We start from the raw sequence: 60,948 nt of genomic DNA on the forward strand, positions 1-60,948 counted from the left end.
AAAACCTTGGTCCATCAAAGTCAGTATTGTCTACTCAGACTGGCAGGGTCTCAGGTGGTGGTCTTTCACATCACCTACTTGCCTAGTCCCTTCAACTGGAGATGCTGGGGATTGAACCTGGGACCTTCTGCATGCCAAGCAGATGCTCTACCACTGAGCCACAGCTCCTCCTTCCCTTCTTCTTCTTCTTCTCCTTCTTCTTCTTCTTCTATTCACCAAAAGCAAAATGGCTGTGTGTTACATCACAATTCTCCATATAATTAGTGTGTACAGTGCCATCAAGTCACAGCTGACTTATGGCTGAGATGAACAGAGTTGGTTTGCCATTTCCTGCCTCTGTGTAGCGACCCTGTGTAGCGACCCTGGTATTCCTTGGAAGTTGCCTGTCCAAATACTAACCCTGCTTCGCTTCTGAGATCTGACAAGATCAGGCTAGCCTGGGCCATCCAGGTCTGGGCCTATATAACTCTGCTCATTTCAAGGCAAGAGATGAGCAGAGGTGGTTTGCCATTGTCTTCCTCTAGCAGCAGCCCCAGTCTTTTGAGTGGTCTCCCATCCAAGTACTAACTGTGGCTGTCCCTGCTTAGCTTCCAAGCTCTGACAAGATCAGGCTAGGCTAGGCTATTTGGGCTGCAAGGCAATGGCAATTAGCCCTGACCTGGATGAGCCAAGCTGGCCCGATCTTGCCAGATCTCAGAAGCTAAGTTAGGTCGGCCCTGGTTCTTACTTGGATGGGAGACCACCAAGGAAGTCCAGGGTTGCTATGCAGAGGCAGGCAGTGGCGAGCCACCTCTGAATGTCTTTTGCCTACATCGTTGCCATAAATTGGCTGTGACTTGGCAGCATTTTACACCACCACCAGTCATGGGAATTAAACACAACAGCCATGTTTAGAGGTGGTGTACCTCCAATGCACTGTCAACAGTGGCGGAGAAGTTGTTGTTTTTTCACTTGGCTTGTGCACCAGAGCTCGGCACGTATCTACGTCTACTACTTAGGGAGGTCATCCTTTGAAACTGATGAGCGCAGCTGCTCCTTTCTCACGTGGCCCCTTTTTTGAAAGCTCTGCTCCACCACCTCTTCATCTACGCCATCCCCTAAAGTGACAGGGTTATGTTTAGCACATTATCAACATGTTAAGATATCAAACTGTACTGTCTCTTTCAACCTCTGCTCAGGTTTGCTTATTCCCCCCAGGGATTACATTGGCAGGGTTGTCAGCGGTACGGAGATTCTTCTGTTCCCACGGGACATGATCAGCCTTTGAGGTCACCAATGAGGTATTTCAGGATGGCTTGGCCTGGCCCTCTAAACCTGTCAAACTTGAGAGAGTGTAATTTTCTATATCCCAGGGCTTGGTAGTATCCTTCACCCAGCAAGTCTCAACAAAAACATTTTTGACTTAGAAAAACACAGATGGGGCCATAGAGTTTTGAAACAGTCACACTCCGAATGTTAGCAAGGCTGGTTTAGTGCACATCTCTGGTTTGTTCCACATAGTGAGAATTGTGTGCGAAAAGGATCTTGGGGTCTTAGTAGACCAAACACTGAGCATGAGTCAGCAGTATGATGCAGTAGCTAAAAAGGCAAATGTGATCTTGGGCTGCATCAGCAGAAGTATAGTGTCCAGATCACATGAAGTGGTGGCATTGCTTTACTCTGCTCTGGTTAGACCTCACCTAGAATATTGTGTTCAGTTTTGGGCACTGCAATTTAAGAAGGATGTAAACAAGCTGGAACGTGTCCAGAGGAGGGCAACAAAGATGGTGAGGGGTCTGGAGACCAAGTCCTATGAGGAAAGATTGAAGGAGCTGGGTATGTTTATTTAGGGCTGTCATATGGCGCTGAGTTGTTTTCTGTTGCCCCAAAAGGTCATACCAGAACCAGCGGGTTGAAATTAAATCAAAAGAGTTTCTGTCTAAACATTAGGAAGAACTTTCTAACAGAGCAGTTCCTCAGTGGAACAGGCTTCCTCGGGAGGTGGTAAGCCCTCCTTCCCTGGAGGTTTTTAAGCAGAGGCTAGATGGCCATCTGTCAGCAATGCTGGTTCTATGACCTTAGGCAGATCATGAAAGGGAGGGTATCTTGGCCATCTTCTGGGCATGGAGGTCACTGAGGGTGTGTGTGGGAGGTAGTTCAGAATTTCCTGCATTGTGCCGGGGGTTGGACTAGATGGCCCTGGTGGTCCCTTCCAGCTCTATGATTCTGATTCCCTGTTTTCCTTTCATGGATCCTGCAAATGCAGAGGCACGTATGGTGGCAATGGGAGCTTTCACATGGGAGTTTCCCATAAACCTCCCCCCCCTACAACCGCCATTTCCCTGCATTTTCCCCTCCTATGCCAGGGAAATTCCTCTAGTGGCACAGTGGGGAAAATGGCAGTCAAATGTGGCGGATGGCAGGAAGATGTAATCAATGTGGGTGGGATCTTTCCAGGGCAAGGAAATGCGCACCTTTCCATCCAGATGGCACTATTGTGCTCGGACTGCTATCTTTCAAAAAATATCAGTGCAAAGTGAGTCTGGGAAAGAGTGTACTGCAGAGAGGGAACGGGTCATCAGGCATGTTTAGATCACAGTGGTTGTTTATGCATGGGAGTTTTACCTGAGGGTCGTTGCTCACCGGACCCACACTTTCCTGTTGGGAGTCTATGCACCAGCAGTCTCCAAGCTCAAATCAGGAAGTATTTGAATCCCCACCCCTTGAAATGCTGCGCTGAAATTGGCTGTAGTGAGAGAAAAGTTCCTCCCTTCCAAACCCAATTGCCACATAAAAAAGCATTTTAAGAACACAAAAAGAAAAATGGAGCCATCTGAAAAGAAGGGTGGGGGGAGAAATACAAGCCTCGGTTTTAAAAAGCCTTTCTTCTGCTCAGAAAGAGCTTCAGGGAATCAGGAAACAGGAAGTATTTGGATTCCTGCCTCTGGACATGCTGCTTTGTAATTGGCTGTGAACGAAACTAAGCTTGGGTGTCCCGCTTAGTTTGTTTCCTATGCAGCAAAAAACCCACAACACAACAAAACAAAAACGAAAGGAAAATATGCCAGAATATAGAACCATGAGGGCCAAAAGCATTCTTTTTCTTTCTAAAATGTGAGCTTAAAAATTCCAAATTGAACATGCATCTGAGTCAAAAAGGGGAAGGCAGGCAGGACTGAAGGAGGACCTTATTCTCCAAGGAAGAAGAAGAAGAGTTGGTTTTTATATGCTGATTTTTCTTCACCTTTTAAGGAGAATCAAAGCAGTTTACAATCTATTTCCCTCCCCCTCCCCACAACAGACACCTTGTGAGGTAGGTGGGGCTGAGAGAGTTCGGAGTGAACTGTGACTAGCCCAAGGTCACCCAGCTGGCTCCATGTGTAGGAGTGGGGAATCAAACCCAGACCTCCAGATTAGAGTCCGCCGCTCTTAACCACTACACCTCACTGGCACCACCAAGGCATGGCTGGTTTTGACAGTGCCTTGAGGGAGCATTTCCTGAGTTCATTATGAAAGCTTGTATGCTGGGGTGATAGCGGTCCATGAAACCACACTGTGTACTAGACACCAGACATGCCTGTACAAATCTCTGGTGAGACCACACTTGGAATACTGCATACAGTTCTGGTCACCACACCTAAAAAAGGATATTGCAGAGCTTGAGAAAGTGCAGAAAAGAGCAACCAAAATGATCAGGGGACTAGAGCAACTGCCCTATGAGGAGCAGTTGAAATGCTTACGGCTGTTTACCTCGGAGAGAAGGCGGTTAAGAGGAGACATGACAGAGGTCTATAAAATGATGCATGGTTTGGAGAGAGTTGACAGGGAGAAGCTTTTCTCCCTCTCTCATAATACCTGAATGCGGGGTCATCTGCTGAAGCTGGAGGGTGACAGATTCAAAACAGACAAAAGGAAGTATTTCTTCACACAACACATACTGTAGTTAAATTGTGGAACTCCCTGCCCCAGGATGTGGTGATGGCTGCCAACTTGGAAGACCTGAAGAGAGGAAGTGGACATGTTCATGGAGGAGATGGCTATCCATGGCTACTAGTAAAAATGAATACTAGTCATGATGCACACCTATTCTCTCCAGGATCAGAGGAGCATGCCTACTACATTAAATGCTGTGGAACACAGGCAGGACAATGCTGCTGCAGTCGTCTTGTTTGTGGGCTTCCTAGAGGCTCCTGGTTGGCCACTGTGTGAACAGACTGCTGGACGTGATGGGCCTTGGTCTGATCCAGCATGGCTTTTCTTATGTGCTTGCATAATAAACATGCAGACACAAAGAGAGCAAACATGCCTTGTACATGTATCCTGTCTGAATGCATGCTCAAGTGAAGCATTGAAACAAGACAAGCAATGCTTCAATCCCTCGCCATTGCACAAATTCCCATTAAACAGGGCCAGTGTTGTGCAGTGGTTACAGTGTCAGACTAGGATCTGGGAGGACCCAGGTTCGAATCCCCACCCTGCCATGGAAGCTCACTGGGGGGCCTTGGGCCAGTCATACCCTCTCAGACTAACCCAGATGTTGAACTCGGCACTTATCCTTGTTGAATTGCATCCTGTTCACATCTGCCCACTTTTCCAACCCTTCCTCACAGGGTTGTTGTAAGGATAAAACAGAGGAGAGGAAAATAATGTAAGCTGCCTTGTGTCCCCACTGGGGAGAAAGATGGGGCATAAATGAAAAAAAAAGTAAATAAACATAGCTGATTCATGCTGTCTCACTGGCTTTTATCATATCTCACCTTCAACTGTCACAGAGAAAAACTAACTAATCAAGTGGGGGGAGGAGTGAGCGCACACGCCTCAAAAAACATCTTTTGTGATGGTTTAGTTGTCAATTTTATAGTGTATCAGTGGTGGATTCATACAAAAATGAACTATTGGGATCAGTGATGGCTGTAAGATGCTTTAAGAATGATCAGGGTCCTGGAGCCCAAGCCGTACAAGGAAAAGCTGAGAGACTTGAGAATGACGCCAAATTGGGAGGAGCAGTGAACATACCAGAAGACAGATATAGAATCCAATGAGATCTGAACACACTGGAAACGTGGGCAGATGTGAACAGGATGCAACTCAACAAGGATAAGTGCCGAGTTCAACATCTGGGTAACAGAAATGGGGGATACACTTTGGGGGAGCAGTGTGTGTGAACAAGATCTCGGGGTATGGGTGGACTGTAAGTTAAATATGAGCAGCCAGTGTGATGCAGCGACAAAAAAAGCTAATGCGGTCATAGTTCCGCTGTATACAGCATTGGTCAGGCCACACCTGGAGTACTGTGTGCAGTTCTGGAGGCCTCACTTCAAAAAGGATGTGGACAGAATTGAACAGGTGCAGAGGAGAGCGATGAGGATGATCAGGGGCCTGGAGACCAAGCCCTGTGAGGAAAGGCTGAGGGAGTTGGGGATGTTTAGTCAGGAGAAGAGGAGGTTGAGGGGGGGGGGACCAAGATTGTTCTCTTTAAGTATTTGAAGGGCTGTTACTTAGAGGAGGTCCGGGAGCTGTTCCTATTGGAAGCAGAGGAGAAGATGCACAATAATGGGTTTAAATTGCGGGCAGAAAGGTACCAGCTGGATATTAGAATTTTTTTTTAAAGTAAGAGTTGTTTGACAGTGGAATCAGCTACCCAGAGAGGTGGTGAGCTCCTCCTCACTGGCATGGCTGGACCAACAGCCATCAGGGATGCTCTAGCCTGCTCTTTCATTGAGCAGGGGGTAGGACTAGATGGCCTGTAGGGCCCCTTCCAACTCTATGATTCTATATAATCAGCAGACTGCTTCATCATTATAATTCTGACCACCACTACCGAGATCATTATTATTTCTAGAGTAACTAAGCACTGTTCCTCAGGGAACTGAGATTAGTGGCAGGATTCCTGCCAGCCATGCATCAGATAGGCAACATGGTTCTTCCAGTCTATAATATGTCAAACAGCTCAAAATATTCAGTTTTACAGCATGGATTTTGTCCCTGCTTCTGTGCTTAATTGCCTGATACACGTATGCCCAGCTTGAATGGGTATTGGGTAAAAGTCCAAACAATCCTGGGAACCATTGAAATAATTTTGGAGCTTGTGTTTGATTTGTGACTGGAAACATGCTGGTCATCAGCCAATCAAACACAGGCTGCAAAGTTATTTCCATGGATCCCTGGATTGTTTGAGAGCCAGCACGGTGTAGTGGTTAAGAGCAGTGGTTTGGAGCGGTGGACTCTGATCTGGAGAACTCCTCCACATAAGCAATGGAGGCTAATCTGGTGAACTGGATTTGTTTCTCCACTCCTACACATGAAGCCAGCTGGATGACCTTGGGCTAGTCACACTCTCTCAGCCCCACCTACCTCACAGGTACCTCTGTTGTGGGGAGGGGAATGGAAGGTGATTGTAAGCCGGTTTGAGTCTTCCTTAAGTGGTACATAAAGTTGGCATATAAAAACCAACTCCTCCTCCTCCTCCTCCTCCTCCTCCTCTTCTTCTTCTTCTTCTTCTTCTTCTTCTTCTTCTTCTTCTTCTTCTTCTTCTTCTTCTTCGTGTTTACCCAACACCCATTCTATCCACCACTTTTCTGAAATGGAGCACAGTCTCAAAAGACATTTGTAAATCCTCGGCTTCATCTGACCTTCACAGTCAGAATACAAGAGTCTTAAAAATATTCTAAAGTCCCTCCACTAACAAATCTTCATGTAAAATGTCAGTCGTGCCCATGGATAGCTGTGAAAAATAGAATGCATCTGCATTCTCCTCTGCTGAATTGACAGTAAGAACTATTTCACACTTTATGTGAACGCCTGGAATGTGTGAATGAGATAAATGAGTATCCTGCAGGTTTCCTTGTCAGAGTGGCAGAACTGGCAGCAGCTTCATGTCATGAGCACACTCAGCAGAGAACCTGGGCTTGTTGTCATGTAACATGTGGAATTAGATTTTCAGCAATGCCTCTCTAGGGATACTCACATGTAAAACATCCTCAGCTTCAGCACCAGGAACTGGTGGACAGCGGGTTGAGAATAACTTGGAACTTGATCTGTGGCAGTTTACTGCCACCTGGTGACTAAACAATGCCATTGCACCGGAGACTCTACCATTTCCAAGAAACTGATTTTGCAATAGAAACGTCCTTCATAACGTACACATGGCCTCTAAAACATGGCTCTGATGAAATTCCTCGCATCTAGCAGCGTGCCTCATTAATGCATGAACTTTATGTTACCAGTGATTTAAAAAGTGTTTCTCTTTGGTTGACTCTTGTCTATTTTGCTAACACACACACACCCATTCATATTAAGTAAAAATACTCTTCAGGATAAACACAAAGGTGTCTGATCTTGAAGGCTCTTCAGACATTTTAAGGAAATGGGGAGCATAAGGTCCTGATAGGTTTTTTTTACCTGCTGAATTGATAGGACTAGAGAAGTAACAGAAAATGGTTTAAATGCAATCCGTCAGACATAATGACCTTAACTCTTTTGTCCTTTTACAAGAATGTCCCTTTACATGCACAGGGCTGTTTCCTAAATAATTTTTTAGCTCTGTGGGAAGGAGGAAGATCATATATTCAGATTTGAAAATATTAAACTGGCATGGGAGATCCAAGCAATTTTGCTTCTTGACATTCCACTTAGCTAGTGGATAGTCAGGGAGATGTATAAAATGTAAACTCAGGAATCTCATGCAGGCAAAACATGGTGATAAGTTTGCCTATCCAAGCTGTCCAGTGCAACTCATGCTATTCCAACATGTTTCTCCTGTAGAGGTGCACATGGGGAACATTTTCTTCAATAGTTATATATTTCATTTATTTAGGTCACGCATACCCCACCTGATCTTGATGAAACAATGGTCTAATTCAATATAAGGCAGCTTCATGTGTTCAGGTGCCCGAGACAAAAATCCTATTCTCGCCCCCTTCTAAAATGTGGTATGATGTGTCGAGGTCATGGCAACGATTCCTGAGTAGATAATATGTGCAGCATGGTGTAGTGGTTAAGAGCGGTGGACTTTAATCTGGAGAACCGGGTTTGATTCCCCACTCCTCCGCATGAGCGGCAGACTCTAATCTGCTGAACCAGGTTGATTTCCCCACTCCTACCCATGAAGCCTGTTGGGTGACCTTGGGTAGTCACAGATCTCTCCGCACACTCTCAGCCCCACCTACCTCACAAGGTGTGTGTTGTGGGGAGAAGACGGGAAGGTGATTGTAAGCTGGTTTGAGACTCCTTAATTGTAGAGAAAATTGGGGTATAAAAACCAACTCTCTTCTTCTTCTTCTTCTTCTTCTTCTTCTTCTTCTTCTTCTTCTTCTTCTTCTTCTTCTTCTTCTTCTTCTTCTTCTTCTTCTGCCAATGTGCACACTACCCAACTAGCATTGACTACTTATGCACATCCTCCAACATTCCAGCTCATGTTGACTGAGCAATGCTCCAAATCCCTTCTTCGTGCTCTCTGTTTATGCGTCTGCCCCCTTGCTGTTGTGTTAATCGCGATTATCAAGTGAGGTTTCATGACCCCAATGAAGCCACAATAAGTTGTGTGTTTAAGAGAGATTACTGCACTTCTCTGGTGATTAGAGCTGCTTGGCAAGACGGAGGGGTGTGATAATCGCCCAGGAATCCACGGCCTGCCCTGCCTAATTGCTTAAGCAGTTCATGCAGTTTTCTGTTGAAGGTGGCAGAAATGTGCAGGTTGAAATCCAAGCGGAGGCAGGTGGCCACTGGAGGTGGGCGTAGGGAGTGAGCTCGTCCCTCAGAGAGACAGCCCAGGACAGTTTTCATGCTGGAGCAGAGCTTGTGTCTCCTTAACATCTGCTTAGAGTTGCCAACCTCCAGGACATTCTCTTTGGGCATTCTCTTTGGGCATTCATTTGCATATACAATTGTAACCCCTATGGTGGAAAATGCAAATAGAACTATCTTTAACAAGGATGTGTTAAAACCACCTGCACTGGCATTTGTCATAAGAACATAAGAAAAGCCCTGCTGGATTCACATTTGTCTGCAAGGTTGGTTTGTCATGCCATGCGAGCCACTCAACCTGGCTTGTCCCTGGGCCATCACTAGGGTTGCTAGGTTCCTCTTTGCCACCGGTGGGAGGTTTTTGGGGCAGAGCCTGAGGAGGCTGGGTTTTGAGGAGGGGAGGTACATGATTGCCAAAGCTGCCATTTTCTCCAGGTGAACTGATCTCTATAGGCTGGGATCACTTGTAACAGCAGGAGATCTCCAGCCACCACCGGGAGGTTGGCAACCCTACTCAACCCCCAAAATCTCCAGATATTTCCCAACTCAGAGTTGGCAACCCTAGCTAGGGAGGCAACAGCAATGGAAGGCCTCAGCCTCTCTGGTATTGTCGAAAAAGGGCGGTCCGGGACATTCTAATGGTTAGGGTCACCAACCTCCAGATGCTAGCTGGAGATCTCCTGCTATTACAAATGATCTTCAGCTGATAGAGATCAGTTCACCTGGAGAAAATGGCCACTTTGGAAGGTGGACTCTATAGCATTGAAGTTCCTCCCCTCCCCAAACCCTGGCCTCCTCAGGCTCTGCTCCCAAAATCTCCAGGTATTTCCCAACCCCAATGTCTGTGCAGGCGCTGAAACCCTCAGTAGGATTGCAAACTTTGGGTTGGGAAATTCCTGGAGATTTGGGGGCAGATCTTGGGGAAGGCGGTGTTTGGGGAAGGGAAGGAGTTCAGCAGGGTCGTGACCCCATGGAGTCTGCCCTTCAAATCTATTTCTTCCAGGGGAACTGATCCCTGTAATCTGGAGATCAGTTGTAATTCTGGGAGAACTCCAGGCACTACCTGGAGGTTGGCAATCCTCCCTGGAGCTCAGCAGCATTTCTGGGAGCTGGAGCCACGGAGGGGGGCAAGCTGGAGCAGTGAGTAGATGGGAGAGACAAGTCATGGGGGGCATGATAGTTTCCCTTGTCCAGCGAGAGCCAGCGTCACGTAGCGGAGGGAATGTTGGACTAGGATTGTGAGAGAACTGGCTTCAAATCCACGCTTCTACCATGGAAGCTTGCTGGGTGACTTTATGCTTGTCACAAACACTCAGCCTGGCCTCCCTTGCAGGGTTGTTGTCGTGAGGAAACAGAGAAGGGGAGAACGATGTTCTAAGCTGCTTTGAGTCCCAGCTGAGGAGAAAGGCAGGATATAAGTAAACCAATAAATGCAAAACGCAAATGCATGCAGTTATAGAATATTTTCCTCCATAGGGGAGCTTTGAGATGTGAAAAAGTCCCCTCCAGAAACCGTTTAGAAGTTGGGGGTGGGTGCTGCTGGAGGTAGCGGAGGAACATCTAGGGTAGAATTTGGTCCTTCAGGAAGAGGGTGTGCCTTTCCTTCGCCGCTCACAAGGGCCAGCACAATTATCCTGAGGACCGTGGGAATTCCCTCAGGAATTAGATGCCGTCAGTCCATGTTGCAGGTTTTACACACTTTCCCATTGGAGCTTACCCTATTTTTTTGTAACTCTTAATTGGGTACATTTTATTCAAAGCGGGTTTTTTTTTTTTGGGAAGAGGACCTCTGCAAGCTGGATTAAAAATGCACGCGTAAGCCTCTTTTCCAAGCATTACATTTAAATCTATATTCAAAACAAGGCATTCCCATTCCAAATACATGTGAGTCCTCATGGCCCCCCCTCTTCCCTAAAGGAATTATAACCCAGTAGGATAATGACCTGGTTTTTTTTTTTAAAGATTACATTCTGTGCTAAAGACTATACTCATAATTTATTGTTCTACTATATTGCACATTTAATGTATTGCAGTGTAGTGACAAGACTGAGCTTCCTGCCATTCTTTTTGAGGAAAGAGAAAACAACAACCAACTCGATTTTTCTGCAATGGGCATCATTAAAAATGCTTCTTTTGCGGGCACCAATTAATGTTTAAGCGATTAATGTTTCTATAGCTTGGAAGGCAGGTGATCACAGCCACAGACCAGGGTGGGAACTATCAAGTGGGAACTAGAGAGCCAGCATGGCGTAGTGGTTAAGAGTGTGGTTTGGAGTGGTGGACTGTGATCCAGAGAACTGGGTTTGATTCCCCACTCCTCCACATGAGCAGCGGACGCTAATCTGGTGAACTGGGGGTTGGTTTCCCCACTCCTACACATGAAGCCAGCTGGGTGACCTTGGGCTAGTCACTGTTCTCTTAGAGCTCTCTCAGCCCCACCTACCTCTGTTGTGGGGATGGGGAGGGAAGGTGACTATAAGCCAGTTTGATTCTTCCTGAAATGGTAGAGTTGGCATATAAAAACAACTCTTCTTCTTCTTCTATCTGAGAACTATCAGAGATCTGCGTGCAAAGAGAAAAAAGTCATTTAGGGATAGGAAAAGGGACACATTCTGGAGTAGGCTTGGAGCAAGCAGCCGATGCAGGGTGTGTGGTTGGTTGCTTTCAGAGGGGCTAATACTTAGGGTTGCCAACCTCCAAGTACTAGCTGGAGATCTCCTGCTATTACAACTGATCTCCAGCCAATAGAAAATCACCTGGAGAAAATGGCTGCTTTGGCATTTGGGCTCTATGGCATTGAAGTCCCTTCCCTCTCCAAACCCCGCCCTCCTCAGGCTCTGCCCCAAAAACTTCCCGCTGGTGGCAAAGAGGTACCTGGCAGCCCTACTAATACTACATTTTGCAAGCACTGTTTTGTATGTATTCCGCCTGCTCAACAAATGCCCAGTGGTTCTAAGGATGGTGGGCAAGAGGAAGATCTTTTTTGTGTGGTTCCCTCGCACTCGCAAAGAGCTTCCCCTCTTTTTCCTATTTGGTTTTAGGAAACTAGCAGATGGGGGCTGGAATTCAGCTACCTTGGGGGACGGAGAGGAGGATGGGGGAACTGGGTAGGGAAAAGATCGAGTGGCCAGTATCTGGCTCTGCAGTGTCATGGACAGACGTCTTGTCTAGCCCGGCGTGTGACTGGGGTCCGCTTTTGAGGCTAACATTTGGAGGACTCATTCGTGTTGCACAAACAGGGATGACAGATTGTTAAGTCCATCAGAGGACGCCAGCTGGGTCACAGTCCTCGGTTGGAAGGGAAGGATTTAGAGTTCATGTGTGCATCTGTCCAGCCTGCCGTTTCAAGGGAAACAAGCTGTTGAAATTGCGGAAGGTGGGGGGGACTCCTGATGGATCGAGGGTGGGGAATGTGAGAGCCGTGCTCCTTCCAACCTCCATTGGATGGGAAGTTGTCCCAAAAGCACGTGACAAAACTTAGGGATGGCAGCGGATTGCCCCGAGAAAGAGAGAGAGCGACAGACAGACAGACCAAAGTGGATAAAAACCAATTATTATTTTTTAAAACAAAACAAAACAAAAAAAGGAGATTTAAACATTTACATCGGATTTTAAAAAATTTAAATCGGATTTTTTTTAATACAATGTTTTTTGAGGAAAAATCTATCTAAATATAGTTTTCTATTTCAGATACTTTATAGTCTTAAGGTTATTCACCATGAAATAAGGACTAGTTTTAGTTATGTAGCCTGAGACTATATTCATGCGATTTTTTTGGGGTGTGTGCGTAAATGAAATCCATAGGGTTGCCAGCTCCAGGTTGGGAAATACCTGGGGTTTTGGAGGGTGGAGCCTGAGGAGTGTGGAGTTGGGGAGGGGAGGGACTTCAATGCCACAAACTCTACTTTCCAAGGGGGCCATTTTCTCCAGGTGAACTGATCTCAGTTGTAACACTGGAAGATCTCCAGCCACTACCTGGAGGTTGGCAACCCTATCCATTAACCCATTCACAATGTCATGCTCTTCCAGAGTTTTCCATAAGATTATTTTTGGCAAGTTTTCTATCTAGAAGATATTATCATAGATGCTTGGTTTTGCAGTTCTCAGAACGGTGAATTTGTGTCTGCAGAGATAAGGTGCCTCTTCATCACATCAAAAATGTTATAAAATAAACATACAGAGTTGAGAAAAAGACCTTAACCCCATGGTTCCTTTGCAAACAGGATCATTCCCTTACCTCTTAACTGCTAAGTTTCAAGAAGTTCAATGAATAGAACATGGTTTGGAGAGGAATAAATCTGCACAAGAAGCTAAGTGTGAGGAGGGAGGGGCAAGCAGTAAAAATGAAAGTAAAACCTTTTGAGCAGAATACCCTACAAGTCTTGGGATATTTGTGTGTATAGCCTGAGGTTTATCATTAGGGTTGCCAGGACCCTCTTCACCACCGGCGGGAGGTTTTTCAGGCAGAACCTGAGGAGGCCAGGGTTGGGGGAGGGGAGGGACTTCAATGCCATAGAGTCCAATTGCCAAAGCAACCATTTTCTCCAGGGGAACTGATCTCTAATGACTGGAGATCAGTTGTAATAGCAGGACATCTCCAGCTAGTACCTGGAGGTTGGCAATCCTATTTATCTTACTATTCTCTCACTGGAGGAGAAAATCTATAATGGCAGCAGGCTGTAAAAGAGACCCAGTTTGGAATATTTTAATGAAGTTCCTCTACCTATAGGTAGGGTTGCCAGGTCCCTCTTCACAACCAGTGGAAGATTTTGGGGGCAGAGCCTGAAGAGGCCAGGGTTTGGGGAGGGACTTCAATGCCATAGAGTCCAATGGCCAAAGTGGCCATTTTTCTCCAGGTGATCTGATCTCTATCGGCTGGAGATCAGTTGAATTAGCAGGAGATCTCCTGCTACTACCTGGCAGTTGGCAACCCTACCTATGGGTAAGGCAGGCATGTGTGCAAAATGCAAACACTGCAACAAAGAAATGCAAGGCCTGCTGCCCCGAATGAAATTGGAGATAGATAATTATGAAATTATCATGAGGTGAACTATCTATGTATTTCTAATAGTATAACCAAATCAGTAATTTTTTATATAACTGTAAAACTAATCTGAAAAGGTATTATTCTAAAAACAAGACCTTCATCTGGTTGTAAATATTAAAATTATACCAGCAAGAATGAGTCTTTATGCAGAAAGCCATGATTTAAATCTAGTCTTATCGCCATAAGTTGTCTGTGACTTGATGGCGCTTTCCACCACCATGAAAACTGAAAGAATTTTCCCCAGGGTCATTTACTATGTTGTATGAGCTCCATCGACTGGTTTACACATGATAGGATGTTGCCACTTGGCCAGTGGCCTTCTGTATGCGGCCACTGAGAGAGTGAGAGCAAGTGCATGAAAGGAAACGTGGGGCTCGGTACTGCAAAGAGCAGCGCATGGGAACAGATCTTGCCATTGTGCCTTGTGTGCCGGAGGAGAGTCACAGGGTGACGAAGGTCACCTTGCAGGTGAACAATTCTTCTAGCCTATCATAAAATTAAGCTGTCTTCTTCAGTTAGTCTCTCAGCCCTTTCCTTATTCTGTTAATGCCACTCAGCAGGGCTGGATGAATGCTGAGGAGGAGGAGGAGGAGAGTTGGTTTTTATACCCTGATTTCCTCTATCTTCAAGGAGTCTCAAACCGGCTTACAATCACCTTCCCTGTGAGGTAGATGAGGCTGAGAGAGTTCTGAGAGAACTGTGACTAGCCCAAGGTCACCCATCAGGCTTCATGTGGAGGAGTGGGGAATCGAACGCGGTTCACCAGATTAGAGTTCGCCGCTCATGTGGAGGAGTTGGGAATCGAACCCAGTTCTCCACATTAGAGTCCTCTGCTCTTAACCACTACACCACAAAAGAGAGCATCCCAAAATGTCACCTTTGAAAAGCGGAGAGCAGAAGACATCTCTCTCTCTCTCTCTCTCTCTCTCTCTCTCTCTCTCTTTCTCTCTTTTTCTTTTGGTAGCAGCTGGTATTTTGAAAGCAGACTGAGTTGCTTGTTGCGTCATTTAAGAGCATAAGAAGATTAAACTAACTGGTGTTTCCTGAGGAAATCAGAGCAGTTACCACTGAAGGGGTAAAGCTCTTTAAAAAAATCTCGGCAAAGTAAAGCTGGGATTGACAAAGTCAGGTCCAGCCTGGAACTTGTTATCAAAGACCCATCAACAACTTTCAGGGCTGCCACTGTAGAGAAGATAGATGGGTAGGGTTGCCAGGTCCCTCTTTGCCACGAGTGGGAGGTTTTTTGGGTGGAGCCTGAGGAGGGCAGGGTTTGGGGAGGGACTTCAATACCATAGAGTCCGATTGCCAAAGCAGCCATTTTCTCCAGGTGAACTATCGGCTGGAGATCAGTTGTAATAGCAGGAGATCTCCAGCTAGTTCCTGGAGGTTGGCAACCTTATAGACGGAGGTACTTTTCCTACTGTGTTTCAAATTACATGGTTATTCCTTGGGAATGCCCCTATTTCTGACTAGCTATCTAGTCCTATACTTTTAATGACAATTGGTACAATGAACTAAATGGGGCGATTTAGCTGAAATGTTATTTAAGGTTATTTATTCTCCACATTCCCACCAAGTTGGTGCTGAAAGCGGGATATAAATGTAACCTCTCTTGCACATAAAAGTATTTTGGTCATGTCATGAGACGACAAGAATCACTGGAAAAGACAGTCATGTTAGGAAAAGTTGAGGGCAGCAGGAAAAGAGGAAGACCCAATAAGAGATGGATTGACTCAATAAAGGAAGCCACAGCCTTCAATTTGCAAGATCTGAGCAAGGTTGTCAAAGATAGGACATTTTGGAGGACTTTCATTCATAGGGTCACCATGAGTCGGAAGCGACTTGACGACACTTAACACACACACATTCTTGCACATAACATTACGTATAAATGGCAATATTACATGCAAAATTGCTGCTGCACCCATATTACATTTTTGTCCTGCTCTTTCCCTGCTCCTACACATGAAGCCAGCTGGGTGACCTTGGGCTAGTCACACTCACTGAGCCCCACCTACAACACAGGGTGTCTTGATGTGGGGAGGGGAAGGTGATTGTAAGCCGGTTTGATTCTTCCTTAAGTGGTAGAGAAAGTCGGCATATAAAAACCAACTCTTCTCCTCCTCCTTCTCCCGAAGGTGTACACCACTCTCCCTTCCTCTATTTTATCTTTACAATGACCTTGTGAAGTGTTGCAGAACTTTAGCGAATTGAGACGAGGTCTTTTCTCTCAATGGATGCTCTTTGGGATTCTCAACTTTGGCTCTCCTTCCCCAAAGCCTTTGCGAATATACTGCTGGGGGCGACAAGAATGCTATGCATTGCAGTTGCCCTTTGGTTAAGTTATTCCAGACATTCCGGAACCTAGTTGAACCAGCTTCAAAGTTGAAACATCCAAGAGACACCAGTATCAGCGATTATCCTTGATGGTGACTTGATGGGGCATGCCGTTCTTTGAGAAAGGGCAAGGGGCTCGAACATAATTCTCATGTGACTTGTGTACTCTCCCCTCCCCCCAGCGGAAATCCTCTTGGAGTGCCTGGAGTTGTATATTCTTGATTGGCAAGTATTATCTCTCCCATGCACTGCAAAAGTATACAGCTTGATTGAATCTTTTATTCAGGGCTGCATGCCAAAGTCATTGTTCATGCTTGGTAGGCAGATGGAATATATTCCTTTGTATTAATCTTACTATATTATTGGGTTTCCTTGACTGTAACTGCTATGCATGTTTCTTTTTTGGTTTACTTTGAGGTTTGATAATTAGTTGTATTCAACTCTCTCTCTCTCTCTCTCTCTCTCTCTCTCTCTCTCTCTCTCTCTCTCTCTCTCTCTCTCTCTCTCTCTCTCTCTCTGGATCTGTCCTCCTGCCACTCACTCCATTCAGCCCACGAACTCAGGAGAACCTGGATCTCCAGGAAAAACCCTCCTGGGCCCAGGATTCATTGCTGCAGGATGTATTGAGGGTCACTGGTTTAGTTGGCATTAAAAGGGGGGTCAAATGCATTCCTGGAGCATAGGTCCATCTATGGACCAAGAACCCTATCAAATCAAATCTTTAATAATACACTCAATGACCAACAATATGTATACAGAGCATTATCACCTGTGCCTATTCGCATATTACAAATCTAAAAAGTAAGGTTAACAATGCAAAATATCACAGACTTATCAATGGCCCCTTTACATAATACGCTGTACCACTTATTCTTTTCCTTGCAAAGCATGCCAAATTCTAATGGCAGTGGTACAGAATTTAGGGGTCTGGAGAGAAACCTGAGGTTCTTTGTCTATTAATAGCATCTTGGCCAGAAATAGTTCAGATCAGCCAGGGAAGTTTTTGATCAAAGGAAAAATGAATCTAATACGGACTTCCTGATAGTATGGGCATCTAATCAAGACATGTTATTTGGTTTCAGCGTCTCCTGTCCCTCAGGGGCAGAGCCTTTCTGATATGGAAATCTTCTTGTATCTTCCTTCCAGTACCGCCAATGGAAGGGCCTGGCATCTAGCAAGGGTAAAGGCTTTCCTATGCTTAATAGTTTCCAGATGAGTATGGTAGGCTGCAGGGGAGACTATATATTTAGATTTTTCAGATGACAAAAAGACAGGAACCCTAAATGTAACCTGTGACATGTTAGAAGCTCAATCATATGAGGGACACCTAAGGTAGCTTTGACAGGTGACCTCATACCCTCTGCCTTGGTCCCCCTCCGCTGCTCAACAGGGGGGAAATGGGTGGGGCCTTAGCACTGTTGAATGGTTCATTCTGTAAAAAAGTGACATTGTGGTGTTATGGAACAACGTTTTGGTAAGTCTCCATTCCCCTAGTCTTGGCAACCTAGGGACACACCAAAGCAAAAGTAAAGGTAATAATTTATTGCCCCTGTATTCTTCCTGAATTCCTGAATGCCAGCAGAGATCCAGTGTAAACTCTCATCCTCTATGTTCCTTATAAGGAAGCATCTCTAAATTACAACAATTACCTTAGGAACTCCATGTCCAGAGGTAGGAATTCTGTGGATACCAGTGCTGGGGAGGCTAGGCCTCTGTGCCCTGCATGTCAGCCTTCCAAGGGCATCTGTGTGGAACGGCATGTTGGACAGCAGTCTTCAAGCAGCGTCAGGATGAACACTTGTCAGGGATGCTTTAGGCTGGTCCTGCATTGAGCAGGAGGTTGGACTACATGGCCTGTATGGCTCCTTCCAACTCTACGATTCTATGACTAGATGAGCCAGTGGTCTAAGCCAGCAAGGCTGCTGTTGGGTTATTAATGAGAAATGAAGAACATAAGAAAAGCCATGCTGGATCAGACCAAGGCCCATCAAGTCCAGCAGTCTGTTCACACAGTGGCCAACCAGGTGCCTCCAGGAAGCCCACAAACGAGATGACTGCAGCAGCATCCTCCTGCCTGTGTTCCACAGCACCTAATATAATAGCCCTGCTCCTCTGATCCTGGAGAGAATAGGTATGCATCATGACTAGTATCCATTTCGACTAGTAGCCATGGTTAGCCCTATCCTCCATGAACATGTGAAGTGATCTGAGCTGGTCGAGTGGATTGTGTCATTCTACGCTGTGGGTGGGAGATTTAATCTTGGAATGAAGAAAAAAAAATCCCTACAAATGAGATGAGGTGGGTGGCTCCTAGAGACAGGACCCTTTTTCTATTGGCTCCTCATTTAAGAATTACTCTCCCCTGCTGAAAAGCCAAGAACAGGTCAATGAACTGGTGAGTGAATGAATGAATGAATGAATGTTTATTGATACGGCACAAGCCAGACAACATATATATGTACTCTTATAAAATACAAAATTGTAAGCCATCTGTCATACTTTTAAAAATACAACCTTATTGTGTCAATTAAAATTCCTTACATGGTGGGAAGTTAAAAAGTTAATACTCCATTAAAATTCCAAGGCCCACTCTTAAGTGGCGAGTCTTACAAACATATGTGCAAAATTTTACAACCTGCTTTGTGGCTGAGGCATCCCCCTCCCACAATAAGTACTTGATTTTTCCCACTTCAGAGCTGGCAGTAGTTTTTTTTTAGTAGGGGGGCTATGAACTGGCGAGTGTCTCATTGAAAAATTGGTTGCCTATTTGCAGCTTGCAGACAGGATGTGAACCAAACTGGAGGGGTGTTTGAGCATCATGAATTAGTTTGGGTCTTGACTTCAATGTGTCAATCTGGGTGGCAACACTTCTCTCCTTTATTCAGAATGCATGCGGTTTCTCCTCAGGCACACCCAGAGGCAGCATGGTGTAGTGGTTAGGAGTGGTGATTAAGAGTGGTGGACTCTAATCTGGAGAACTGGGTTTGATTCCCCACTCCTCCACATGAGCGGCGGACACTAATCTGGTGAATCGGGTTGGTTTCCCCACTCCTCCACATGAAGCCAGCTGGGTGACCTTGGGCTAGTCACAGCTCTCTTAGAGCTCTCTAAGCCTCACCTACCTCACAGGGTGTCTGTTGTGGGGAGGGGAAAGGAAGGTGATTGTAAGCTGGTTTGATTTGTCCTTAAGTGGAAGAGAAAGTTGGCATATAAAAACCAACTCTTCTTCTTTTTCATCTGTAGTTACTCTGTGATGTTAAAAAGGAACCCATAACAGAGTCTCTTAATAAATGCAGCTTTTTGCTATTTAATCTGAGCTATAACCGCAACTAGGCTGTTGAACCTTCTTGTGTTCAATTCAGGCCACTTGAAGCTTAAAGGGGCATCTCTGGTATCACAATCCTTCCAATACCTTCATTTTCACTCTCTCCAGTTTGACCATTCTTGTTCCTGACACACATTCTATTAATGCAATTTTAGCTTGTAGTTAACTGGCTGAAAAATATGGGGTGGACCTTTACTTTCCCTCTTTAAAGAGAAATACAATATTTACTCAAATGCAAGATTAGGTTATTTTTTTTTCAAGATTTCTGTCAAAAAAGGGAGTTATCACACATTTGCATACATGCTACAGTTATGTCCAGTAATACAGTTTTGCATGCATAATATTTTTTACGGAAGGGGGTGCCTTACATTCAGGGTCCTCTTCCTTTCGAGTAAATATGGTACTTCCAATTTCACCGCCCTTTCTTTCTTGAAGCGTATTAACCCCAAAGGCTCTTCTGCTGCCTCCGCAGTCTAGCAGGAAGTTGCGTTGTCATCTATAATAAGGACTGCTCTGTTTCTAAATTGGTCAAATCCTCTTGGCACATTACAAGTTACTAGCTACCTTAAGTGAACAGGTCAATGTTATTGAACAGGGCTTGGCATTTGTAACACAGGCTGGTGAGAAGAAGAAGAAGATTTAGTTTTTTTTTCTCTACCTTTAATGAGTCTCAAACCAGCTTACAATCACCTTACCTACCTCTCCCCACAAGAGACACCTTGTGAGGTAGGTAGGGCTGAGAGAGTTCAGAGAGAACTGCAACTAGCCCAAGGTCACCCAGCAGGCTTCATGTGGAGGAGCAGAGAATCAAACCCGGTTCTCCAGATTAGAGTCCACCGCTCTTAACCACCACACCTTGCTGGCTCTCATGAAGATTTCATGCTCAGCCCCTTGCCCTCGAGAAAGCCCATTCCTGGCCAATATTAGTATGGCAAAAAGGTGCCAAAGGATGTACAAGTTACGCCATGACTGGATGTCATATAATTGTTGTCAAAGGTGCTATGCAGGTCTTTGTGGGTCCTTTCTTTGGGAATACATACCATGTAGTGTGATCTTTTGTTTTGAGGGCTTTACACCAAAAAGTGTGAAATAAATATTTTAATGAAGAAAGGACTTAGATGGCCTGGCATCTATTTGCACCATCAGAACACATTATTTATTTGTTATATCTTTAAAATACCTATACCTCACCCTTCCCCTAGCTCACGACAGCTTATGAACAGCTGAATAAAAATCCCATTGCTAAGCACGCAACCTGTTCCCTTTTGTGTCTTCCAATTGCTTCCATTCCACTGAACCGCGAAGGGGGGGGGGTGGGATGAACAGTTGTGTGGAGGTGAGAAGAAACGACATTGTGACAGAGGAAAAAAATTCAGTTGGTGTAGTTGAGGAGTACTATCAGTTGATGTTAACAGGGGTCTTCGCATTGTAAGTCAAAAGGACTTGGAGATGAATAGTTCGGCAAAGGAATTGCCGAATAGTTGATAAGGAGATGAATAGTTCAGGGATGAAACTGTCTAGAAAGGCTGTCTAGAAAGGCTGTCTAGAAAGGCTTCTGACTAGGACATTTTTTAGAAAATATTGACCAGGTCTGAGGGAAATCAAGAGGTTATTCTTTGGGAGTTGCTCTATTCTTTAGATGTTGATCTGAGGGGTAGTGATATATGCAGTGACGCAGTGAGAAAAACAGCTAATGCAACTTTGGGGTGCATCAACAGAGGCATAACATCCAAATCACAAGATGTCACTGTACACTCCATTGGTCAGGCTGCACCTGGTGTCAGCTCTGGGCTCGCCAACAATTCCCACAAACGACTTCTGGGCAGGTTCTCCGTAGAAAGTTAGTTTAATGGAAATATACAGCAAGTTACAGAAACCAACTTGGAAACAGCGAGGACACTAATGAGGTAAGATTTAGGATGCAAATGATATAAAGGTGAAAGTGGACTTTCTGGGTTACCTAAGCAACATAACGGTTCCCAGTTCCCAGAGAACATCAAAGACAAAACAAAGCGAAACTGAATAACAGGATTACCTTGGAAAGCCATCTGGCCTGTCCGCCATTTCCCCTGTTGGCGGGTACCAGGCAGTGCCTGACACCTGGAGTATTATGTGCAGTTCTGGAGGCCTCACTTCAAAAAGGACGTGGACAGAATCAAGCGGGTGCAGAGGAGAGCGAGGAGGATGATCAGGGGCCTGGGGACCAAGCCCTACGAAGAAAGGCTGAGGGAGTTGGGAATGTTTAGTCTGGAGAAGAGGTGGTTGAGGGGGGACATGATTGCTCTCTTTAAGTATTTGAAGGGCTGTCACTTAGAGGAGGGCAGGGAGCTGTTCCTGTTGGCAGCTGAGGATAGGACCCGCAATAATGGGTTTAAATTGCGGGTGGAAAGGTACTGGCTGGATATTCGGAAAATGTTTTTTAGAGTAAGAGTTGTTTGACAGTGGAATCAGCTACCTAGGGAGGTGGTGAACTCCCTTTCACTGGCAGTCTTTAAGTCAGGGATGATCTAGGCTGATCCTGCATTAAGCAGGGGGTTGGACTAGATGGCCTGTATGGCCCCTTCCAACTGATTCTATGCTTTTACCACAGATACTCCAAAGGATACTCAGGCTTTAAACAAAGGTTTGAATGTCCTTTCTAAGGGTTGGCTCATTTACTTATGCATATGTTTGCAACATCCTGTAGTAACATGTGAGAATGAACCACCGCTGATGCAATGCCACAGCCATCATTTCAACCTCGATGCGTTCTCAGTGGTGTCAGTTCATGAGAGTCAGTTCATGCTCAATCTCATGCATGAAGGGGGTCTAGAATGGGAAAGGTGAATGGTTGGAAATTGCCAGTTTAGTCTGGATTCAGCCCAATGTGTAGTTTGGCCCCTCAATCCAGCTTCCTCAAAACTGATCTTTCATTACAAGGGAACATAGAAAGGGGTTCTTGTGCCAACACCACTTGATGTGTAACTGCGAGAATGATCTCGGATGATGAGTTGTGCTTGGATATATGGTATCCTACTGAATGGAAAGGCTTTGTACAAGCAGTTTTGCTCCAATGTATGGAAGGAAGTGGGGAATGTAGATGAGAAAACAGGACCTTGGGCTAGACACAGCTCTTTCAAAATTCTCTCAGCTCCACCTACCTCACAAGGTGTCTGCTGTGGGGAGAGGAGGGGAAGGTGATGGTAAGCTGGGTTGAGACTCTTTAAAGGTGAAAATTGAGGTATAAAAACCCCTTCTCCTCCTCCTCCTCCTCCTCCTCCTCCTCCTCCTCCTCCTCCTTCTTCTTCTGTATTTCCCCAAGTGGAGGCATTTCCCTCCTCTTCCATCATGCCATAGTTACTCAAAAGGAAGATGACCCTGAATGAAAGACAACCCCCTTAAACAAATTTCTGGTCCCCCCTTCCAAATTAACTGGGCATTACTGCAACTTGTATGAGAATATAGACGACCCTCCTCCTTTTCTTTTTCTTTTTGATAGCATACCTGAAAAAAAAAAGTCATGCATTTGAATAAAATACTGTCATTTTTCTATATCAACTTGCTTCTGAAACAATGTTTAGGAAGTTTTCTGTAGTTAAAACTTATTAATCACTGCTTAATGGTGCATATCCTGAAGCTTTGTCAAGTAGAAAAGGTTTCATAATTAGAGTTGAATAATTACGTTTGTGGCTTCCTGGATAGTGGCAAAAGTTCCTAAGAATATAATCCTTTATTTCCATTACAAGGAGAATTCAGATGCTGGACCTACTGCTGGCCAGTCTTGTTTTATAACATGATGTTGCATTCTTCTTTGAATTAGCTTCTGCATGTACACGGAGTTTTTTTGTGTGTCCTCCACCAAGAGCACAGGCAAACCTAATCCTTTTCTGAATATCTAAGAAGCTTAAAGTATAGAAAAAGGAGAAAAGAAGTGTTGTTTTGAACAAAACTTTGTCTACGCCGCTGTAATCCTATTTAAATTTATACAAAGTCTACATCCGCTATGGAGATTTTTCATGCTTTTGGATATAGCAATCATGAGCCAGTGTGGTGCAGTAGTTACAAGCGGTAGACTCTAAACTGGAGAACCAGGTTTGATCCCCCACTCCTCCACATGAACGGTGGACTCTAATCTGGTGAACCGGGTTGGTTTCCCCACTCCTCCACATGAAGCCTGCTGGGTAGGGTTGCCAACCTCCAGATAGTGGCTGGAGATCTCCCACTATTACAACTGATCTCCAGGCGACAGAGATCAGTTCACCTAGAGAAAATGGCACTATGGCATTATATCCCACTGAAGTCCCTCCCCTCCCAAACCCCACCTTCCCAGGCTCCACCCCCAAAATCTCCAGATATTTCCCAACCTGAAGCTGGCACCCGTACTTCTGGGTGACCTTGGGCTAGTCACAGCTCTCTCAGAACTCTCTCAGCACCACCTACCTCACAAGGTGTATGTTGTGGGGAGAGGGAAGGTGATTGTAAGCCGGTTGGGGTTATAAAAACCAACTCCTCCTCCTCCTCCTCTTCTTCTTCTTCTCCTCCTCCTCCTCCTCCTCCACCTTCCCCATCTGGAAAGAATAAGACCTGAGTAGGGTTAGTCCCCCTTCCATTTTCCATTCTAAAAACTCATGGTGAGACCACACTGGAAGCAGCATTATACTGAGTCAGAACTGTCTCCTCTGTATTGTCTACTCTAACTGGCAGTGGCTCTCCAGGGTCTGAGGAGGTCTTTCCACATCACCCATTACATGTCCTTTCAACTGAAGACACAGGGGATAGAACATGGGACCTTCTGCATGCCAAGAAGATGCTCTACCACTGAGACACAGCCCCACCTCAACCAGTATCAGCTCTTCAGTGACCCAGGGAGACTCTGGCCTAGATTTCATTGAAATGGTAATCCTGTGTTTTGGGATGTTCAAATTTGGACTGGAAGAAGATTGGTTTTTATATGCCGACTTTCTCTACCACTTAAGGAGAAATCAAACTGGTTTACAATCACCTTCCCTTCTCCCCACAACAGACACCCTGTGAGGTAGGTGGGGCTGAGAGAGCTCTAAGAGAGCTGTGACTATCCCAAGGTCACCAAGCTGGCTTCATGTGGAGGAGTGGGGAAACAAATCCAGTTCACCAGATTAGCCTCTGCTGCTCATGTGGAGGAGTGGGGAATCAAACCCGATTCACCAGATCAGAGTCCAAGTAGAAGCTCATATGTCTCAATATTCCTCCTTAAAGAAATTCATGCACAGAAAGCTCATACCCTGCCAGAAATTTTGTTAGTCTTTAAGGTGCCATTGGACTTTTGCTCATTTCTAAAGCTGGCTTGACAGGGAGAAGAATAAGCAAGGGTATCTTTCCCTAACAAGCTAGTTTTCCATGTAGGGTAGAAATGCCAGCCTCCAGGTGGGGCCAGGGGATCCCCTGGAATTACAGCCCATCTCCAGATGACAGAGATCAGTTCCCCTAGAGAAAAGGCTGCTTTGGAGGGTGGACTCTATGGCATCGTACCCCACTGAGGTCCCTGCCCTCCCCAGGCTCCAGCCCCAAATCTGCAGGAATTTCCCAACCTGAATCTGGCAAGCCTACCCCCACCCGTGGCCAGCTCGCATTTAGGGTTTACCACTGTAAGCATCTCTCACACAACGAGGATGGGGTGGTGGATGTATCAGGAGCTGAAATGCCTGTTTATTTTTTTTTTAAATACAACAGCCTGCTTGGATAAGTATGGTAAGATGATGTCTCACCTGTTTTCCTTGAGCACTGGTTCCCAACCAGGGGTCTGTGGACCCCCAGGGGTCCGCGAGAACTAAATTAAGGTCCGCGAAACAAAGTTATAAACCCATAATAAATTAATATTTTCAATTAAAAGTTCTCTCTATTATAAAATATATATATTCAAATATTATTCTAAGTTTAATGTTTAACTAACAGTTATGATTAAAGTTTATTTTCAAATTCTCAGAATTTTTATTTTGAACCATGGGGTCCCTGCACCGAACAAAAAAGTCCTAGTGGTCCCTGGTCAAAAAAAGGTTGGGAACCACTGTCCTTGAGCCTTTTCAACAAACCCAATAAGAAAATGCAACACAGGGCTCTTCCTTACAAATACCTACCATATGAGTAATTCTGACATGATGTAAATGAGACAATGTGTAGATTCTGGCTTTTCGTTAAAGCAGAACACAGGCCATTTATGCATGACTCTTCACGGTCACCCCTCCGGCTACTTTGGGGCTTTGCAGTTGAAGTCCCTTCTCACACATACCCTCCATATAGGGCTCCCAACCTCCAGGTAGTAGCAGATGATCTCCAGCTATTACAACTGATCTCCAGCCGATAGAGATCAATTCACCTGGAGAAAATGGCCGCTTTGGCAATTGGACTCTATAGCATTGAAGTCCCTCCCCTCCCCAAACCCTGCTCTTCTGAGGCTCTGCCCCCAAAATCTCCAGGTATTTCTGGAGCCGGCAATCTTAACCATCAGCCATATACCACACTTCTGAGAATTCATTTTCCAAGTATGTAGGGCCCTGATTTGGATTGGGACCATGGCATGGAGGTAGGGTTTGAGGGGCATATTGATAAACACATCAAAACAAACAATAAGCAATTCTTTAAGTATATTAGGAGTAGGAAACCAGCTAGGGAAGCAGTTGGACCACTGGATGACAATGGGAGTAAAGGAACTCTAAGAGAGGATAAAGCGATTACTGAAAAACTAAATGAATTCTTCTCATCTGTCTTCACTGTTGAAGATACCGGGCAGATTCCTTCTCCTGAACAGAGATTTTGGAGAGGGGAGAATGAGGAACTGAGGCAAATAGTGATAACAAGGCAGGAAGTCCTAGAACGCCTAGACAAACTGCAAACAAGTCACAGGGATTAGACGGTATTCATCCTAGAGTTCTTCAAGAACTCAAATGGGAAATTGCTGAACTTCTAACCAAGATATGTAATATGTCCCTTCGATCAGCCTCTGTACCAGAGGACTGGAGAATGGCCAATGTAACACCCATTTATAAAAAAGGTTCCAGGGGGGACCCAGGAAATTACAGGCTAGTTAGCTTAACGTCTGTTCCGGGTAAATTAGTGGAAAGCATTATTAAAGATAGAATTGTCAAGCATATAGAAGGGCAAGGTCTGCTGGGCAAAACCCAACATGGCTTCTGTAAGGGTAGGTCCTGTCTCACTAACCTATTAGAGTTTTTTGATAGCGTCAATAAGCATGTGTACAGGAATGAGCCTGTGAATATTGTGTATTTGGATTTCCAAAAAGCTTTTGACAAAGACCCCCACCAAAGACTGCTAAGCAAACTTCATAGTCACGGGATAAGATGACAAGTCCTCTTATGGATTGAGAGCTGGCTGAAAAATAGGAAGCAGAGAGTAGGAATCAATGGTCAGTTCTCCCAATGGCAGGATGTGAGCAGTGGGGTGCCTCAGGGATCTGTGTTGGGACCGGTGCTTTTCAACCTGTTCATCAATGATCTGGAGTTGGGGTTAAACAGTGAAGTAGCCACGTTTGCAGATGACACCAACTTATTTAGGGTGGTTAAAACAAAATCGGACTGTGAAGAGCTCCAGAAGGATCTCTGCATACTGGAAGAATGGGCATTAAAATGGCAAATGAGATTCAATGTGAGTAAGTGCAAAGTGATGCATATTGGGGCAAAAAAATCCCAACTTCACATATACATTGATGGGATCTGTGCTGGCAGCGACAGACCAAGAAAGGGATCTTGGGGTGGTAGTGGATAGCTCAATGAAGATGTCAACTGCTGATATCATACTGCCCTTGTAGAAATCTATGGTGAGACCACACTTAGAATACTGTGTACAGTTCTGGTCACCGCACCTAAAAAAGGATTTTACAGAGCTTGAGAAGGTGCAGAAAAGAGCAACCAAAATGATTAGGGGACTAGAGCAACTGTCCTATGGGGAACGGTTAAGACACCTAGGGCTGTTTAGCTTGGAAAGAAGGTGGCTAAGGGGTGACATGACAGAGGTCTATAAAATTATGCATGGTTTTGAGAGTGGACAGGGAGAAATTTTTCTCCCTCTCCCATAATACTAGAATGCGAGGTCATCTGTTGAAGTTGGAGGGTGACAGATTCAAAACAGATAAAAGGAAGTATTTTCTCACACAACGCATAATTAAATTGTGGAACTCCCTGCCCCAGGATGTGGTGATGGCTGCCAACTTAGAAGGCTTTAAGAGGGGAGTGGACATATTCATGGAGGAGGGGGGTATTCATGGCTATTAGTTAAATTGGATACTAGTCATGCTGCATACCTATTCTCTCTAGTATCGGAGGAGCATGCCTATTATATTAGGTGCTATGGAACACAGGCAGGATGGTGCTGCTGCACTCGTCTTGTTGTGGCTTCCTAGGGGCACCTGGTTGGCCACTGTGTGAACCGACTGCTGGACTTGATGGGCCTTGGTCTGATCCAGTAGGGCCTTTCTTATGTTCTTATGCCAGCTCCGGGTTGGGAAATACCTGGAGACTTGGCGGCGGAGCCTGAGGAATAAAAAGTTTGGAGAGGGGAAGGACTTCATTGCCATAGAGTCCAATTGCCAAAGCGACCATTTTCTCCAGGGGAACTGATCTCTATCGGCTGGAGATCAGTTGTAATAGCGGGAGATCATCTGTTACTACCTGGAGTTTGGGAGCCCTACATGGAGGGTGTGTGTGAGAAGGGACTTCAACTGCTCTCCTGTGACATTTTCCCAGCTTGAAATGGGGGGCATTGTTTGCCCTGTGGAGGAGCTGCATGTGCATTGAGGTACCCCCTCTTCCTTGGTGCTATGGTCCCAAGCTGAAGCAGGGCCCTGCGTGCTTGGGAAATGAGTTCCCAGCAGTGTGATGTGTGGCTGACATGAAAGTTGGTGGAAGAAGGAATCTTTCAAAATCAACTCCTCTCATTTGGTCTTCAGACCTCTGCCATGATGCCACAATGAGGAGGCTGCTTCAAGAGCTGAATTGTTATAAATGTAGGATTTTACTTGTAGAGGTGTACATTTTCCCAGAAGTGCTTAAGGCATAGGGTTGCCAACTTCCAGGTAGTAGCTGTAGATCTTGTGATTTTGTGATTTTTGTGAATCTCCTGCTATTACAACTGATCTCCACCGATAGAGATTAGTTCACCCGGAGAAAATGGCCACCTTGGCAATTGGACTGTATCACATTGAAGTCCCTCCCTTACCCATACCCCACCCTCCTTAGACTCCGCCCCAAAAACCTCCCACTGGTGGTGAAGAGGGACCTGGCAACCCTATTAAGGCATGGGGGATAAAATGCTTTTTAAAAAGGAAAAACCAGGAAATGTTTTTTTTGGGGGGGGGGAGTTGAATATAATCTGTAATATTGACTTTCATATGAAATGCAAAATTATTTTAGTCTTTTAAGAACACAAAACATGTAACTGTAGTATATAACGTTGTGCTGTTTGACATATGGATGAAATGTAAAGATGTATAAATGCCTGTGTTAACAAAAATGGCAAATATACTGAAATGGAGTGTGTAAAGAGCCATTATGTTGCAGCTGACTGATGGCCACCTCCCAGGGTTTTCAAAGGAAGAGACGATGAAGAGGTGACTTGCCATTGGCTACATCTGCATCATGTCCCTGGACTTCTTTGGGGGTCTTCCATCCAAGCACCAACCAGGGCCGACCCTGCTTCGCTTCCATGAGCTGACAAAAACAGGCTATCCTGGGCTATCCAGGTTAGGGTGTATCCACACTATAGAGAAGAAAAGCTACAAACTGCTGCATCCTTTGCAACGTCATCACCAGGATTTTAGCTTCTGTCATGTGGGGTGGTGGTCTTCTCAGGAGGCTTTGCGGCCCACAACCACAGGTTCACTTGTAGATTCAGCATCCGCCGCCTCATCCTTTAATCCAGTTCCAGTGCAAAAAGAGCGCCTGTATGCAAATGAGCATATAGGCGTGACTTGATTAAAGCTTTCAGCGTATCTTCAAAGCGGCCGTTGGAATAATAAACTACAGACAGAGTAACAGCCTGATCTTTACCAGACAGCAGATAAATTAAATGATAGTCATGAGAACATACAGAAAAGTGTGAAATCAATAGAGTAATAAAAGAAGATCTTATAGAAGAATATAAAGAGAGCCAGCATGGTTAAGAGTGGTGGACTCTAATATGGAGAACCGGGTTTGATTCTCATCTCCTCCACATGAGCAGCGGACTCTAATCTGGTGAACCGGGTTGGTTTCCCCACTCCTACTCATGAAGCCAGCTGGTCGACCTTGGGCTAGTCACAGTTCTCTTAGAGCTCTCTCAGCCCCACCTACCTCACAGGGTGTCTGTTATGGGGAGAGGAAGGGAAGGAGATTGTAAGACCGTTTGATTCTTTTTTAAGTGGTAGAGAAAAATGGCATCTAAAAACAAACTCTTCTTCTAAATCACAACTGAATAAAAAATGGGTAAGAGTTTCTGTCTTTGCCTTTTCACACAGGCAGACTTTATGTTTGATTGGGGTATTTAAGAATCTGCCAGATAATTCATTGAGGGATAAGGCCAAGAAGAAAAGTCTTCAAAAGGTTGGAATGGTTAAGAATTCAAGATAATCTGGGAGCACTGCAAAAGAGGGGGTGCTGTGTCCCCAGAAGGAGGGTGGAATAAACTAAATCAGTTGAGAATTCCCAAACAATTATTACATTGGATTGTTTCTTTACATGCCTCAACTTCCATAAGAGTAAGGTGTCCCATAATTGGTCATTTCTCAAATCTGGTCCCAGTTACAAAAGAAGTTAGACAGGCATCTATCCTGGCCCCTGATCTAGTCAATCTCTTTCTACAGTGTGGTGTAGTGGTTAAGAGCGGTGGTTTGGAGTGGTGGACTCTAATCTGGAGAATAGGGTTTGAATCCCACTCCTCCTCATGAGCGGCGGAGGCTAATCTGGTGAACCGGGTTGGTTTCCCCACTCCTACACATGAAGCCATCAGGGTGCCCTTTGGCTAGTCACAGTTCTCTCAGCCCCACCTACCTCACAGGGGGTCTGTTCTGGGTAGGGGAAGGGAGGGAGATTGTAAGCCGGTTTGAGTCTCCCTTAAGTGGTAGAGAAAGTCGGCATATAAAAACCAACTCTTCTTCTCCTTCTCCTTCTTCTACATTATTTACCTAATAAATTGCAGGCCAACTATTTCTACGCTCCCAGTTTGGCTGCTCACTCATCCTTTAATAATCCGCAGAAGTAAGGCATTAAGCTGCTTGTCTGTCGATAACATGGTGTGTGAGTCAGGGACATTGACTGACCGCAGGGGCCCCCGGTCAAGAGGGCAGCAGCTTCAAGCTCCTGTCCTCTAGTAGCATCGCCAGACAGGATCAAGGTCACTACCGGGAAACAAACAGCACTCTGCAAGTCCGCCTGGTGGGAGGGGTGGAAAAAGGTTGGAGTGCTGCATAAATCTACAGTATCCAGAATTATTATTATTATTGAAGCTGTTGTGAATTGTCTTACCCAAACTTCCATACTACACAGAAAGAATCTGGAATGAATAAAAGCATTTATTTCATTTCCAAAGAGGAAAAAAAAAATCATGGGTAGGGTTGCCAACCTCCAGGTGGTGGCTGGAGATCTGCAATTACAACTGATCTCCAGCCAATAGAGATCAGTTCACCTGGAGAAAATGGCCACTTTGGCAACTGGACTCAATGTCATTGAAGTCCCTCCCTTCTCCAAATCCTGCCCACCCCAAAATCTTCAGGTATTTCCCAACCTGGAGCTGGCAACCCTATTCATAGGAGGTTTCTCCAGAATTTTGAGTTGTTCTACTGGAGGCATTGGGGGAAAAAAGTCTTCAGAAATCCCTCCTCCTAACCCCCCCCCCTCAATTTTTTGGGGCTTTTTGCAGCTGTATATTTGTTTACATTCCAGTGTGCAGATTCTCAATAGGTGGTGTTTATTCTGTCAACTAAATTGTCCTTCATTTCTGCCTTGCATTGTGTAGAGTAGGTCTGACCTAACACTGACTGCCAAAAATATCAGCTCCCTTTGACCCTTCTCCCTAAGCGCATGGTGTATTCAATAAGAAAAAGAATATTGGGTAACCAAGTTCAGAACAACAATTCTCTCATTTAAAAAAAAAATAGGGGATTGAGAGAGCCCTTGAATCTGACTTCTGGTATTCAGCAAACTAAAAGGTGTCTTTTCAGTATTCCTGTCTGATATGATTGCAAATCTTGATGTCATCATTCTCAAACCCCATCTGGCCAACGTCAGCTCTTAGTTAAATAGTTTCAGGTGGTTTGCTGGATTGGTTTGTGGTAGAAGGTCAAGATTTGAGTCCAGTAGCACCTTAAAGATCAATAAGATTTCCAGGGTATAAGCTTCCGAAATTCAAAGGGAGCTTTAAGTATCAAACACTTATACCGTGGAAATCTTTTTGGTCTGTAAGATGCTACTGGACTCAAATCTTGTTCTAGTTAAACAAATGTAAGAAACGTTCACCATTAGTCATGAGGTAAGAGCCAGTGTGGTGTAGTGGTTAAAAGCAGGATTCTAATCTGGAGAACAGGTTTGACTCCTCACTCCTCCACATGAGCGGCGGACCCTAATCTGGAGAACCAGTTTCAATTCCCCACTCCTCCACATGAAGCCTGCTGGGTGACCTTGGGCCAGTCACAGTTCTCTCAGAACTCTCTCAGCCCACATGGAGGAAGGCAATGGCAAACACCTTTGAACATCTCTTGCCTTGAAAACCCTATGGGGTTGCCATAAGTCAGCTGTGACTTGACGGCATTTTCCACCACCATAGTTGTGAGGCTAAATAAAGTAAAGAAAGTCACTTCAAAATAACAATCACGCGGAGGAATGGAGAAATCAAAACTTGCCAAGCAGAGGGTAGTAAACCCAAGAAACACATTAAATGATGAATATTGGTTTGACAGCGTTAAAACTGAATAGAGGCATCCATTTTTAATCAGACACCAATCGAGACAAACAAGAAAAGAATGACAGAAACAGCCCATTTTTCACACATATTCATTTTATGCAAATATAAAATGCAGACACAAACATACGGCATAAATAGCGGATATGGCTTTAATCTCTCAATAGCCTGGAAACACCATATGTACAAAACAAGTGGAAATCCTTTCCAGCAGGCCTCAGTGGGTTCTCGTCTAGATTTGTCCCTACTATTAATTTTCTCTCTCCCCCTTCCCATGTTTCAGAAGACTCAGGATGGATTTGCGATGACAAGTGTAAAACGAAACCAGGGCCAACCCATCGTGTTTTGAGGTGATTCGCTTGTCAAGCATCACTTGATGGACTGAAAAACAAGCTTGCCAGGTAAGGTAGAGTTGCAGGAGGACCTTTCAGTAATTCAATAACAATACTGAACTTTTCCAATGTGGAATGGCTATTAACTAATAGGAAATGCACATGATTTCCACTTAGAAGAAGAAGAAGAGTTGGTTTTTATATGCCGACTTTCTCTACCACTTCAGGAAGACTCAAACCGGTTTACAATTACCTTCCTTTCCCCTTCCCACAAAAGACACCCTGTGAGATAGGTGGGGCTGAGAGAGTGTGACTAGCCCAAGGTCACCCAGCTGGCTTCATGTGGAGGAGTGGGGAAACCAACCCGGTTCACCAGATTAGCATCCACCGTTCCAGTGGAGGAGTGGGAATCAAACCTGGCTCTACAGATCAGAGTCCACCGCTCCAAACTACTGCTCTTAACCACTACACCATGCTGGCTCCCCAGGGTTGCCAACTCTGTGTTGGGAAATTCTTGAAGAGTTTGGGGGTGGATACTGGAGAGGGGAGGGTTTGGAGAGGGGAAGAGCCTCAGCAGTGTATCATACAGTTCACCTTCCAAAGTTGCCATTTTCTCCAGGGAAACTGATCTCTGTCACCTGGATTCTGGGAGATCTCCAGGCACCATGTGGAAGATGGCAACCCTATTTCTGCTGCTAGTTGCCGGCGACTACATGTTTCCCCAAGGTTCCAGCTAGATGACACAGAGATCATGGATCTCTGTTGATGTTTAAGCATTGATTGATAGTCACACAGGGTCCTGATCCGGATTGGGGCTATGTCAGGAGGGGAGTTTCATCCTTAAACCACTGCACAGTTTTGAGAATGGATATGGCCCTTTGGAGGCTCTATTTGCCTCACTGTGGAGAAAAGTATAGTGTCGGGGAACTCAGTAGGTACAATCCCAGGCATCCTGTCTGGTTTGGCCCCTGACAAGAATACCTGAATAATCTGTACCTCTGTGTCACTTTCACACTTTTTTAGGCCCACACGCTTTGGTACAGAATCTTATACGTACATCTAAAAAATGGAATCTGTGAAGAGGCCTTTAGCTAAGTTAACACATTATTTCGTTTTGCTATCCACTTCGGCTTTGTCAATCTTCTGTCCTGTGAGGAACTGCCAGATGCCCCCTCTGTAGTTCTCATTCCCCAAGGCATAGATGAGGGCATTCACGGCTGGCGAAATTTTAGCAATGACGGCAGGAATCTGTTGGGAAGAGCATTCAGGAACACAGGATTAGGATTGGGTTTTTTTTGCTGACAAGTCACAGTTGACTTATGGTGACCTCATAGGGTTTTCCAGGCAAAAGACATTCAGAGGTGGTTTGCCATTGCTTGCCCTGTGAGTTGTGAGGACTGGGATCTAGGGTTATGCTGGTTGCACAACAGAGTGATTTTAGAGGCCACATTTGGTGCTCAGGCTTCCAGGGGCCTATCCCTAGGGTTGCCAGGTCACTCTTCGCCACCTTAGGTCTTAATATTATTTCCTTAGGCTGCATTCAGATGACAGAATGTACTTCGGTCTTATTCAGTTCTAATTTAATGTCATGTCCAAATACTGATTGAACAACACACTGGTTTATTGGAAGGCACTAAATTGGGATTCTGCCCTGACCTGGATGGCTCAGGTTAGCCTCATCTCATCATATCTCAGAAGCTAAGCAGGGTCAGCCACGGTTAGTACTTGGATGGAAGACCACTAAGGAATACCAGGGTTGTTATGCAGAGGAAGGCAATGGCAAACCACCTCTGTTAGTCTCTTGCCTTGAAAAAGTCCGTTGCAACTTGACGGCACTTTACATGCACACACAAACTGGGATTCTAAAGCATGGTTTGCACCTGCCTTGTTAAGCACAGTTTGTGCTAACTATGGTTTGCTGCTACATTTGAATGTTGAAATCGAAACTTCTTACATACCATTCGGATTTTGGGTGAAATGAAAGTCACATTTTCAACAGCCGCATAGAAGCATAAAACTGAGTAAGGGCCCCAGCAAATGACCAAAGATTTCACGGGCAAACCAGTATTAAACTGGGAAGAAAGAACAAAGAACGAGGCATTACATTCCTTTGATTCACATTGAAGAATTAAGTCAGATGTTACAAACAAACAGCAAATTAAATGATGCATAATTACACAGTAGGATCCTACATGATCAGGGGCCTGGAGACCAAGCCCTACAAGGAAAGGCTGAGGGAGTTGGGAAAGTTCAGTTTGGAGAAGAGGAGGTTGAGGGAGAACATGATTGCTCTCTTTAAGTATTGGAAGGGCTGTCACTTAGAGGAGGGCAAGGAGCTGATCCTGATGGCAGCAGAGGATAGGACTCACAATAATGGGTTTAAATTGCGGGCAGAGAGGTCCCGGCTGGATATTAATTTAAAATGTTTTTTTAAAGTAAGGGTTGTTTGACAGTGGAATCAGCTGCCTAGGGAGGTGGTGAGCTCCCCCTCACTGGCAGTCTTTAAGCAGAGGCTGGTCAAGCACTTGTCAGGGATGCTCGAGGCTGATCCTGCATTGAGCAGGGGGTTGGACTACATGGCCTGTATGGCCCCTTCCAACTCTATGATTCTATGTTTCTACTTACAGCCAGCTATACACAATAGTGTAGACGACAGTCCCTAATAATGTATCCAAGTAACTTTGTGAATCATTTTGTACAGTGCAGCACTATTTGCCTGAGTAGAAAAGCCCTCCTGAATAATTCAGTTTTGCATAGTTTGCTGAAAGCCAGGAGAGGGGGAGCCTTCCTGACCTCTTCAAGCAGGCCATTCCATAAGATGTGGACCACAATGGCGAAAGCACATGTATGGGCGTTTGTTGATTTTGCCCATTTGCTGGTTGGCACCTGCAAAAGGCCTTGCTCAGATGAGCGAAGCTGTCATGGTGGCGCATAGGGGAAGAGACGGTCTCACAGATATGAGGGTCCAAAGCCATGAAGAGCTTTGTATATGATAGCCACTACCTTAAATTGAGCCTGGTAACTGATGGACAGCCAGTGGAGTGACTGCAGAATGGGAGGAATATGCATGCTCTGTCTAGCTCCAGGTAATAGCTTTGCAGCGCCACTCTGCACCAACTACAGTTTCTGACATTTTTTAGGGGAGACCAACGTACAGTGCATTACAGTAGTCTAGTCTTGCTATTACTGTGGCATGGATTCAGGTGACCAGATCAGCCGTATCAAGTAGGGCTGTACATATCAATAAACCCGTACTGAAAATAAGCTGAAAAAAGCCATTTTGGTAAATTTCGGGGTCGGGTTTACCGAATTCCAAAACCTGGAGGGAAAGCCAAAGCTGAATTGGCCATTCCCCCAAAAAAGCTCTACTTAGAGACTCTGAATGAATCACACTTTGGGGAACTTGGAAATTTTTCCTTACCCTGTATTGTCCAGTTTTCTTGAACCTGTGATCTATAGATTGGTAAGCTGTCAGCATGATGAAAACCGGAATCATAAAATTGAAAAAGGCCAGAGGAATAAGATATGTGATGTAGTTTCTGGAACAAGGATAAATGAAGACCTTTAATTGATACTGAAGAAAGTCACTTTGCTTCTCTTCTTTTGGGACAAATGCAATATTTTAAACAACAAATCCACACCTTTTTTTTTTTTAGAAATGAAATTATTTTTAAAATTGTGATGGCAGCTTTAACCTCTGCCATGAATCACCTTGAGCAGATATCTGAAAAGGAAGCTAACAAATATGACAAATAAATGAAAAAAAAAAGAACCTCTCATATTGCTTTTTTCTCTATGGGACTTTTCCCTCCTTTTAATATTATCATTTTAAAAATGCCCCCTTTTTATCCTGCAGTGGCCACGAAGTCTCCTTGGAGATGCTGCAGCGGTGCCACGGTCCCACTGTCCCTGCCACTGCAAGACTCAGGAATCAGCTCTAAGAGTTGTAAGCACAATTAAAGCCATGACCTGGAATATTTTGTTCCTGTACCTATTGTCCATATCTTCAATGATGATGTTCTAGTGTCCATCTAGAGGGCTGGTTCACATTCATGCTCATCGTTCAATCATCAAGCAATGATTTTGCGTATGCAGTTGAGTCATCACGGATCATATCCCACAGGTAGACCTTCCCAGTGGAGTCAGTCCACAGAGTCAAGTATAGTAATCAACAGCCCATTCCTGAGCCTTGCAGAGGCTGGGGACTGTGTGGCTGCGGCTCTGTCGCGGCATCTTCAATAAGGTTTCCCAGCTGCTGCAAGGCTAAAAAAACCTTTTTTAAAAAAGTGAAAATGGGGAAGTAGCGATGCTGCACCAAGAAAAACCTGCACCAAGAAAAACTTGTCACTAGAGGGGGCTTTCCAGGCTGGAGGGGCTAAGAAAGCTGACTACAGTCAGCTCCGCTCCTGGGAATGCCCCTCATGCTGGCACCGCATTTCTCTTCCGAGATTTAGGTCCCAGAAAGGCTGTGGCGTTGGAGGAGCACCATGCAGCTCCACGGCACCCAGGAGCTGATGGAACTGCCCTCACTGCCAGTGCAAGTGCCTCTTCTTCCGTGATAAGAGGGCACTTACGCTGGTGGCGGGGTCACGCCGCCTCCACTCCACTTTCAGTGGGATGCCTGCCCACTTGCCCGCGCGCAGGGGGGTGTCATCTGGGGCAGCTGCCTGCTTGGGGCTTGATTGGCTAAATTTTAAGTTGATAATATTGTATGGCCCGCGAATGATGTTATAAATATCCAAATGGCCCTTGGCGGAAAAAAGGTTCCCCACCCCTGCCTTACAAGAAGCCAAGCTATACAAATGCATCAGTTACAAACACTAGGTGTGCCTTACCTGTCTCCTTTGGTGTAGTCCAATGTACAGCATGTTCTGAGGGGTTCGTAGTCATATTCGCCCCACCCCAAAAGTGGCATCGCGGACCAAAAGGCCGCAAACAGCCACAAAAAGACCACCATGGGGATGACTGAGTTCCACTGGAGTTTACTTCCTGCAAAGAAGAGACGTAGACGTTTTCCCCCAAGGTGGAACGGGATTCATCTCCCTCCCGCAAATGACAAGAATATTTCAGATCGAATCTCAAAGGATCTGGGATTTGTTTGATAGTTGCTTGCAAGACGGAATGAGGAATTTATGTTCAGCAATATTGGGGACCATGAAAAATATTATTGAAAGCGAAACATGTAAGACACATCTCTTATTTTTGATATATCTAGCAGTTGTTCCTTTTCAACACAGCAAGAGTTTAGAATGACTCAAGCTGGCTGCTTAAGATAGGACAGTATCAACAATTCTGTTTTTGATGATTCATGCCCCAGTTTCATCCTTTTAAATCTAGAGATTAGTCATCTGAATGCATGACTTTCCCTTGCATGTTGGGGGGTATCAATATTGTAGATATCAAGAATGAAGAACACCTCTTTATTACTCTCTGCAGTTCCAGGTCAAAACTAATCATTATATATCGTCTTGGAATAATCTTGGTTGACAAGCTTTCTAAAGCTCTTTTGCTTCAACTAATTAATTATGGTTTCTGACCTACAGTTGCAGTATTTCCATATCGTCCTGACATGGATGAACCAGGCTAATGTGAACTTGACAGATCTCCGAAGCTAAGCAGGGTCATCCCCGGTTAGTATTTTGAATGGAGACCACTGCGGAAGTCCAGGGTCACTATGCAGAGGCAGGCAACGGCAAACCACCTCTGTCTCTTGCCTACGGGGCAACCCTACGGGGTCACCATAAGTCAGCTGCGACTTGATGGTACTTTCTACAACCACCATTTCCATATAATGTTTGGCACTTTGGCAATTGTTTTCCATTGATGTGTCTCAAGCCAAGCCTAATTCCTCAGTAACAAAAGAACAGACCAGGTGAGAATACTTACTGGAGCAGTAGTGGTGATACCGGTCCCAGGCAACTGCAGCTGCAGAGCTAATGCTGGTCAGGGACATTAAAAATCCATGAAATCCATGCATCTGACAGCCCTCAGAGCCGTAGGGCCAATGTCTGTAAAGCAGCAAATGAAAACAATTGGGCTTCTAGATGCTCAGGCAATAAGGGAACAACCATGAACACACACAATCACATATGAAGCTGCCTTATACTGAATCATCCCATCAGGCCATCAAGGTCAATACTGTCTACTCTAGATGGCCATCTGTCAGCAGTGCTGATTCGATGACCTTAGGCAGATGATGAGAGGGAGGGCATCTTGGCCATCTTCTGGTCACTGGGTGTGTGTGTGGGGAGGTAGTTGTGAAATTCCTGCATTGTGCAGGGGGTTGGACTAGATGACCCTGGTGGTCCCTTCCAACTCTATGATTCTATGATTCTACTCAGGCAGACAGCAGCGCTCCAGGGTGCTTTTTAACTGGAGGCACCGGCGATTGAAACTGGAACCATTTGCATGCAAAGCAGAGGCTCTCCGAGCCACAGCCCCTTCACCTTCAGAGGTTGACCAAGTGAAAATGCAATTTTTTTTGCAGCATATTGACAGCTCCTCAAATGATGAACCATTTTCTTTTCACTCAGGAACAACGAGATGTGTTCCAGGTGGGAGACTGAGAAAGAAAAGTCCACATATTGGTTGGTTTATGTTTGTAGAATTAAACGTTGCCAAGCAATGACGGTTGCAACCTTTCTTCATAGGACTTGCATCTCCAGACCTCTCACCATCTTTGTTGCCCTCCTCTGGACATGTTCCAGCTTGTCTACATCTTTCTTAAATTGGGGTGCCCAAAACTCAACACAATACTCTAGGTGAGGTCTAACCAGATTAGAGAAAAGTGATACCATCACTTCGCCTGATCTGGACGCTATACTTCTGTTGATGTAGCCCAAGATCGCATTTGCCATTTTAGCTACTGCATCACACTGCTGACTCATGTTCAATGTTTGGTTTACTAAGACCCCAAGATCCTTTTCCCACACACTACTGCTGAGACATGTCTCCCCCATTCTATAATTATGCATTTGATTTTTCCTACCTAAATGAAGAACTTTACATTTATCTTTGTTGAAGTGCATTTTATTAGTTTTAGCCCAATTCTCCAGCCGGTCAAGATCATCCTGTATCCTGGCTCTGTCTTCTACCGTATTTGCTACCCCTCCCAATCTAGTATTATCTGCCAGTTTATTAAACATCCCCTCTATTCTTTCATCCAAATAATTTATAAAGATGTTGAACAACACAGGGCCCAGGACTGATCCCTGAGGTACTCCACTAGTCACTCCTCTCCAAGTGGTTGTAGAACCGTTAACAAACACTCTTTGGGTGTGATCTGTCAACCAGTTACAGATCCACCTAACAGAAATAGGATCTAAACCACATTTTCCTCCTCTCTCCCCTACAATTCTTAAGAACATAAGAACATAAGAAAGACCGTGCTGGATCGGACCAACGTCCATCAAGTCCAGCAATCTGTTCACACAGTGGCCAAGTTACTGCTCTTGCAAAACTAACACCTTTTATACATAATCAGTCAATTTCAGAATTTCAGAAAAAAATGGTATGTCTTTTTTCAATTATATAGCTAAAAATTAGGAATAGAAACAGAATATGAAAGTGTAGGTAATGCATGTTTAAGAATAAATATATTATCAGTATGAGAATATACTGAGAACACAGAGAAGTGTAATTCAAAGAATTTAATAACTGAAATGTAATTTCAAGGTAAGCTCCATATATAATTTAATAATCAGATTGTTTGTGTTGATATGTTCATGTCTGTGTTTGTATGTTTTGTGTTTAAAAATAAAATCTTTAAAAAAAAGATGAAGAGTTGGTTTTTATATGCCGACTTTCTCTATCACTTAAGGAAGAATCAAACTGGCTTACAATCACCTTCCCTTCCCCTTCCCACAACAGACATATGTGCATACTGATAAACCTGAACTGCAAATAAACCTGAAATTAGCCGTTTCTGTAAATTTTGGGATTCGGGTTTACCGGATACCAAAACCTGGGGATAAAGCCAAAGCCAAATAGGTGATTCCTGGAAAAGCCAAGTAGATATTTGGCTTTTTGAGTTCAGCTATTCACCTTTGCTCAGAGGCTGTGCTTTCTCCCCTTTTTCTTTTTTGACTGGTTTTGTTAGGGCCCCATAGTTGGGGCCCTTTTGAGATAAGGTTACTTAAAAGTCGGGGCTCACTGAGTCCTGTCTGGAGGGATATACCCTCCAATTAAAAGAGCCAGCTTCCACAGCCACCCACCAGGCTTCTGAAGAAGATTTCTTCATCCACGTGGATAACCAATCTCTTTCAGACAGCCCCTGTGGTCATGACTTCAACTGGCTCCGATATCACTACCACCACCTCATGAAAACCTGCTTTCCAAAAGAAGGTTGCCCTGACTAGAGGCTTCGTTTCCCTGCACTGTGACCATCTCTTGGAATCAGATTTTTCATGACCACAACAAAGAATTGCTCACAGGATGTCATTTGGCACCAAAAGGAATGTTTTCCGTGCCTTATTTCTCTTGCATGTAAGCCTTTTCCCTCCATTTGGAAGCTCATTTGCATGGACACCATGCAAAGTGACCCAGAAACGAAGGCAGCCCCCAGACTTTGAGTTGCCAGACAGCCAATCGGCAAAGTTGTTTTCTGTTGCCCCAGAAGGTCGGAGCAGAACCAGAGCTTCGAAAAAAACCCCATTGACTATATACCCGAATGTTTCGGGAAACATAAAGCTGCATACCAAAGTTTACTGGTATGGGCATTTGGCTTATTTCGGGTTTACTGAAAAAAATTGTGCCCAATAAACCCAAACCTGGAATTTACTGAATTTTGTTGTTGTTGCACAACTCTAATTTCTATGCATGTAAAGTGTCGTCAAGTTGCAGCTGGCTTACGGCGACCACAGCAAGGGGCTCTCGAGTCAAGTGAGAAGCAGAGGTGATTGACTACCACCTTCCTCTGCACAACCTTCCTCGGTGGTCTCCCATCCAAGCACCGACCCTGATGAGATCGGACTATACCATGCTGCCTTCCCTCCATTCTGTTTCTAGAACAGAACAAAAATGGCTAACGTGCTGGGGTGGGGGAAGCTTGAGATATTTTTCATTACTCAAAAGTAATGCTTACTAAAGAAAAGTTGGTGACCTCTAGTCACCCAGAAGAGTTGGATTCAGTGGAGGATGGGAATTGCTTTGTGTAGGATTGGTAGCCATCCACTGGCATGCAAATGATTAGTTTCTATGGCTCTGGGATCTTACACTACATAGAGTCTGAATGTCTGCTTTCCAAACTATGTAGTTTGTATGAGCATAATACCATCTATGTACAGTATGGCTTTCTATCAGAATCGTGTTGTGTGTGTATGTATGTATACAGTGAAAACAAAAGTCCTATCTACCTTAGAAAACTAGAGAAAGCAGCAATGAGTGCGTTGATGCAGATCCCACAGTCGGATAACGCAAGGTTGAAAACCAGGAAGTTACCAGGAGTCCGAAGTTCTTTGATTTGGTGGAAAGAGATGATTGTCAATCCATTCAGACAGAACCCAAGTAAAGCTGCAGAAAGAAGCAAATTTATTTATTTATTTCAAAGCTTAACAATGGGTCCCAGTTTGTTTCCAGATCCGATTAAAGGTGCTGACCTTTAAAGCACCGTGCAGTTTGGGACCAGCTAAGAACCACCTGCTCTCATATGAACCTGCCTGACCACTATAGTCATGAGGTGATGCTTTGGGTGTCTTCACCATCTGAGGCTAGATGGGTGAGCCATCTGAGTGAGGGCCTTCACAGTTGTGGCACCCAAACTGTGGAACTCCCTCCCCAGGGATATTAATCTGTCCTCTTGCATCACTGTCTTCTGCCAGATGATGAAGACATTTTTGTTTCATCTGGCGTTCCCTCAGTGACCTAGCCTTCCTGCCCCATGTTCTAATTGTCGGTTTCCTCTCTCTATATATCTATCTATATCTATCTCTCTATCTCTCTATCTATCTAGTCTCAATGAGTATGAATGAACCAAAGAGCTATACGCATAATTTCTCCCTCTTGTAGAGATTCCAACCTCCAGGTGGCACCTGGAGATCCCTCAGAATTAAAATCCATCTCCAGACTACAGAGATCAGTCCCCCTGGAGAAAATTGATGCTTTGGAGGGTGGACTCTATCATATAGTACCCTACTGCGGTCCCTGTCCTCTCCAGAGTCCATCCCCAAACCTCCAGGAGTTGCCCAACCTGGATCTGGCAATCCTACCTCCCCACCCCCCTCCACTGGCCAGGGGGAACCTGGCCACCCTAGTTTAGTTTGTCAAGCCTCTGATATGATATCGATCAGTGGTCAACCTATCCAGATCTGAGACCAACCTTTAACTCACAGGCAACATAAGCTGCAAGCATATGACATCATGGTCATATGACAGGAAGAGAAAGATCCAGAATGATGACTTCAATGAAGCAAAAGCCAGGACATCAAGAGAGCCAAGGACAGGAAGCACAAGCCAAGCACTAGAAGGTGTATTGTAACAAGGAACAAGCTAAGGATCGGTGCCATGGAAGAATCCTCTACATTGCTGTATGATCTTACCTCACCATTCTGCTGCTTCTCTTACTATGCCTGCAAGTTCTTTCTTTCTTTCTTTCTTTCTTTCTTTCTTTCTTTCTTTCTTTCTTTCTTTCTTTCTTTCTTTCTTTCTTTCTTTCTTTCTTTCTTTCCATGCATGTCCTCCCCAAAATCACCCCCAAATAGTGACTCCCTGAAGGAACTTGTGACCCCAGGAAGTGGGGCTCCATGACCCCCACAAAGGGTGGAAAACCCCCCTGATATAGAGTGAGTTCACTCTTCAAAGTATCTCTAACAGGAGACCTAAAGTTAGGATGTGGGTCTTATTAAATCCAGAAGAGGGTCTAATAGAATATTATAATCTCTTCTAGTAAATAAAGAACCATAATCCACTGAACTGATGCCTGTGAACACACCAAGAAAGAATTGTGAGAATTTGGTGCATAGATATTAACAATACGTAAGAATTTCTCATCTATCCACAGAATCAATCCAATATGTCTTTTTCTTCTGCAGCAGCTAATATTTTCTTACAGACGAACACCTCCATTCCTCCAGTTCAGGAAGAAATACGGTCACAATACTCATGCCATCCAATGTATAATTGCCTTTATTACAAAGGTACTTTTAACAATAAAATCAGCCTGTTCTTTAGCATGCATTTAAAACACAGGCTTGCCTATCTGGATATCTTTATCATTTCACATTCCACATTGCAAATAGATATACGAAGTAGAGACACTATCTAGATAATGGGTTTAATGGTTTTAAAATGTGATGTTATCATGTATGTTTTGAACAGTTAGCTGCCTTGGTGGCCCTTGTGAGGGCAGAAAGGCGAGATACAAATTTCGCAAATCTATAAATAAATCAAACCATAAAACAGGGAGATTGCTTTTCTTTTTTTAACCACACTAAATACTGTGGAAATAGTTAAGGCTGACTAGAAGTTCATGCTGATCGGCAGCAATTGACTCTAAGCCCATTGAAGTCAATGGACGTTGAAGGGGTATACCTGCTTAGGGTTGCACTGTCAATGAACTCCATAGCTAATCAGGAGCATGCAACCTAGGTTGTTTATGCATGGGTACTTTCACTCACGTTCACCCCCATCTGTCTCGGTCGTTCCTAGGAGTTATGAATGAGTTTTCCATCTGTTAGAGATGACTTCACAGCCAGCCCTCACAAATTCCAGGCCTTCCCATCCCTATATTAACCTGATTCTTCCCTCTCCCCTGAGCTCAGCCCTGGTGAAATCCCCATGCATAAGGCAAAGCGCAGGACACAGAAGTTTGGTTTCTCTCACAGCAAGCAGACAGCCAATTACAAAGCAGCATGTCAAAGGGCGGGGATTCAAATACTTCCTGATTCCTCTGAGATCTTTCTGAGCAGAAGGCTTTTTAAAACAAGGCTTGGATCCCCCCCCCCATTCCATTCAAATAGCTCTGTTTTTGTTTTTGTTCTTAAAATGCTATTAAATTGCTTTTTTAATGTGGCAACTGGATTTCGGGGGGGGGGGGACTTTTCTCTCACTACAGCCAATTATGAAGCAGAATTTCAAGGGGCGAGGATTCAAATACTTCCTGATTTGAACTTGGAGACTGCTGGTGCATAGACTCCCAACCAGAAAGTGTGGGTCCAGTGAGTGATGAACCTCAGGTAAAACTCCCATGCATAAATGACCCTAGGTTCTTCGTTTCTCAAGCATATCTTCATTATATTAGCACAACATTTCACATGTGCAGACTAGTCCATTCCATGGGTACCCATAAGTCAGTCCTGCCGAGTCAAATGGGACTTGCTCTCAGGGGTGTGGACATAGGATTGCAGCTGTGCAGTGCAGCCTGATCCTAGGCATGCTTACTCAGGAGTAAGCTCCATTGACTTCTGCAAGGCTTACTCCCAAGGTGGTGCCCCTGGCCCTTCCCCTCTAGATTGACTTTAGGATCATTCCACATTTGTCGTGGAGCTGTACCCTGTGCCGTTTGCAGATGGATGTCAAGGATTTAAGGCATGGTCCAACTAGTGCTGAGGCCCCATTGATTTCAGTGGGACATTGAAGCATGTGTGTGAATGTTTCCCATGGAAAGTGGTGGTGGTGGGACTTAGAAGTGCTTCGCTAGGCTTTACCCTGTTGTGACCTTATTACAGGACTCCAGCGATGAACCTCGGTCGTGTGTTGCTCAACTCTTCCAAGAAATGATCATCATACACTCACAGTGATGAAAGGCATCCATTGTCTACCCTATTCCTCAATTCAACCTACTTTTTCCTCCTGACCCCATAAAGAAAAACCTCTCCTTGTATTTTAAAACAAGACCGAATAATTCAAACTGTCATATATTTCAAAACATGCCTTGTGACAAGTAATTATAGAACTTAGACTTGTGTAAAAACATCAAGCGTAATACTTTGGGTACAGCCTAGCCCATATTACGGATTTTAAACTCTATTGGTTTTCCATTGGAGAGCTTTAAGATTTTAGCTGGCTTGCTAATATCAGTGGGGATTCACGGTGCTTAACATGTGCTGGGTCATGATTTTGGCTTTCAATTTTAATTAGAACTGCAATTAAAACAATATCTGTGTTTTTAAAGAAGGACATCAACAGCTTTTCTGTTTGAGAATAAGTTAGTATGATGGCTGGCTACAGGATAAAATAAACAAATACAGAAAATCAATGAAAATACTAAGCTAGAGTGATGGTTAGTAATGCATGGCTGTAAAACTGGAAAATTCTGCTATTTAGTAAAAATACATTTGCAAAATCGAATGGACTTCTTAATATAACCAACCATTAGTGAACAGTTGAAGGTTTGCACTAGGTGAAAAAAGGTGCAAATGTAAGAGAGGGGGGAAAGTACATTTAGGGAAATTTTCACCGTTTTGAACACACATGAATACACACATGTTGTCTTATCCTGAACTGGATCTTGATCCATCAAGTCAATATTGTCTACTCAGACTGGCAGCAGCTTTCCAGGGTCTCAGGCTGAGGTCTTTCACATCACCTACTGCCTGGTCCTTTTTTAACTGGAGATGCTGGGGATTGAACTTGGGACCCTCTGCATGCCAAGCAGATGCTCTGCCACTGTGCCATAGCCCCTCCCCTTTTCTTAGTCAAACATGCTTCGATTCCAGTACTGTTGTTTCCTCTTGGATGTAAATCCTTGCCTCTGATGAACCTTGGTTTTCCCCTGACAAACCCACAGGGATCCAAACAAAGGCATTATATTATACAACTTGTAAATCAGTTGCCATGAACACAGGCAAAACTGAAAACGGTGAGACTCGATTGTGCCACAAACAGCAAGTTATCAGAATGAACAGTAGGAATCTTGCCTCCTAAATGCTCCACCTTTAAGTCCACGTGGAATAAAACCATAGTAAAGGCCTTGTCCCCAAATCTTCAAAACAGCAAACTTCCCCTACACTGTCTCCAGAGTCTAGTTACGTAAACCTCATCACAAACAACCCGTGCTCGGTTTTCCAAAAGCAGACAGAATGATTGCACAACCATAATAACAGGTACTTTAAAGCCTGTACCGGTCTATTGTAAATGTTCCTTTTTTTGGTTGTTCTTCAATGTTTTCAACAATTTGTTTTTGTTGCAAACCACAGGTCTGCAAGTGGAATGCAACGTCCAAGAGGCAATCGGATCGACCCTATCTCTACTTACCTTCCGCCATCATCACTGTGCCAAAGCTAAATACTTCAAGTTCAGTGAACCCTTCGGGCAGAGGAGGTAACACTGCCATCTTCGTAAAACAAAGGCCAGGTGAACCACAGTAAACACTTGGTGTCAATCTTGCTTTCCCTCTGTCTCTGTCTCTCCTTTTTAGCTGTCTCTCTGACTCTTCCCGAAGCTCAAGATATCTGCCTTCTTAAAGGGCCAGTTCTTATGTGGACACTAACCAATCATAAGGGTCAAATTTTTCAAATATCCCGTGAGTACAGCAAATGATGGCAGCCACTAGGCATAGTTTTTGAAGTTGCATGATTCATGGGTGGGTGAGGGGAACAGAAATGCTTCTCTGTGTTTTGGTCTTAACAACCGGTACTCTGTAAATCTGAAAGCATCCACTCTCCACTCATGTTTCCATGGTTCTACAGTTATTAACCAGATAATTTTTTAAAAAATTACACTCCATGAACCTTTCAGATGATCAGTGACACAGACGTTTTGATTCTGTTCCATAAATCATAACCAGGCCAGGAGGCAAAGAACCAGACATCTAGGTCTACATGCTTAAGGGGTTTGGGACTTATACTTCTTGAACACACAATGCCCCTAAAAAGCCTCACGGGAAACTGCTTCTGAGGAGGAAGGGAGTGAGTTTCAAAAGTAGTTTGTGATGTGGCACAGGAAGGAAAACGGGTCAAATATATCACTAGGAAATGGGCATAATTAACTCCCTCCCCCCTTTAAATTATATTCCATATTCTCAGCCTTTATGGCTTTATGAATAGGGTTGCCAACCTCCAGGTGGTGGCTGGAGATCTCCTGCTGTTACACCTGATCTCCAGGCGACAGAGGTGAGTTCCCCTGGACAAAATGGCCACTTTGGAAGGTGGACTCTATGGCATTACAGCCCATTAAAATCACCTCAGCCTCTCCCTTCCCAGGCTCCACCCCTAAATCTCCCTGGATTTCCCAACCTGGAATTGAGAACCCTGCTGGGGAAGCTTCAGGACCAAGAGCTTGAAAAACAGAAGAGGGGCTAAAAGGAAGAAACCAGGCTAATGTTCCTCATATCAGAATTTCATAGGTAAAACACAGCCCCAGAAAAGGCAGTGACAGCATTGAGTGAAGGACTGTCCATGAAAATCTAAACTGATGTGGGAGGAAGCAGCCCTTCAGATACTCTCATCTGGTACCTGGCATTAAATTTTATGGTACACGTGGCCCAGCCTGACCAATTGACATTGATATCATATCTGGCCCTCATAAGAAACGAGTCTGATGCCTCTGACTTATGGCTTTAAAGGTAACACCAATGTCTTGAAAGGTTCCTGAACAGTAGGGTTGCCAGCTCCAGGTTGGAGAATACCTGGAGATGTTTGGGGCGGGGCCTGAGGAGGATGGAGTTTGGGGAGGGGAAGGACTTCAATGCTATAGAGTCCAATTGCCAGAGCAGCCATTTTCTCCAGGGGAACTCATCTCTATCGGCTGGAGATCACTTGTAATAGCAGGAGATCTTCAGCTACTACCTGGAGGTTGGCAACCCTATGGACAGAAGTGCTTTGTCGTTGCCTTCGTCTGCATAGTGACCCTGGAATTCCTTGGTGGTTTCCCATCCAAATACTTACCAGGGCTGACCCTGCTTAGCTTCCCAGATCTGATGAGATCGGGCTAGCCTGGGCCATCCAGGTCAGGGCATTCCTGCAATAATAATTAGCAATCAAACATGGAGTCAAAAAGACTTCCAGATTGCAATAAACTCCAGCATTCCCTGATTACCTTTATATAGACCTGTTCTTGGTCAGTCTCCTGCCCATTTGGTCCCAAATGTGTTTCTTGAGAAGATTTTTTAAAAATTTGTTTACATTATTTATAGTTCGCCTTTCTTGCTGGGACTTCAGGCAGATTATACAGAATAAGTCAATTCAGTCAACTGGATGGGACATCCAACAGATTAGAGAAATGTCATTAAAGTCTCTCTGTGTTGCACTTTACCCTTCCTTGGTTTCTATTTCCTGGTTACAGTTTCTTGACTCTCAGTTCAATGGCTGCTTTGGCAATTGGACGGTATGGCATTGAAGTCTCTCCCCTCCCTAAGCTCTGCCCTCATCAGGCTCCATCCCCAAAAACCTCCCGCCGGTGGTGAAGAGGGACCTGGCAACCCTATCTGTCCACCTCTTGCCTTGAAAACCCTATGGCAGGGGTGGGAACGTCAGGCCTGGGGGCCTGTGAAATCATTTGGTCTGGCTCTTTGTGGGTCCTGGCAGATCTCTATCTTAGAAGGATCTAAGACTGGTGATCCGCCCCCTCGCTCGGACAGGAATAACCTCTATTCAAGGTGGAAGTGAGTTTATTTTGTTGAAAAAAGGAACCTTTTTTCCCCCTTGCAGAAGAGTTGTTAGCTATGGAGATACTAGGAGCACCCAAGAAACTGTGTTAACCCTTTCCCACCCGGGCCATGGAGAAACGTATCCCCTCTGTACTACAAGAGGGCTGGGGCCGGAAGTGGCCACAATGGAGGGGTTAAAGGGGGCAAAGCCAGAATGCGCGTGGGGTGGTGGTGGTGGTTCTTAGCCAATGTGTCCTCATTTCATCCCTGCAGGCGGAGGTAGCAGAAGCTGGCTGTAGAATCCAGCCCCGACCATGCGGAGCCGGAGCAACTCTAGTGTGCGGTTAGATGGCTACACCCGGCTGCTGCAACAGACCATCCTGTGCCACCAGGTGGGTGAGTGCGCCACCGGTTGGATGGCTGCCTGCTTGCCAGTGCCCGGGGGGGTCATCTGGGGCAGCCGCCTGCTTAGGGCTTGGTCGGCTAATTTTTAAGTTGATAATTTTGTATGGCCCGCGAATGATCTTATAAATATCCAAATGGCCCTTGGAGGAAAAAAGGTTCCCCACCCCTGCCCTATGGGGTCACCATAAGTCAGCTGTGACTTGACGGCACTTTATACACACACATTGCAGGAATAATACACTCTACTGCAGGCAATCTACCACCTTTCCTCAGCTTACCTTCTACCAGCAAGGTGGTGCCAATGCTAAACACCTCTAATTCGGTGAAGCCTTCCGGGACAGCACATGTGGAAGTAACCATGTTGGTAGTAAAAAGGCCTCCAGCCTTGGGCGCTCCGCTACAGAATATCCTGCCCTTGAGGTTTCTTTACTCTGAATTTTCCACCTTCCTTCCAGGGGTCCAAGAGGGCTGGTGACCTTCTTAAAGGGAGAGTCCACGTGCAGACGCACAAAAGGGCTTATATAAAAGCGTCGGGGCTTTAGTTCTGAGGTCGCAATCCCTACAAGAATGCCATTAAGAAGTCAACAAAAGGAACTCCCCCTGCCCCGCTCCATGGGCAAATCGTATTTGCAAACTGTGGCAAAAAGGAAAGCATTCATTTCCTTTATAACAGGGCCTTTGTGCAGACAAGCTTAAGACCCCTCTCCAGTTAATTTGGAGAAAGAATTTAAAAATGTTGGAATGGCACGGTGGTGGTGGTGGGGGAAGTAATTGGGGAATGACCTGAAAAACAAGATAACACTATTGAATGTCCATTTAGGGGAAAGGGGCCAAAGGGAACACAATTCTTTATTATCCTGAAAGAAGTCAATGTGGAGTTTTGCCAAGAGTTATTCTGAAATGTTCCCTCCCTTCCTGGTCCTTGTTTTGTGCATTGTTTTCTGGGTGAGCAAAACAAAGAGCCGAAGAGTCAGAATAGGATATGGAAGTAAAGGTCCCCTGTGCAAGCACCAGGTCATTCCAGATCCATGGGGCAGACTTTGTTTTACGGGGTGGTTTGGCATTGCCTTCCCCAGTCATCTACTCTTTACTCCCAGCAAGCTGGGTACTCATTTTACTGACCTCGGAAGGATGGAAGGTTGAGTCGACCTTGACCCCGCTACCTGAAACCGACTTCTGTCGGGATCGAACTTAGGTGGTAAGCAGAGCTTGGACTGCAGTACTGCTACTTACCACTCTGCACCGCGGGGCTCCTTCCGGATATGGAAGAACCAGGTTCAAATCCCCACTCTTCCAAGGAAGCTTGCTGGGTGACCTTGGGCTAGTCACAGTCTCTCAGCTGAACTTACCTCACCGGGTTTCTGTCAGGATGAAATAGAGGAGGGAACAATGTTGGGAAGACATTTTGGGTCCCCACTGTGGACAAAAGTGGGGTATAAATGAGTAGGTAAATAAATAAACAGAAGTTACAGATCTGGCTGGCTCACAGGGATGTGAGAGGCCGGAGGAGGCCATGAAATTCGGCAAACTGGCACCCCGTACAGCAAGCACAGATGTGAATAGCTCCCAACTTGCAGCTAAAGTTGCCAACCTCCAGGTACTGGCTGTAAATCTCCTGCTGCAACTCATCTCCAGCTGATAGAGATTAGTTCACCTGCAGAAAATGGCCACTTTGGCAGTTGGACTCTATGGCACTGAAGTCCCTCCCCTCCCCAAACCCCGCCCTCCTCAGGCTCTGCCCCAAAAACCTCCCGCCAGCGGTGAAGAGGGACCTGGCAACCCTATCCGATCTCTAGGGCCTTCCTGGAAGTTGGCAACTTGATCTCAGACTTATCTCCCCCAGCTTATTACAAAATGCAAATTGATGGTTTGGGTTCATCTATGCTCTCTTGATTTGGGGAATAATTTGATAGGTGTAGAGATTAAAGAGTTATTTCACACTGCTCTTAATAGTTTCTCCAGAACTTCAAAACTATTTGCAGAATCTCATAGAAATGACCTTTGTTGTCAACCTTCCCATTCTGAAGGCTGCAGGCTTGATTTCTAGGGTACATCCAAGCAGCAGAATAGAACCTGAAGCCAATTCAACTCCACCCGCTTACAAACCATTAAAATGAGATTACAACCCTGCCCTGTAAATTCTTTTTTCAGTGTCTCTGCTGTGGATTTAAAAAAAGAAAGGATTTGCATTATGACTTTGGGTTTAAAAATGTACAGACTGTTCTGCCGAGAAGGTACGGGTACTGCATAAAGGGCTGTTTTTCAGGGTCCCTCGTGTGCTCTTCACAAGGACCAAAAAGGTTTGATTTCACAGCACGGGCAGTTCACTACCGACTTCTTTTCTGCTCTTGTGTTTATTTCTCCCCCCCTTGTTCCAACTGATTCTCTACCAGATTCAGCCTTAAAGTCTGAAATGGCTTGGGGACAGAGTACCTAAAGGACCACCTCCTCCTCTTCTGTAAAGCCCACCTGTGTAGAACTCCTCAAGCCCTTCTCTCTGTGCCCCTAGCTGCAGAGAAATGAGGCAGGTGGTAACCAGAAATGGGATTTCTCACAGTGATGTTGTCTCCCCTTTGTCTTCTAACTTACTGTCTTTTAACTGTCAGTCCAAAATATTTCTTTTTAATAATAAGGGCAGTCAAGTCGCAACGGACTTATGGCGACCCCATAAAGTTCCACCTGATAGGGTTTTCAAGGCAAGAGGCGTTCAGAGGTGGTTTGTCGTTGCCTGCTTCTGCATAGCAAGCCTAGACTTCCTTGGTAGATTCCCATATAATTACTAACCATGGCTGTCCCTGCTTAGCTTCCAAGCTCAAACAAGTTTGGGCTAGGCTGAGCTATTCAGGCTGCTATGTCTCTTTACCAAAGCTTGTAATTGAAAGGTTAGCTTTGTCAATTTATGCTTGGCTGTTTCCTCGCGGTTACCACCTACTTTGGGGCTTTGCTTTGATTATTCTTGTGTTTTCTGACCATCAGAGGTTGCCTTGCTTTCCCTGTGCATTTCCGTGCATTTTGCCTACATTAATCGGCCATGTGTTACCCAGTGTTTGCAAAGAGGGTGGTAACTAAGAAGCATTTACGTTTCTCTTTGAAGTATTGATTTCATGTTGTTTTGAAGCATCCCCAATTGATGAGAGAGGATCAGTGAAGCAAGGGGCCGGGAAGCGGACGACCTCAGTCAAATGGGTAGATTACAATTCAGCTGGTCTTTCCTAGTTCATTTCCTGATGTTCAGCTAAGCACAATTTAACTTTTTAAAATGCTAAGAGGCTCTAAATTAATTACATCTTTTAAGTGGGAAGTAGCACCAATCCATCCAGCCATCCAGACAGCTGAACTGATCAATTCTTGGACATAAAATCTTTTCACACATTAGTAGTCTTTTGTGCAGTGTGCATCCTGACGACAACAAAAAGAAGACCCTCCATGTCCTTACTACATTTAAAATACTTGTATTACAACACTGGAAAAATAAAAGAAGAGTTGGTTTTTATATGCTGACTTTCTCTACCACTTAAGGAAGAATCGAACCGGCTTACAATCACCTTCCCTTCCCCTCCCCACAACAGACACCCTGTGAGGTAGGTGGGGCTGAGAGAGTGTGACTAGCCTAAGGTCACCCAGCTGGCTTCATGTATAGGAGTGGGAAAACAAATCTAGTTCACCAGCTTAACCTCCGCCGCTCATAAATTACCACTGATATTAGCAAGGCAAATCAATGGATCAGTAGAGGCAAATCAACGGATCTGGTAAATCAATGAATAGTTAGAGGTGAATCAATGGATCTGGTAAATCAATGGATTGATAGAGGTAAATCAGTGTATCTGGTAAATAAATGGATTGATAGAACCCTATTAGTATTTTAAGATGGCATATAGAGGACAATTGCATATGGACTTCTTTTTAGATATTTGGAAACCTTTTATAGAAACTAACGTGTAGATCTGCCACCACTGTTGTTACCTTTACGTCTCTGCTTTATCTATACAAGCCACCCCCTTTTAATTCTATTTAGTTGCTGGATTTTGACTGATTTTCCCTTGTTCATTTTTTTCTGTTTTTTTTAAACAAACAAACAACAACAACAACAATAAGAAGAATAACAACAAGCACTTCTTGATGAAAAAATATTGTCCCCCTTGTACACACAGGTATCCTTTTGATAATAATTCCACTCAAAATTACAAGAACTTTAATGTGTGTGACTAATTTAATTCTCTTCTTAGCTACTTTGAAAACCAGCCTTGAGATAGAAATAATGCGACTTCCGCTAGAGACGCTGAGCTGAGCACTACGTTCCTCTGACGCTCCCGAGGGAACCAAGAAATGTTCGATTTTGGAGTGCTAAATTGCACTCCTGCCTGGCTCTAAACAGTGAGCTGGGTAGCAGGAACTCCCCTGCAGCCTTCAAGAGCGGTTAGATCCCAATTTTTTCCGAGAGAGGCTCCGGGTGACTCTCAGAATTTTGGGCATGATCCCGCCAGCACCAGAGGGAAAAAATCACAGCCGCGAACGTCTCTTTGGAATCAGGCTCAGCTCTCCTCTACTTATTACCATCTAAGCAACTATACAGAAGCAAGAATACCTACTCTCCTAAAATCTGAGTAAGTTAAAAGAACTCTTTTGTTTTACCTGGATTTGGAAGTGCCGGGAGATTGTTAAACACATCTGTCAAATCCGTATCTCCCCACCCAATGTTTAAATGACTCTTTAAAAACAAGAAAAGATCAGATAACCCGGCAGGAATCTTATCAATTTGATCGGTGGGAAGACATAACAACTAAGATTTTTGAAAGACGCTTCAGCTACCAATCAGGAATTACGACGTATAAAGGGGAGGGAGGAGGAGTAACCCCACCCCATCCCGAAGAGTCGTCTTTCTAACTAAACAAAGCTTTCCTGCCATGTCCTTCCCGGAAATCATCGCGAGAAAGCCAGAGAACTTGGAATCGGAAGTGTGGCATTAGTATGTAACTGGCAAATATCTCCCAAGTTCCTGAACAAAAGGAAGACGGAAGGTTTACGACCCTGATTCCTGCAGCACCTCTTTGTTATTTACAACACTGGTGTACTTGCCTGGATTTTACCAACTGAGTTTTAACAGAATTTTCAGAAGTAGCAACCATGGAACATCTGACTAAACAGCTGGAACAATTCTCTGCTTTGATGAACATTCAATATCAACTTAACCAAAAAGTGGACATCATCTTAGACGATCTTAAAGACATAAAAATCCAAATTATCACAATGAGGTCAGAGGTGATACTAGAGGGCCCTCTAGTTGACAAGAGAGTCGAAAAACAGAAGAATCTTGCAAAGGAAATGGAGAACTACAATAAACAATTTTGGGATGGAAGATATTGCAATGCAGATCTATTATGAAGATCATTTACCTGCAGAAGAAACTCTACCAACAACTTCCAAGGATGCTCTTCGACGCTTACTGTTAATGAGGAAAAGAAGAAAATGCTGGAAATTCTGGACAAAGGGACTGATTTAAAAGAGTCTAGTTTCTCTTTTGGAAAAGGTTAAAAAGGAACTGGTTAAAAGGATTGGCTTTAATGGAAATAGAACCATATATGATATCAATCTACTAGAAATATAATATGCATTAAATGAGTGTTTGGGAGAAATGGAGGACTTACAAAATAATTACTTTTTAATGGAAGTAATTAAATGTTTTCTACTATTCTAATCCATTTATTATTAGTGAGATTTACTAACTTCTTTTTTCTTTTCTTTTCTTTTTCTTTCTTTCTTTTACATAATAGTATTAACTATTAATCTTTTTTTCTCTGAAAAATATAAATATCAAAGAGATTAATAAATATTAGCAACAATATCAGGATTAGAATTCCATGCAAAAGAGATTACTAATTTATCACAAGATGGAGGGAGGTGTAGGGGAAGTCAACATTTCTTTGATTATATATAAATATCTTTAACAATGCTTCCTATCTGTTTTTACTTTTTACTGTTTATGTTAATTGTTAAACTATGTGTTTAATATTTCTGGAAAAATAATAAAAAATATTTAAAAAAGAGAGATAGAAATAATGCCATATAAGTTAGGGAATTTCAAGGTCTACTAGAGTTAAACAGGGATGAATAATTGGGAAGACATATATGGCAGATCTAGTCCTATGGTTGATTTTTTTTTCCAGCTCCCAGCAGGCCCACCAAATTGTAAAGAAAGTGCGGTGAAATATTTGGCCATTTCATTTGTGAGAAAGTGGAAACTTGTTTCATGTTATAAAACACCCACAGGATGTGGCAGCTAGGGTACTTTTCAGTTCTAAAGTTCTTAGTGCTAGAAAGCACCAAGTTTCTTAAAAAAACAAAACTAAACTAAAAACCTGGATCGTCCACGAGGAAAAAAGAGAGATTTCCAGCCCCTGGGTCTCCGAATGAGAAAAGCATGGATCCAAAACATCTGATGCATCTCAAAGTGGGCCTTCCCTGTAGGGTTGCCAACTTCCAGGTACTAGCTGGAGATCTCCTGCTATTTCAACTGATCTCCAGCCGAAAGAGATCAGTTCCCCTGGAGAAAATGGCGGCTTTGGCAATTGGACTCTATGGCATTGAAGTCCCTCCCCTCCCCAAACCTTGCTCCCCTTAGGCTCTGCCCCCAAAACCTCCCGCCAGTAGCGAAGAGGGACCTGGCAACCCTACTTCCCTGGCTTAGACTGAAGAAAGGATTGCAGCTGTTGATAAATGTTTGTGTGTATGTGTGCTTGTGTGAGAGAGGGAGTTTGAGAGAGCACCGATTTCAAGTCCACTTGGGGTGGGGCTGTAGCTCAGAGCTAGAGCAGCTGCTTTGTGTCCATACAGTCCCAGGCTCAATCCCCCGCATCTCCAGTTAATAGTGTTGCCAGCTCTGGGTTGGGAAATATGTGGAGAATTTTGGGGCGGAGCCTGAGGAGGGCAGGGTTTGGAGAGGGGTGAGACTTCAATGCCATAGAGTCCAATGCCATTTTCTTCAGGTGAACTGATCTTTATAGGCTGGAGATCAGTTGTAATAGCAGGAGATCTCCAACTAGTACCTGGAGGCTGGCAACTCTAGTTGGTTTTTATATGCCGACTTTCTCTACCACTTAAGGGAGAATCAAACCAGCTTACAATCTCCTTCCCTTCCTCTCCCCACATCAGACACTTGTGAGGTAGGTGGGGCTGAGAGAGGTTGGAAAAAACGTTGAGTAGCCCAAAGTCACCCCGCAAGCTTCATGAGGAGGAGTGGGGAATGGAACCTGGTTCTCCAGATTAGAGTCTGCCGCTCTTAACCACTGCACCACACTGGCTCTGGTAAACCTTTGGATGATCAAAGGCAGTCTCTTTCACATGTACACCAGAAGATGCCTTATACTGCGTTACACCCTCAATCTATCAAGGCCAGTATTGTCTATTCTGTCCCAGCTCTCAGAGGGTTGCCAACTGCAGGCTGGGAAATTCCTGGAGATTTGGGGTGGAGTCTGGGGAGGTCAGAGTTTGGGAAGGAGAGGGATCTTAGCAGGGATATAATACCCAAGAGTCCAGTCTCTGAAGCTGCCATTTTCTCCAGGGGAACTGATCTCTGTAGTCTGGATATCAGCTGTAATTCCAGGGGAACTAGTCCAGCCCCCACCCCAGGTACAGACCTTTCATATCACCAACTTCCTGATTCTTTAACTGGTAGGGTTGCCAACCTCCAGGTAGTAGCTGGAGATCTCCTGCTATTACAACTGATCTCCAGCCAAAAAAGATCAGTTCCCCTGGAGAAAAGGGCCGTTTTGGCAACTGGATTCTATGGCATTGAATTCCCTCCCCAAACCCTGCCCTCCTCAGGCTCTGCCCCAAAAACCTTCTGCCGGTAGCGAAGAGGGACCTGGCAACCCTAAAACCAACTCTCCTCCCCCTTCTCCCCAAAGGCATTATTATTTTCTTTTTTCTTTGCTCCCTTGACTCCCCCCCCCCCGACAATCAAGGACAAGGAGTTTTTTTTTTTAGAGAAAAGAAAATGCTGGCAGGTGGTACCCCACACCTGACTTCAGATAACATTGTATCTGCCCGAGAACTCAAAATGAACAGCTCTGAGAGGCGTTAATCTTCCATGCCAAAATCTATTGGGGTTTCTTTTATTTCTTCAATATACCTAGAAGGTCTACTTAATGACTTTAGTCCTCTCCGTCTGGAGGAGCTCGCTTCATCAGCCCTAAGTGCAAAATCCAATTCCAAATGACATAATGCATTAATGTGTTCTCAAGCTTGTATCGATGGGAAGGATTTGCCAATTTACAAGATGTGCCCTTTCAGAAGCTTTGGCATGAGACATTTGCCTAATGAAATCACACCAACGTCAGCCAGTTGTTTAAGGCCTCTGAGGCAAATTGGGAGTAATAATAATAATATTTTTAAAAAACAACAACAACACCCCGGTGCCTTAACTTTACTGATAAAAATTTACTGTTTTAACATGGGCTAGCTGATGATTTTTCTGAGCCTGTAAAACAGGTGTTAAGGCTGAAGATTCAGCCTAGAGATCTGTGGATAATAGGGTTGCCAACTGCCAGGTAGTTGTGGCAAAAAATAAAGTTCATAAGCCTATCTTTTCTTGAACTGTATAATATCTCGGCAGTTAGTCTTAATCAACCAAAATAACAGTGCAATTTACCTTGACCTTGACTTTGTATGTACAAGCAAGGCATAGTTCTGGATTGTAAATTACACTGTCATTTTGATTGATTAAGACTAACTGCCGAGATATTATACAGTTCAAGAAAAGATAGGCTTATGAGCTTTATTTTTTGCCACAAGTGCTCTAGCTATTTGATTGCCATACTTCCTTTATTGGGGCACTAGCTTAATTCTTTTGACAATTGCCAGGTAGTAGCAGGAGATCTCCTGCTAATTCAACTGATCTCCAGCCGATAGAGATCAGATCACCTGGAGAAAAATAGCCACTTTGGCAATTGGACTCTATGGCATTGAAATCCCTCCCCAAACCCCGCCCTGCTCAGGCTCCACCCCAAAAATCTCCCGCCAGTGGCGAAGAGGGACCTTGCAACCCTAGTGGATAGGGTTGTTAGCTCCAGCTTGGGAAATACTTGGAGATTTGCCTGGGGAGGGTTTGGGGAGTCGAGGAACTTCAATGGGGTCAAATGCCATAGGCCATTTATGCATGGGAGGTTTTGCCTTAGATTTGCCACTCTGTAGATGCACATTTTCCCCATCTGAGTTCTCAGAACTCAAAAATAAGCCCCCCATGCAGAGTTTTGAGAATTTGGATGGGAAAAATGTGCATCTGTCAGCTGCTTGGGAGGGGCCATTTACAGTGAAGAAGAGGGCGAGGGGATTGAACTATCTGGTTTCAGGGCCGGATCCAGCTGCCAAATCCCAGTTTCAACCCACAGAATTTTCAGTTGAAAGTGTCAAGTAGTTGGCAAGGTGGAAGATTCTATTAGAGATTTACGATGCCATCCTAACAAAGACACACCCTTCTAACAATGGAGGTCTGCTCTGAATCCAACTCAGGTCTATTTCGTGGGACTTGTTAAAAAACTATATTTTTGCTATTATTTTTTTGCTTAGGAATGAGCACCTGGCCAGATAGAGCAACAGGAATTTGACTGTTGTCTCCAGAATGAGAGGGCATATATGTTTCATCAACTTTTTATCCCAATCTAATCTGAAGACAGTTGCTTCCCTAAACCCAACCAAAGTAACACTGATTTTGTTGTGGAGGGGTTCAAGCTTTACACCATTCTCACAGTAAAATAAATGGGACTTCACCTGTCTTGATATTGGTAGGATTGTGTCCACAATCCTCTGTTGAAATGTTCCAGAGTTACTTTTCTTTGTATGCCTTTTGCTGGAACAGAACTGAACTGAACTCTGTGTTCTCGATAGATTCAGACAAAATAGTGGTGCTATTAAAGTAACTAAGAATGCCAACGCAAGTGGAATGTGTTGACGCTGATCCATAGTAGCCAAACTGTATGGAGTGTTCCCCATCATAGTTTTTTTTCCGGGCCCGATTTTGTTTTGGCTGTAGCTTAGTTGCCAGAATGTTTTTATTGTTATTGAGATTTCTGCAGCCAGATTAGAACAGGGACTCCAACAGGTAGCTCATGAGCTACCAGTAGCTCACCAGCTGCTGCAGAGAGCCAGCATGGTGTAGTGGTTAAGAGCAGTGGTTTGGAGCTGTGGACTCTGATCTGTAGAACTGGGTTTGATTCCCCACTCCTCCGCATGAGTGGTGGATGCTAATCTGGTGAACTGGGTTGGTTTCCCCACTCCTCCACATAAGGCCAGCTGGGTGACCTTGGGCTAGTCACAGCACTCTCAGCCCCACCTACCTCACAGGGGAGGGGAGGGGAAGGGAAGGTGATTGGAAGCCGGTTTGATTTTTCCTTAAGCGGTAGAGAAAGTCAGCATATAAAAACCAACTCCTCCTCCTCCTCCTCCTCCTCTTCTTCTTCTATTACTACACTGAACTGCCTGTCAGATAGAGAAGCATGACTTCTTCACTCAGGTCATGGAGGTGACTGGACTCTCCTCTGACTGGACTTCACCTTCAGAAGTTAGGAAGCTTTAGGCATTGAATATTACTATAGTTATCACCTCAACTTCCTGTGGACTGGAGCTACCAACACAGCTCTTTGTATCCAACAGATGTTGGCATCTGGCATGCTAGCGATTGCATCACACTGGTGAGATCATGTCAGATACCCCATCATCATAGTGTTTTGGGGAATTTAGTTTAAGAGAGGGGCACCTGCTTTGTATGTAGAAGGAGCCAGGTTCAACCCTCAGCAATACTAGTGATAAGATTAGGTCGTAGGTGATGTGAACAACCTTTACTTGAGACCATGGAGAGCTGCTGCCAGTCATAGTAGTAGAAGAAGAAGGGTTGATTTTTATGTGCCGATTTTCTCTACCTTTTAAGGAGAATCAAACTGGCTTACAATCTCCTTTCCTTCCTCTCCCCACAAGGGACAACTTGTAATGTAAGGTAGGTGGGGCTGAGAGAGTTCTGAAAGAACTGTGACTAGGCCAAGGCCACCCAGCTGGCTTCATGTGGAGGAATGGGGGAACCAACCTGGTTCACCAGATTAGAGTCCGCCACTCATGGGGAGGAGTGGGGAAATCAAACCCAGTAAAGTAATTCCATGCTATTGCCCTTCTTCTCAATATAAAATGCAAGAATCTCACATCAGTTAAACCTGATCATCTTTAGATTTTGTTTTTCATGTTTGGTAGGTACAATATAGCTTTACTGAGCAACAGGCAGTCTTCCATAGCCACTTTACATGTGAGTCAAACTCGAATCTGCTTCCTTTCCCAACTCATCCTGTTCTTCCTTCTCATTGGCCTTGTGACT

General features: G+C 44.5%; 1 protein-coding gene across 1 annotated transcript; it reads right to left on the minus strand.

Moving 5' to 3' along the window:
• Positions 1-33,758: 33,758 nt before the first annotated feature.
• Positions 33,759-50,032, minus strand: RGR (retinal G protein coupled receptor). Its single transcript, XM_056850197.1, has 7 exons — positions 49,871-50,032; positions 42,019-42,175; positions 38,552-38,673; positions 37,501-37,654; positions 36,087-36,204; positions 34,624-34,737; positions 33,759-33,913 (listed from the first exon to the last, which is right to left on the minus strand). Exons 1-7 carry the CDS (start codon positions 49,950-49,952, stop codon positions 33,770-33,772), a joined length of 891 nt encoding a protein of 296 aa, XP_056706175.1. The 5' UTR covers positions 49,953-50,032; the 3' UTR covers positions 33,759-33,769.
• Between the last annotated feature and the right edge of the window lie 10,916 nt (positions 50,033-60,948).

The sequence above is a fragment of the Euleptes europaea genome, chromosome 5 (assembly GCF_029931775.1).
Source record: "Euleptes europaea isolate rEulEur1 chromosome 5, rEulEur1.hap1, whole genome shotgun sequence".
In the NCBI taxonomy this organism is placed as follows: Eukaryota; Metazoa; Chordata; class Lepidosauria; order Squamata; family Sphaerodactylidae; genus Euleptes; species Euleptes europaea.

Excerpts from the sequence above, each read along its gene's own strand:
- RGR (XM_056850197.1), bottom strand. The coding sequence starts at position 49,952 with ATGGTTACTTCCACATGTGCTGTCCCGGAAGGCTTCACCGAATTAGAG. Across the intron at positions 42,176-49,870 it reads CACCACCTTGCTGGTAGAAG|CTTTACTTGGGTTCTGTCTG; the intron begins GTAAGCTGAGGA and ends TTCTTTCTGCAG. Across the intron at positions 37,655-38,551 it reads GTATCACCACTACTGCTCCA|GAAGTAAACTCCAGTGGAAC; the intron begins GTAAGTATTCTC and ends TCTTCTTTGCAG.